At 36.3% G+C, this 72089-nt stretch overlaps 1 long non-coding RNA gene across 1 annotated transcript; it reads right to left on the reverse strand.

Annotated features, from left to right (window-relative positions):
* Nucleotides 1-20301: 20301 nt before the first annotated feature.
* LOC141511681 (uncharacterized) lies at nucleotides 20302-52559 on the reverse strand. The gene is made up of 3 exons (XR_012475365.1): nucleotides 52376-52559; nucleotides 23650-23702; nucleotides 20302-22456 (listed from the first exon to the last, which is right to left on the reverse strand). It is a non-coding gene; the product is annotated as an uncharacterized LOC141511681 (long non-coding RNA).
* Between the last annotated feature and the right edge of the window lie 19530 nt (nucleotides 52560-72089).

A 72089-nucleotide genomic window follows, 5' to 3' on the forward strand; every position in this document is an offset into this window, starting at 1 on the left:
GGAAATCTGGGTTCAAGTCTCAGTTGCAATATGAACAAGCTCTGTAACCTGGAAAAAGTTACTTAAACTTTGGACCTCAGTTTCCTCCTCTAAAGAAAGAGGGATAATAATGCATGTATTATAATTCTGCACTTTCAGTCAGGAAATTTGAGTACAAGGTATTTAAATTTGAGAGATTTGTATTTAAACTTCTACTCATACTTACTAGTTGGATGAGCCTGGGAAAACCTATAACCATCCTGGGACTGATTTTCTTCATCTGAATTATTAAAATTGTTATCTCCTTCACATTGTCATTGTAAGGAACATGCTTTTTTAAAAATTATTTTTTATCTCTTGTTTTTATATAATTGTATTTCCCTTTTTTATTTCTATCATTTCCTTTTTATTATTTCTATCTTTTTATAAGCATTTATTATCTACCTATCCCATTGGTTTCTTCAACTGAAAAATAAGATGAATAAGTCTCTCATTATACATACTTATACATAGATACATACATATTCACAGAATGGCTATTATTGAGACTTCTATGGGACTATTTCCATGGAACTTTTCTTTTGGTTTCTGCAAGGCAATGGAGTTAAATGACTTGCCCAAGGTCACACAGTTAGGTAATTATTAAGTGTCTGAGGTTGGATTTGAATTCAGGTCTTCCTGACTCTAGGGCTGGTGCTCTATCCACTTCATTACCTAGCTGCCCCCTCCAGGGAACTTTAATAGACATGATCATTAGGTCTTTACAGAATTTCTTGACCTTGCTGGAGTTTAATCTCCATTTGAGTATTATCTTTGCTGTACATTTAAATAACATAAATATGATCTCTTTAAAATTGATGAGGAAGGAACCAAAAGAATGATAAATACAAACACACAAAGTGATTCTAGGATAGGTACTTTGACAGAGTTTCCATATTGGGATTCATGTACTTCTTTGAGTACATTCTGCCTTGAAACCAATGATACTCATTCATGAAACAGTTGTTAGAGTTGAAGTTAGCATGATGTGTTATGGAAAGAAGTCTAGATTTGGGGGTAGAAAATATGGGTTTGCATTCTGGAAAAAAATTTGCAACTATGCCCAAAGGACTATACCTTTTGACTCAGCATCACTACTATGTCTATATTGCAAAAAATATTAAAGAAAAAGGAAAAATATCCATATGTATAAACTATTTATAGCAGCTCTTTTTTGTAGTGGCAAAAAATTGACATCTGGTGACAGAATGAAACCCTCAGGTATATCCCAACCTGTTTCTCAAGGTTGCCTTATACAGCATACCCCTCACTACAATAAACATAATTATGCAACTCACATCTCCAATTATTTGGATTTTGATAATGAAGGAGTAGTAGTAGGTAAAGAATTGGAAAGAGAAGGGATGCTCATCAATTGGTGAAAGACTGAGCATTATGTGGTATATGAATGTGATAGAATACCGTTGTTCTAGAAGACATGATCAAGGTGATTGTTTCAGAAAAACCCAGGAAAACCCAGGAAGATTCATATGAACTTATACAAAATGAAATTTGCAGAAACAAGAGAACATTGTTCACAGTAGCAGCAAGACTGTAAATGATAATTATTTTTTATTTTTTTAGGTGTTTGCAGGGCAAATGGGGTTAAGTGGCTTGCCCAAGGTCACACAGCTAGGTAATTATTAAGAGTCTGAGGCCGGATTTGAATTCAGGTACTCCTGACTCCAGGGCCGGTGCTCTATACACTGTACCACCTAGCCGCCCCTGTAAATGATAATTAAAGGTGAAAGATTTAGTTATTCTGAGCAATATAATGATCCAAGACAATTCCAGAGGACTCATGATGGAAAAAATCTATCCAACTCTGGAGAGAGAACTGATGAACTCTTAGTGAAGATTGAAGTACATGGTTTTCACTGCTTTTTCATTATTTTAATTTTTTCAGGCTTTTTTTGGTTTGCAACACGGTTAATATGAATATATGTTTCGCATAATTTCACATGTATAATGGTGACATATAGCTTGCCTTCTCAATGGTTGGAAGAGAAATTGGAGAGAAAGGGAAAAGTTTGGAACTCAAAATTTAAAAATGATTGTGAAGAAGAAAAATTAGAAATATATTAAAGTTTCAAAAGAAAGAAAAGAAAAACCTGAGTTTGAATCCCAGATCCAGCTTGTCTATGTATGCCTTTGTAGCCATGAATTTATAGATATATGTGTGTGCATTATAGGAGTATATATATAGATATAGATATAGATATAGATATAGATATAGATATATAGATATAAAATAGATGAGGAAACTTCATCTTAGAGATGTTATGTATACATATTATGAATGTGTGTGTGTGTGTGTGTGTGTGTGTGTGTGTGTGTGTGCATATTGATGGAAGAACAAATGTTCTGATAAGATCAAGATTCTTATTCAAGGGTCCATAAACTTTTTTTAAAATTTATTTTGTTAATCTCATTTTGTACAAATGTTTTTTTACATTAATAAAATATTCTTGTTTACAAGTAAACAAAATACCCCTCCTCCCCCATGAATATAGATAGACTTGCTTGGACGAAAAAAGTAAAGGGGAGAGAAAAAACTTAAAATTAAAAAAAATAATAGTAATAATTGTAGGTATGGCCAGGTGGCGCAATGGACAAGCACCAGCCCTGGAGGCACGAGCACCCAAGTCCATATCCAGCCTCGTAAACCCAATAATCACCCAGCCGTGTGACATGCAAGCCACCCTATCCCCACTGCCCTGCAAAAACCAAAAAGAAGAAAAAAAAGACCCAAAATAAAATAAAATCCTTGAGCCAGGAGCACCTGGGTCCAAATCCGGCCCCAGACACCCAAAGATCACCCTGCTATGTGGCCCAGGCAGGCCACCCAGCCCCACTTGCCCTGCACCCTCTCCCAAATAATAACAAAAAATGTGCTTGAGTCTTTGTTCCAACACCAACAACTCTGTCATTGGTGGATCTCATTCTTTATGATAAGTCCATCACAAAAGTTACTTCCATATTTTTCCACCGGTGCCATTGCTGATCGCAACTCCCTCCTTTCTTATTTCTCCATTACCATGTGCTCTGTTTTCTCACTCCTTTCACTCTGACTCTGCTGTAGGGTCATTGACTGGCTCAGCAGACAGATCCCTAGTCCTCGGGCCAAGAAGCCCTGTGTCCCCATACCACCCCTTAGGCCCAGAATCCACCTGGCCCTATGGTCCTGGGCAGGCCTTCCAATCCCAGCCCCTTGCATGAAGTAAGAAAGAAAATGTGTTATATCTGGCCACTCTCCCCTCATGGTCCATCCTCTCCTCCTTTATTTACATCCCCACCCCTTCCCCCTGCTCCCCACTCCTTCTTACTCCAGATGTCTATACCCCATTGAATATATATGCTGTTTCCTCTCCTAGCCATCTCTGATAAGAGCAAAGTTTCCCTCATTCCCCCTTGCCTCCCCCCTTCCATATCATTGCAATGGCTCATTGTAATAAAAAAAAATCTTATGTGAAATATCTTGGACTATTCCCCCCTCTCCTTTTTCTTTCTCCCATTCCATTTCCCTTTTTTTCTATTGACTCCATTTTTACACCATATTTTATCTTCGAATTCAGCTTTCTCCTGTGCTTCAACTATAAAAGCTCTCTCTACCTGTTCTATTAACTGAGAAGGTTCATATGAGTATTATCAGTGTCATTTTTCTATGCAGGAATACATGCAGTTCATCCTCATTAAGTCCCTCATATTTCCCCCCCTCTCCTCCAATCTCCATGCTTCACCTGAGTCCTGTATCTGAAGATCAAACCTTCTGTTCAGCTTTGGCCATTCCAAAAGGAACATTTGAAATTCCCCTGGTTCATTGAAAGTCCATCTTTTTCCCTGGAAGAGGACATTCAGCCTTGCTGGGTAGTTCATTCTTGGCTGCATTCTAAGCTCTCTTGCCTTCTGGTATATTGTATTCCAAGCCCTACGAGCTTCCAGTGTAGTTGCTGCTAAATCCTGTGTGATCCTGACTGCAGCTCCACGATATTTGAACTGTGTCCTTCTGGCTGCTTGTAATATTTTCTCTTTGACTTGGGAGTTCTGGAACTTGGCTATAATATTCCTAGCGGTTGGTTTTTGGGGATCTCTTTCTCTGGGGGATCGGTGGATTCTCTCCATTTCTATTTTGCCCTCTGCTTCTAGAATATCAGGGCAATTTTCCTGTAGTAATTCTTTGAAAATGATGTCAAGGCTCTTTTCCTGATCATGACTTTCAGGTATTCCAATAATTTTTAAATTATCTTTCCTAAGTCTGTTTTCCATATCAGTTGTTTTTTCAATGAGATATTTCACATTTTCTTCTGATTTTTCATTTTTTTGTTTTGAAGTATTGATTCCTGATTTCTGTTAAATTCATCAATCTCCCTGAATTCTATTCTTTGTCTGAAGGATTTGTTCTCCGCAGAGAGTTTTCTTATCTATTTTTCCATCTGGCCAATTTTGCTTTTTAAAGCATTCTTCTCCTCAATAACTTTTTGAACTGTTCTATCCATTTGACCTAAGCTGGTTTTTAGCATGCTATTTTCTTCAGCATTTTTTTGGATTTCCTTGACTAAGCTGCTGACTTCATTTTCATGTTTTTCCTGCATCTCTCTCCTTTCTTTTCCCAGTTTTTCTTCCAACTCCCTCATTTGATTTTCAAAGTCTTTTTTGAGCTCTATCATAGCCTGAGCCCAATTTCTGTTTTTCTTGGAGTCTTTAGATGCAGGAGCTTGTGCTTCCTCATCTTCAGACTGAGTATTTTGATCCTTCTTGGGCTCATTTGCAAAACATTTCTCAATAGTCTTCCTTTTATTTCTCTGCTTGCTCATTTTCCCAGCCTGGGCCTGGTTTGGGGTGCTTCCTGAGGTTTTGGGACACTCCCACAAGGGTCTCAGTGTGTGAGGCTCTGTCCTCCCTCCTGAGCTCCTAAGACTCGATCCCTTCTTGTCGCCATCTTCCATAAACTTTTTAAAAAATATTTCAATAACTGTATTTTAGTATAATTTATTTCCTTTGTAATCCTACACATTTTATTTTATTCATTTAAAAATATAATTCTGAGGAGTCCACAGACTTTTCCAAATTGGTGAAGGGGTTCATCACTCAACAAAAGTTAAGAAATCCCTGGTCTAAATGAGAAGTGTCAGATACCCAATCTGCAGCATTGTAGACTCCCATAAATAACATTAAAACATAATTGGGGGGCAGAGCCAAGATGGCGACAAGAAGGGATCCAGTCTTAGGAGCTCTCTGATAAAATTCATCAGCTAAGGACTCTAACTAAACTTTCGAGAAACAGAACCCACAAAGGGACCCAGTGAGGAAGTTCACCTACTCAAGGTAACTGGGAAAAGAGCAGAAAGGCTCTGCTCCCCGGGATTGGACAGGCGGCCGCCAGAGGGGTGGCCCGCCAGAGCCAAAGAACCTCAGCCTCCCGGAGGCAGCCCCAGGGAGCTGGGGGTCTCAGCTCACAGCAGGGGGGGAGTCTCCTGAGCTGCACCACGAGGAGCACCAGGCACAAAGTGGGGGAACAGCGGGGGACCTCTGCCAGAGTGAGCACGTGGAGCCCAGCCCTCAGGGCACACAGCAAGCAGCATCCTCTTTCACCAGCCCTGATCCAGGAAACACAAGCAGGTGGAGCCAGTAAGCAGGAGCCCCCAGGGCATGAGCCCATGATGCTGAGGGAGGGGAGTGAAGAGAGATTGCCTAGCTCTGTCCTCTGCCCCTGAAACAGGACTCTGGGGCTCTGACCACATTCAGATCCTGACCACAGTCTAGGCCCCCCCGCTAGAACAGCAGCCCCCCCCCCACATCAGCCCCTTGGCAGAGGGGGGCCCTTATGGTCATTCACAGACCAGGAGGGAGGACAGAGCCTCACACACTGAGACCCTTGTGGGAGTGTCCCAAAAGCTCAAGAAACACCCCAAACAAGGCCCAGGCTGGGAAAATGAGCAAGCAGAGAAACAAAAAGACTATTGAGAAATATTTTGCAAATGAGCCCAAGAAGGATCAAAATACTCAGTCTGAAGATGAGGAAGCACAAGCTCCTGCATCTAAAGACTCCAAGAGAAACAGAAATTGGGCTCAGGCTATGATAGAGCTCAAAAAAGACTTTGAAAATCAAATGAGGGAGTTGGAAGAAAAACTGGGAAAAGAAAGGAGAGAGATGCAGGAAAAACATGAAAATGAAGTCAGCAGCTTAGTCAAGGAAATCCAAAAAAATGCTGAAGAAAATAGCATGCTAAAAACCAGCTTAGGTCAAATGGATAGAACAGTTCAAAAAGTTATTGAGGAGAAGAATGCTTTAAAAAGCAAAATTGGCCAGATGGAAAAATAGATAAGAAAACTCTCTGCGGAGAACAAATCCTTCAGACAAAGAATAGAATTCAGGGAGATTGATGAATTTAACAGAAATCAGGAATCAATACTTCAAAACAAAAAAATGAAAAATCAGAAGAAAATGTGAAATATCTCATTGAAAAAACAACTGATATGGAAAACAGACTTAGGAAAGATAATTTAAAAATTATTGGAATAACTGAAAGTCATGACCAGGAAAAGAGGCTTGACATCATTTTCAAAGAATTACTACAGGAAAACTGCCCTGATATTCTAGAAGCAGAGGGCAAAATAGAAATGGAGAGAATCCATTGATCCCCCAGAGAAAGAGATCCCCAAAAACCAACCCCTAGGAATATTATAGCCAAGTTCCAGAACTCCCAAGTCAAAGAGGAAATATTACAAGCAGCCAGAAGGACACAGTTCAAATATCGTGGAGCTGCAGTCAGGATCACACAGGACTTAGCAGCAGCTACATTGGAAGCTTGTAGGGATTGGAATACAATATACCAGAAGGCAAGAGAGCTTAGAATGCAGCCAAGAATGAACTACCCAGCAAGGCTGAATGTCCTCTTCCAGGGAAAAAGATGGACTTTCAATGAACCAGGGGAATTTCAAATGTTCCTTTTGGAATGGCCAGAGCTGAACAGAAGGTTTGATCTTCATATACAGTACTCAGGTGAAGCATGGAGATTGGAGGAGGGGGGGGAAATATGAGGGACATAATGAGGATGAACTGCATGTATTCCTGCATAGAAAAATGACACTGATAATACTCATATGAACCTTCTCAGTTAATAGAGCAGGTAGAGAGAGCTTTTATAGTTGAAGCACAGGAGAAAGCTGAATTCGAAGATAATATATGGTGTAAAAATGGAGTCAATAGGAAAAAAGGGAAATCGAAGGGGAGAAAGAAAAAGGAGAGGGGGGAATAGTCCAAGATATTTCACATAAGATTTTTTTTTATTACAATGAGCTATTGCAATGATATGGAACGGGAGAGGCAAGGGGGAATGAGGGAAACTTTGCTCTCATCAGAGATGGCTAGGAGAGGAAACAGCAAATATACTCAATGGGGTGTAGACATCTGGAGTAAGAAGGAGGGGGGAGCAGGGGGAAGGGGTGGGGATGTGAATAAAGGAGGGGAGGATGAACCATGTGGGGAGAGTGGCCAGATATAACATATTTTCTTTCTTACTTCTTGCAAGGGGCTGGGAATGGAAGGCCTGCCCAGAACCACAGGGCCAGGTGGATTCTGGGCCTAAGGGGTGGTCTGGGGGCTCAGGGCTTCTTGGCCCCAGGACCAGGGATCTGTCTGCTGTGCCACTCAGCCACCCTACAGCAGAGTCATAGTGAAAAGAGAGAGAAAATAAGAGTACATGGTAGTGGAGAAATAAGAAAGGAGGGAGTTATGATCAGCAATGGCAATGGTGGAAAAATATGGAAATAACTTTTGTGATGGACTTATCATAAAGAATGAGATCCACCCATGACAGAGTTGTTGGTGTTGGAACAAAGACTCAAGCACATTTTTTGTTATGATTATTTGGGGGAGGGTGCAGGGCAAGTGGGGCTGGATGGCCTGCCTGGGGCCACATAGTGGGGTGATCTTGGGTCTTTTTTTTTTCTTTTTTCTTTTTGGTTTTTGTAGGGCAGTGGGGATCGGGTGGCTTGCATGTTACACGGCTGGGTGATCATTAGGTTTACGAGGCTGGATGTGGACTTGGGTGCTAGTGGCTCCAGGGCTGGTGCTTCATCCATTGCGCCACCTGGCCATACCTACAATTATTACTATTATTATTTTTTTATTTTAATTTTTTTCCTCTCCCCTTTACTTTTTTCGCCCAAACAAGTCTATCTATATTCATGGGGGAGGAGGGGTATTTTGTTTACTTGTAAACAAGAATATTTTATTAATTAAAAAAAACATTTGTACAAAATGAGAATAAAAAATAAATTTAAGATGAAAAAGCAAAAAAAATAATTGGGAAATATTTTACAAAATAAAAATACAATAGAATACATTTAATTTAATATATGGTTTTCTAAGTTAATATTTGGTTTACATACATCCCTATGTATAGTTTAGTGACCTCCATTTCCATTTGACATCACTGGTCTAGATTATCTCTAAGGTACTTTCCCATTTTAAATTCATAAGATCCAATCTGTGGCCACCAAACAGAACATAGCTACATAACTTATTTGTAGACCAAATCCACGATGGTACCTTCTTTAGCACAATTCCCTAGACATGACAGAAAGATAACAGACTGGAGTAAATGGTTGACTGATTAGTGAATCAGAATGTTTTTTCCTGTTCCTTTTGACTCATTATGGATCTGACCTCAGTCCTGCCATCTGGTTTCCATGGCTGGCACTAGTGTCTCCTTTGATCCCTCTCCCTTCAAGGATCAGAGTTTAATAGTTAGATAGCACACATGCTAAAGCTCTCCCAGAACTTTCATGATAAAGTGAAAGATAATAGTTTTTTGTCTAGCATGTTTCCATGGAAACCATGATAGAGTTTCCATATTGGGATGTATTTATGTTGATCCATTTATTTCTTTGGCCTTTCAACCAATGACACCCATTAAGGAAAAATTGTTAAGAGTCTGGAGTTAGCATGGTATAATGGAAGTTGATAGGCCCCATTCTCTCCCAGTTGAGAAAGGTTTCAAGTCTAGTATGAATGAAGTGGGAAGAGTATTGATGATGGAGTTAGAATACCTGGTTTGAGTCCCATCTTCTACCTTCTAGATTTGTAACAATGGGAAAGATTCTTAACTTCTACACACATTAATTTTGTAAAATGAAGAGGACTGAATAAGATGACTTTTAAATTCCTTCCAGTTCTAAAATTATGTAATTTTTATTTTTTGTATAGTTTTGAGTCATAAAACATGTCTCCTAAGAATTAAAAAATGTGCATCACTAACAGAATAATAGGAAGGTTGCAACCTACAGCAGCCTGTAACAACCAGGGCTATGCTAGTAAATGTTTAACAGTCCAGAACAAAAAGCATATACAGTTTTAGTTTAATTTAAATGATATATCATTTTTTCCCATTTTAAGTCTAAACTATCAACAAAATAATAACTCAAACCCTGATTTGTAGCATTTGCTGATTTCCAAGGTTAAATGCTCACACTGAAAATTAAACAAAATGGTTCTCACAAGGCTGGTTTAATCTGACTCCAGAATATTCCTGGAAACATATAGCAAATAAGAAATAATGCAGAAAAAATGAGTGATGGATGGTATCAGATTGAAAAAAAAAAGAAAACGTGGCAAGGAAAGAATGATTGAGAGCCTGCATATATCACTGGTGTCCTCATGATGTCAGAAGAAAACAAGAAAGACTTCCTATTACATTGCATCAACCCCTTGGATGAAATTATGGAAGAAGACAGAAAAGAGTTGGACAGCAATGAGCAGATTGTATGAATGGGTTACAGTCTTCATTGTTGGAAGGAGCATTCACATTGATAAGTCCTCTGCTAAGAAAAAGTCATCAAACAGTCTCTTGGCTTCCATTGATCAATCATTATTTAGGAAAACTGGCTACTTTTGTGCCATACATTGGTATTATGCCAGTCATTGGAGATACAAATATGAAAAAAATGGATCCACTGATGGGAACTTATTACTTTTTGAGGTAGTTAGATCCTTCCTTCTTCAACCAGCTCTTCTAAACTCCCTGTACAAGCCCAACAGAAACCTTCTTCCAAAAATGTACCAGTTCTGATTTTGATCTTCATCTTTACTTCTTGATATCAGTCTTATTCTTTGCCATTCATCATTAAGTTATTTGGTTTTTTCAGTTTGTAAGAATTTTATGCTTATAAACATAAGGAAAGACCATGTTAGAGGTGTATTGTGATGAATTTGGTTCTCCGAGCAATTACTCCCTACCCGTCTTCCATACAATTGTCTCATGCTTTGATAGTGTGTTTGGTAGAGTTATAACACATGCTTACTGCTATGTTGGCTGCATTTATATACATTATATCATATTGTCATTGGGATAATGTGAGAATCACTTTAATGATTGTGCTTTGGGGTACTCTTTGTTCCCAGGTGTTGGCAGCTGGCCAGTGACACATGATAGCAGCCAGTGGAGTGAAAAAAAGGATGTTTTTTTTTCCAGTAGATGCTAAAATCGACTCAAAACCCATATGCATAAATATAAGGAAATTGCTATGTGGAAGAAAGGATACAGGATATCACTGAGTTAAATCTTGGCTCTGAAACTTACTAGTCAACTGACCTTGGACAAATCATTTAAACATATCATTCCCTGATCTGAAAAAAATAGGGATAATAATATTGGTGCTTTCTCCCTTCTAGAGTTTTTGGAGAAGAACATGCTTTGTTAATCTCAAAGTGTTCTTTATGAAAATGTGAGCATTAGCAATATTTGAGGTCCTGGTATTTAGAATCATAGATTTATAGGTGTAAGGGTCTTCTGAAGCCATTTAATCCACCACTCCTATTTTACACATGAAGATCAGATTCTTAGACTAAGACTCCAAGGAGAAAAGTGTCTTCTCCCTTGTCATTTTCCATTATCCCTTATATATTGTGACTTTTCCCATCTCAACTTGGCAAAAAAAATTAAATGGAAATTTTGAGAGAATTTTACAGAAGCCAAAAATCACACACAAAGGTCAACAGATGACACAGAGCCTATGACCAAATACTTCACCCAAATTTTAGAATAAGGTACTATATCTACCTTATAAAGGAAAAAAGAAGAGGGGGCGGCTAGGTGGCACAGTGGATAAAATGCTGGACCTGGAGTCAGGAGTACCTGGGTTCAAATCCGGTCTCAGACATTTAATAATTACCTAGCTGTGTGGCCTTGGGCAAGACACTTAACCCCATTTGCCTTGCAAAAACCTAAAAAAAAATAAAGGAAAAAAGAAAAAAAAATCAGGCTTCTCTAGTAGTAAGGGAGGGCCAAAAAAATTTCACATGGATTTTTCAAGTTATGGGTGTGTTGCTCCCCTAAGCCTAGTGATGTAGAAGTGATAGCTGTAAGTGGATAGGATTAGAACCCACGCACAATAAATACAAACCCAGCATGTTTTGTATCCTGCCACACTGACTTCTTCAAATCCCACTTCTGGCAATTAGTAGTTGTGTTGCAATGGACAGTCAATAAACTCCTCCATTAGCCTTTTTCCTCTTCAGGAGTAAAATGGGATATTAGTCACAATACCTCCTACATAGGGTTGCTGAGATTATCAAATGAGTAATAAATGAGTACATAAAATGCCTTATAACCATTAAGAAGTATATAAATTCTAGCCATTATTATTTTGCATATTATTATTACAATCATATTCAAATTAATAGATTAAGTTCATCAATATCATTCTTATTAAGGCAGGACTGATCTTTCATTCATACATCTTAAGTATACATTTCTATAATTCTTTTTTCCTCTCAAGTACCCTATATGTTCATTTTAATATTATTTCACTGTAAAAATTTCGTGGATTTATAGACTGAAAACAGTAAGCTAACCAGTAATCTCTTCCTTCTCTTCATTTTATAATTGAGAAAACTGAAGTTCAGAGAGTTTAAGTGACTAATCCAAGGTCAACTGGATGATAAGTGACTGAAGTGAGATTTAAATCCAGGTCTTCTGAGTTCATGGTGTATATTCTTTATTTCTTTTCATTTTTATGGCCATTACTTTTAAAAGTAGTTATTCAAAATATATATGAAATATTATTTAATATCAATGTTAATAAGAGATTTAGGAGTAGATTCTTGATATTTACTATTTCCATCATAATTAATTTTCAATCCTGTTTTGAAATTTTCCAAATTTTTCAGCACATTCTAGAAACTCTGGATAATAGACCAATTTTGTTTAAATAAAAGAGAATCAATATTATAGAACAGAGACTTAACATCTTGAGTGTGCATAGCTGGAAAACACTCTTCCAGATATCTTCATTATCAAAAATACTTTTAAAAATCATTACAGAAATCTGCAAGAACTGCCTTTTTGTTGACTGCCAAGCCATCGAAAATGCCCCACATGCTCTTTGTTATCTTTTCCAGGTCTACCAATCAGTCAATCAACAAGCATTGATGAAGTACTTTTAAGAACCAAGCATGTCACAAATGCTGAGGATTCAAATACAAAAATGGAGCTTGTCCCTATCATCAATCAACTTTTATTCTACTAGATCAATATGTATTTTGTTTTTGTTTTTGATTTTGGTTTTTGCAAGGCAATAAGGTTAAGTGATCTGCCCAAGGTCACACAGCTAGTTAATTGTCTTAGGTCAGATTTGAACTCAGGTCCTCTTGACTCCAGGGCTGGTGCTCTATCCATTGCACCACCTAGTAACCCCTCCCAGATCAATATGTATTAACATATACATCTATAAGTCCTATAGAATTCTGTACCCTTAGAAGACAAATGGTCCATTTCTGACTGCCCATTTATGGTTTTTTTTTTAAGTTGTTTTTTTTTTTTGCAAGGCAGTGGGGTTAAGTGGCTTGCCCAAGGCCACACAGCTAGGTAATTATTAAGTGTTTGAGGCCGGATTTGAACTCAGGTACTCCTGACTCCAGGGCCAGTGCTCTATCTACTGCACCACCTAGCTGCCTCATGACTTCCCATTTATGTCTGTCTGTCTGTCTGTCTATTTACCTTGTCTAGACCTTCCTACATAGCAGATCATAGCAGATCCTGTTCCACTTCCTCCTTTTCCAGTCCCAATCTTTCCATATTGTTTCTCAAAGTGTTCCCAACATGGAAAAGATGGTATGATAAACTTCCAAAGTTTATAAGTAATAATTAACATCTTTGGATTATATAGAAAATTAGACAATGCTGCACAAGAAACAACATTTTCTTGTGAACAAAATGATGTTGGGGTAGAGGTATGATGGGCACAGATCATGGTAGGACCATAAAGTCAACTGTTTTAGAATTCTCACATCAGGGAAAACAAATTCTTTATTGATGATAGTAGAGCATCTGATGATTGAGTTCCAAGTAGTGGGCTTCTGTAATATGAAAACCATTATCATAATTATCCTTCTATCTTCTAGTATCTTCCTTCTGAGATGATCTGTGGTTTATATCTTGATGGTACATAGTTGCTTTCATGTTATCTTCTCCAGTAGACTGTTAGTTCCGGTCTTTTACTTATTATTTTCCTCCCTAAAGCTTAAACTTAGAACAGTTCCTAGAAATGTTTTGATTTTCGATTCCAACAGAAAAGTCAGAGAGTTCAAACAGAACCTCTTCTTATCTCAGACATTTAGTCTTAGGACACAGCATAGAGTGAAGATTAAAACAGTAATCTCTTCTCTTGCATCCTTAGCAGCATTTCAGGAGATAGCAGAATTTCATTTCAATTCAGCACCTTTCACTAGCACTAAAACTTACTGACAAAATATTAATTAAAATGACAAGAACAGCCTTGAAATTAATTAAACGCAAATTTCCATGGATGATTCATTGGGCTACTGAGATGTTATTTTATCATCTCGTTATTCATGTTCAATATTTTCTCCACCCTCTTAAAAATAAAATAAAATAAAATAAAATAAAGGGATTCTGGAAGTTGAGTTCCTTCAAATGTACCACTGAATTATAGCTATTGAGTTATTTCTGAGGTACTGTTCCAGGCTAGTCTTGTGGTTCAGATTCAAGTTTGGAATGAAATATGAACTAAACCATCCATCATTTAACCAAAAAAGAATGCATTAACAATAGCATGTGAAGGATATTTAGCAAGGATACAACAGTGATTAAAGTAGTTAAAAACCTCCTTTATGTCCATGTGGACAAAAATCTGGGTCAGAAGGTGTGCTGGCTTACATGACTGTGGAAAATCTATGAAATTTGAGGCTCACTGTCTCCACGAGTATAGGCCCTTTAGATGACCAGGAAGCTCTATCAATGGCTGAAACCCCTACCTAATATATCAACAAATTAAGTCTCAGGGCCAGCTTCCCTTCCTTTTAGAATAAAACTAAGGTCCCTTGTCACTGGTACTCTGCCCACAGGTGCTATCATCTTTTATAAGTTAATGCTTATGCTGTTTTATTGCTGTATTATATACCATCTGAAAGTAGTATGGAAACTTTGGAGTTCCTTTTTTTCTTTAAGGTCCAATGAAAGCAACTTTTGAAAACACATAGAAGGTAAGACAAAAACTGAGGATTTTTCCTAGTATCAAAAAATGGGAACAATATATATATATATATATATATATATATATATATATATTAATAATTGGACAATTGTTGAAACAACTCTGATATCTAATGACAACAACATAACAATCTTCTCAAATCTCAATCCACAATTCTTGTCATGGGTTAAAGAATGGGAGTGGGGATAGGAATTGAAAAGTAAAGGAATACTGGTCAAGGTGAGAAAGAGGATTCTAGGTATCTCGAAACTGATAATTGATGAAGACCTGGCAGGAATGTTAAAACGCATCAATTATACTCTGGTAGTATCACTGATTAAAATAGAACCCTGACCAGGGTGATGAACCTTCTATAAATCTAAGAAATAGATGAGGTAGTTCATAGTTATAGACTAGGCCTACTCAAAACTGTTGTGATTATCAACCTGATTGCATAGCAAGTGGTATTCCTTCATGCTCTGGAATCACAGAAGACACAATAGGTCAGACCAAATAAAAATCACCATTCCTCACCTGATGTTTGTTTTATTCCATAACTTAAAATTAAATAAATAAAATTAAAAAATAAATAAAATGGTCACAGATACAAAAATAGTTACTTTGTAGGAAAAGACTGCTAGTTATATTCTAAATATATTCTATTTTTTAATTTCATGTAAAGATAGTTTTCAACATTTATTTTTTTATAAGATTTTAAGTTCCAAATTTTCTCCCTTCCTTCCTTCCTTCCTTCCTTCCTTCCTTCCTTCCTTCCTTCCTTCCTTCCTTCCTTCCTTCCTTCCTTGCCTTTCCCCTCCTAAAGATGGCAAGCAAGGTGATAGAGATTATACATGTGCGATCATGTTAAATGTATTAGCATATTAGTCATGTTGTGAAAGAACAGAATAAAATAGATGAGGCAGTTAATAGTTGTAGCCTAGTCCTGTTCAATAGTATTGTGATTATCATCTTGACAGAAAAGCCAGTAAAGCAAGGGGGTATTCCTTCATGCTCTGGAGCCAGAGGAAAACACAATAAATACTTCAGAAATAACAATTATTATTATTATTATTATCCTTATTATATTTAGATATTTTAATCTCTTGTGATTTCATTAGTGTGAATATGCCCTCCAATGACACAGATCTCAGTCGCCCTATGACATAGGAAAAGGTCTTTGGAAACTATTGCAATAGAGACCTTAATTTCCCTGGCAAAAATGCATTTCCTTAAACTTAGCAGAACTGATCTTCAGTGATATACAGTCAATAGAAGGGCCTTTTCCCTTCTGGAAGCCTTTACAAACTTGTTAGAGTTCAACAAGGTTTGTTTTGGTTTAACAACCAAAAAACCTCCATGCCATTATGATACATCATTTTTAACTCTCTGGAATAAATCCCTTAATTTTATCTGTGCATGGAACTCCCATTGTGAAAAATTCCTCCATCAGTTCAAATCAACAACTCCTCCAGAACTGAGAGTCTTAGGAAATTGCTACTCAGTAGATTTCAGCAGAAAATTGTCATTATTTTGACATGGTCATTATAAGATACTGCTGTGCAGTAAGAAATGATGACCTCAATGATCTCAGAAAAAACATGGATAGACTTGCACAAAATAATGAAGAGTGTGATGAGCAGAACCACCAGAAAATCATATATACCAAAAACAGTAATGTTTTAAGAACAACTATGAGCTGGCATAGTCATTTTTGACTATCACAAATACCTAAATTAACCACAAATAGCATATAAAGGAAGATTCTATCTGTATCCAGAGAAAGAACTGATAAATAGAAGTATGTATAGAATGATTATATATCTGTTTAATCTTAGCCATCTCTAGAGTGGGGGGAGGAAGGAAAAAAGTTAAACAAAGAAATTTACATGATAATTATTATATGTTCAAAAGGAATGACAGGTTCTACATAATAGATTTGCAGTTTCATGTGCAATCATTTCTGTTTTACTGTTATTAAAAAGGTTTTATTCCATAAATTAAAATTAAATAAATAAAATTTAAAAAACAAATAAAATGGTCACAGACGCAAAAAATAATTACCTTGTGGAAAAAGACTGCCAGCTGTGCCCTTTTGCTCTATGATCAAGGGAGGGGATAGATTTGTGTCAATCTACCTGCTCTTTTGGTTGTTGTTTTTAAAATAATGTTTGTCTGTATAAATGTCAAGTCACAAAATCAATAATGGCCACAAATCCTTGAATAACCCTAAAATTTAAAAGGTTCAGGAATCATTCCCACAGAGTCTTTCCACACCCTTGGACTATATAATTAGGTTGGTGACACAAAATAAGCACCACTGGAGTACATGGAAGTGAGTGTCTTCATTAGGTTGGTTCTTCACAGAATTAATCAGGAAAACCGCTGTGGTAAAACTGGAAATAATCAACTTTCTCTTATGTGGAGATGGGTTTTACAAACTGTAGTCTGTGTAATGGAATATTACCATGTCCTAAGAAATGATGAAGATGAATAATTCAGAGACATTTGGTAAGACTTATATAAAGAGTTACAGAGAGAAAAAAGGTGCTATCATCTTTTATAAGTTAACATTTATGCTATTTCATTGCACTATTAAATGACATCTCTTAAAACTTCTGGGTTTCTTTTTTTTTTTTAAGGTCCATTGAAAGCAACTTTTGAGTGAGGAGAAATATATACCCAATGACTACAAGAATGTAAATGAAAAACAATACTAAAAGACATTAGCAATCAGGGACAATACAATTACAATGATTAAAATTGTTAATATTAATAAAGAGCTTCATAAACCTTTAAACCTTAAAGCTTGCCATAAGTGCTGGCTATTAACATGGAGGGAAGGAGTGAGAATAATTTGTGCAATTCATGGGGTCAGATCAACAAATCTACAAAAGGAAAGGTCTGTTTTCATAAATCTGAACAGGTTGTTAAGATTTTTCACATTTTGAAGGGGCAGCTAGGTGGCATAGTGGAGTCAGGCCCTGGAGTCAGGAGTACCTGGGTTCAAATCCAGTCTCAGACACTTAATAATTACCTAGTTGTGTGGCCTTGGGCAAGTCACTTAACCCCATTTGCCTTGCAAAAAAACCTAAAAAAAAAACCCAAAAAGATTTTTCACTTTTAGGACTCAAGAGAGTTTGAAAGTTAAAAAGGAAATAAAGCTATGAGTTGGAAACCTTCCTGTCATCTTATCTTTCAATTGGTTGTTTGAATCGTTGTCATGGTGACAACAACAAACATTCATCAGGCAGCTATTTTGTGTGACTTCACACAACATTGTCTCACTTAAATTCATTTCATTGTCATGGCATGGTCTACTCCCTGATGTCATGATCTACTTTGAGAACAAAGGATAGACATCATCATTTTATATAAGATTGCTCTTCTCAGCACTGGGAATACAAAGAGGCAAAAGAAAGTTTCATCAGTTTAAGGAAGCTCATGATACAATTGAAAAGACAGTAAATATGTACCAAATACAAATATCAATGCAAGATTGTTTATGGAAGGGACACTAAGAGATGTTAGAAGTATTCATTCCACCTCAAAATGGTAAGGGCAAGTTCCATGTAGGAAGATGGACCCTGAGTTATGGAAATGGAAATGATAAGAGGAGGGCTTTCTGAGAAGGAAAAATAAGACAGCAGAGAATCATTGGTTCTTCTTATTAAACATTTAATTATTCCTTTTTTTATTTTATGTCATATCAATTTCTCATTTACATCCTCTTATTCCACTCCAGCCCCTACCAGACCTGAGATTTCCCATATAATAGAAAAAACAGTGAAGCAAAACCAATCCATATAGCAACTGAGTCTCATAGGATGTGAAACATTCTATAATCCCTGATCTTAGAAGGAAAAAAAAAAGATGCATTCTTTCATGGGTTCTTTGACAAAAAAAAATTGATCATTATTATTACACTATTATGTGGTTTTCAACTTTATTTTACTTTTCTTTTGTTTAACATTACTATAGTAACAGCACATTGCTGCACTCTGAATCTGTGAATATAAATAATCCTCAATTTCCCTAAATTTGTCATTTTTGTCATTTCTTAGAGCCTAATAATATTCCTTAAGACTAATAGCCCATGGGGGCGGCTAGGTGGTGCAGTAGATAAAGCACTGGCCCTGGAGTCAGGAGTACCTGAGTTCAAATTCAGCCTCAGACACTTAATAATTACCTAGCTGTGTGGCCTTGGGCAAGCCACTTAACCACATTGCTTTGCAAAAACTAAAAAAAAAAAAAAAAAAAAAAAAGATTCATAGCCCACTGTCTCCAGTCATTCCCCATTGATAGTCATCATTTTCCCATTTTTTCTGTATGGGGGTCTTTCTGTCATGGACCTCTTTTTTCTGAACAGGAAGTTTAGAGATGATTTAGTCCAACCTCCTCAGGGAAATTGAGGCCTATTAGGCTCCTTTCTATATTTATATACACACATATGTATGCACATATATAAAACATGCATATGCATATACATATATGTGCATTGTGTGAAATAATTAACATATGCTATATTGATATATTAACATGTAATCTAATATATGATATTTATTATTAACTTGGTTGGTCCCTTCCTCCAGTCTCTTTTCACTCTATCCCATCTTCTACTGAACTAGCAAACTGGTCTTCCTATAACCCAGGTCAGATCATGATAAGCACACCCCTCTCCCCTATTCAAATATTTCTATTGTTTCTCTTTCATCTTTAGGAACACATATACATTCTTCTGTTTGACATTGAAAGCCCTTCATAACCTGCCTCCCCTCACCCCCACAACATTTCCAGTATCTTACACCTTTCTCTTGTCCATGTGTACTACACTCCAGGGATGGTGGTCTTGCTCCTTCTCAAACACCACATACTATCTCCTGAAGCTATGCATTTTGGGGGGGCGGGGTTTGCAAGGCAAATGAGGTTAAGTGGCTTGCCCAAGGCCACACAGCTAGGTAATTATTAAGTGTCTGAGACTGGATTTGAACCCAGGTACTCCTGACTCCAAGGCCGGTGTGTCACCTAGCCGCCCTGAAGCTATGCATTTTCATTGGCATGCTCTCCCTCCTCATCTCTACCACATGATTTCCCTGATTTCCTGCAAATTTTAGCTAAAGTCATCTCTTTCCTCTCCTCCTACTCCCTCCACTTCAAGAAGCCTTAATCTTAAAAACATAGCCCTCTGAGACTATTTTCAATTCTTCCTTTATGTGTCTCATTTGTAGGTAACTATTACACACATGTGCGAGATCACATGTGCACCACACAAATATATTCATGTATATATATACATATATATATATATATAATTTACATTTTGTCTCCTCCTTTAGAGAGCAAGGAGCTGTTTCTTGCTCAGTCAAAAGAGATCAAAGACAGAAAGATCCTATAAGTATTGAAATATCCAAAGTAGCATCCTTTTGTGGTAGCAGAAAAATGGAAACATTGATGTCCATCAATTGACTTCACTGTGTCCAATTCTTAGCCCAGGGCTCAGTCCATTAGAGACAAAGAATGCTGGTTGATAGAATGAATGACTCTTTTTTGGTGAGTTAGTGGGAAGATTCAATCCATCAGAGTTCTCTTTTATATGATCATCTTGCCATTGAATATGATGTCCTCTTCTTGTCCCTTTCTTGGATGAATTATAATACAGTTCCATAGTCCTGAAAACTCTGATACCCCTCCCTCCTTCCCCCACCCCCACCCCATAGTTAATGCAGGTTTGAGAGGGGATGTTTGGGAGGTATATTTCCTCTCTGAAGTAAAAGTTTTGCACTACTTGACTCATACTCTACTTGCTTTCCCCAGTTACTCTGTTCTTACACCTAGTTTCCGACCCAGGTCATTTTTCCTAGGGACTTTCTCCCACTTCTGCGCCTACCCTTAATCCCCAATACTATTTGAATTTGCTATCAATTCCTAGTTACAGCTCCATATATATTCCATCCCCCATTGGAAAGCTTTTCAATTTGTGAAAAAGCTACTTGTACCCAAGTTCAACTCCGCCATCAGACAGTCAGAGTAGGACCCTGATGGAAAATGTGTGCACTAGGGATTTAAAGAGAGAGAGAGAGAGATGCTAGTCAATGAGTCAATAAATTTATAAGTTCCAAATTCTTCCCACTTGGAGAGGAAAAAGGGAATAGTACAGTTTATAACAATGGCAAGAAAAATTTTGGATGGATTTATGTCTCCCCCTTAAAAAGATAACATCATTGAGATCTTTCTGAGTGAATTCTTCAAAGTTGTTTTAATCTTCTTACACCTTTTTACCTGATCCAGTGACCCTGGCCTCCTGTCTATTCAATGAACAAGACCTCTATCTCAGCTCTTGGCATTTTCACTGTCTATCTCCCAAACCTGGAACATTTCCCATCCTCTACTCCAAGTACTGACCTTTCTGGTTTCTTTTAAGTCCCAGATAAAAACCTTCCTTACACAGAAAACCTTCCCTTTGTGGCTATTGTTGAGTTGCTTCAGTCATGTGCAACTCCCTGTGTAACCCCTTTTGGGATTTTTCCTTGGTAAAGATTCTGGTTTATCATTTCTTTCTCATTTAGAGATAAGGAACAGGGTTGAATGATTTGCCCAGGTTGACATAGCTAGCAAGTGTTTGAGATTGAATTTGAACTTGGGTCTTCTTGACTCCAGATCTCATGGTTTATCCACTGCACCATCTCCCTACCCTCAGCTAAAATCTCATCTTCTACAGAAATCCTATAATAGGTCTTCATTCCAGTGCTTTCCATCTCTTAGTTTTCCCCAATTTACCTTGAATACAGTTTGCATATATTTGTTTACATGTTATTTTCCCATTAGATTGAAAGTTTTTTTCAGGGCAGGGACTGTTTTTTTTACCTCTTTTTATACCTCTAGTGCTTGACACATAGTAAAATTAACAAATGTTTACTGAATCGAATTGAAGATGAAAAACTGATATTAGTTGTGACCTTACTATTATTCAACCAGGATTCCTATATCTACAGTCATTGTGATGGAGTCTAAAGGACACAGGGCCAGCCATTCAAAAAATCCCACATTCTATTATCAATTCTGCCATTGAATAGAATGGAGAAGCCACCGAGTCTGGTATCAGAGATCTGGGCTTCCACCTCTAACATTACCTGTGTGACCTTGGGCAATATACTTAATCTCTCTGTGCCTCTGTTTCTTTATTTCTAAAATAAGGGGATCAGAAGAGATAGGTATCATTTAATCTCCATTTGCCCCAGTTTCCTCAACTTTAATATGGATATAATATTAATACTTCTTCACTCCCAGCTTTGTTGATATCAACCATCTGTTAAGAATGGACTTAAGATAAAACCCTCTTAGTTCAGGTTTGGCATTTGAAATGAATTTATTTACCCAATGCAGCAAAGATATGCAAGAACGAAGTAGCCCTTAGCTTTATCTCCACAGGGCAACTTGCCTTGTCAGCAGGGTAGTCAGAGGAGCCTTGCCTCAATCTGTGTGAGGTGACCAGGAGGCCAAAGGAGACAATCAAGTCTTAGTTTTGTTGCTTTTTAGTAAAACTAACTCCTATTCCTGGGACATAGATGAACTCCAGGTCCCTTCCATGTCTAGCTTTATTAGTCTAGAAATTTTATTTCTGGGCATCTGTAAGTCAATTATCACAGGGCAGTGAAAAGTACCTTAGATTTCATATCTGAGGATATGAGTGCAAACCCCAACTTGGACTCTTCTTTGATTAGAGCAGATTACAGGGAGGAAGGAAGAGGTTGCAGAATCTCTGGGTAGCCTCTGCCAGCAGCTTTAGTCAGAGTCTGTTTTCTCTTGGTACAGTTGTTGCCTGAAGGCTTGTTGGGATGAAATCAGGAGACTAGCAGTTCCTCATCCCTTCAGTAGAGAGATCTAGCTGTCACTTCTTGTCTTGCAATGATTAGCTGGTTATGGTTTAATAGGACAATGTCCAGATCTGCAGAACAGAAATCAAGACACAAGGTCTGACAGACTCTGCCTTTTGAAAGCCTCATTTTCATGAAAAATGAAAGACTCTAGACAAACCCACCTCCCTTGAGGAATTGAAAATAAAGAAGGGGCCAAAGAAAACAAAAGAACCAAAGAAAAGCTCCACCAGGGTTATCCATTTTATAAAGAACAGTATAAGGAGAAGGGACCTGAAGGATATAGGTTAAAGTCAACATGAACTGGTGTCAGGAAGACAGGTCGAAAATCTAGCATATTTACAGTGAAACTTCCCTAGTACTTGGACCCCTCTCATTAGATGATTATGTAGGAAAACATCCGAGGTCAACATAACAAGAGACAGGAGAAATACAAGAAGATGAGGGAAACCACAGACATCAGTGATGGGCAATTGCCCACTGACAGCATTGCCTCTAGCTCCTAGTCTCAGGCTAAAATGACTATCTCAAGTCAGGGCTCTGGTCCCCAGATAGATTCCCACCCAAGAATGACAGGACAGCAATCTTCAGACTTCAGCATGGGCAGAACTGGTCCCTGTGCATCTATAGTCTACTGCAAGACTGCAGAGAAATGTAGGACCTGAGAGCCCAATCACCATATCCAACATGTTGGTCTGATGTCCTAACTATGGAATTAAGAGCAAATGGGAGAAAATTCATACCACATTGATTTTGGGATTAAAAGAATCCCCAAATAAATTTTCTAAGGAAGGAAATAACTCTGTAATATTCATAAATAGAATCTCCGAAGAAACAAAAAAAGAAGGCAGAATTGGCTTTAAAGAGTCCAAATTTATGCAAGGGAGAAATGAAGCAAGGGCTGAAATGAGAGACTGATCCCAGAGTTGGGTAGAATCTTTAAAATGGATCCTAGAGGACCTGAGCAATCTAAGAAAATTATTCTATTTGAATATTTGGAAGGGGATAAATGATGATCAAGGACTTAAATCCAAATAAACAAAGAGCTCTTTGCTCCTCCAAAAAGCCACTGACTTTATGGGTCAACCTTGCCATTTACTTTCTAGATGGCTTTGAGCAGAATATTTCCTCTCTAGGTCTCAGAAGCTTCCTCAGAAGATGTCTGAGTTCATTTCTATTTCCGGGTTAAGCTCTTACAAAGAGTTTATGGGAGTCAGGAGTCAGGAGTCAGGAAACCAAGTTTAATCCTACCTCTGATACTTACTTACTGTGACCCCAGGCAAGTCATCCACACTCTTGGAGCTTCAGTTTCTTTATCTGTAAAATGAGGATAATAATAGTTAATCTTTATATAGTTCTGTAAAGCTTGTTTAAAAATTATATCTGATTTGGTAATAATCCTAGTAATGGGTTTTCATAAATAATTAGAACATGGATTATAATAATAAAATAAGAAATATAAATAATAATAGTAAACTATAGTATTTATAGTTCATTTTTTAGGTTTGCAAAGCACTTTGCAATCTCACTTGATCTTCACAACCACCCTAGAAGGTAAAGCTATTAATATTGCCATATTACAGTTTTGGAAACTGAGGTGGACAGAGTTATGTAACTTGCCCAGGTTCACACAATGAGGCAGCATCAGAGGCAAGATTTCAACCTGTCTTCCTGACTTCAGGTCTATTGCTTTATCCTCCTCTCTCTCTCTCTCTCTCTCTCTCTCTGTCTCTGTCTCTGTCTCTGTCTCTGTCTCTCTTTGTAAAAATATCTATAATATATATAATAGCTATATATATATTAACACTCATATACATCTATACACATTTATGGGGAGCTAAGCAACACTGTCTATATACATTTATATGCATGGGTGTATGAATAGGGATGTAGACATATCTACACATATAAACACATTACATGCACAGACATATATATGTGTATCTATGTGTGTATATGTATATATGGGGAGAGAAAGAGCCCCCCCAATATCTCATTTGGGATATTCACATCAGTAGTATTGTGAGAGTCCAATGAAATGTTTATCAACTGTTTCATAAATTTTAAAATATTGTTTAAATGTCAGTTATAAAAACCTGCCCATCATCTTACCTTGCAGAAATATTGTGAAGTTAAATGGATATTACAATAAAGGTGGCATGTTATGGATCAAGTGCCAAACTTGGAAAGACCAGTTTAAATCCTGCTTCAGATGACTAGTTGGGTGATCCCAGGCAAGTCACTTAACTCTCTAAGTCTTAGTTTCATCATCCATAAAATAGAAATGATAACCATAGCATTGTTAGAAGATTCAAATAGGATAGTGGAAGAAAAATGCTTGGCAAACTTTCAATACTATATCCATATCAATACTACTACAATATATACTACATATATGTTTTAGAGTTGAAAGTTACTTTCAATTCATCTAGTCCATTCCCATCATGTTATAGATTTAGAAACTGAAGTCTTATGGGATTTACCCAATGTCAAATAGTAAATGGTAGTGCTGTGACTAGAAATGATATATTCTAATTCACAGGCAAAAACATTTGCCTGGCTCCAGAAATATTTTTTAAAAGTTTGTAAAATTAATATGAGAGAAAGGAGAAAAGGAGACGGTGAGATAGAGATAGGGACAGAGAAAGAGAGGAGGAGACAGAGAAGAGGGAGGGAAGAGAGGAGGGGAGAGAGAGAGAAAGGGAGAGAAAGAGAAATGGGATGAAGGGAAAGAGGGAGGGAGAGAAGGAAGAAGGGGAAGGAAAAGAAGGAAGGAGGTAAGGAGGAGGAGAAGGGGGAGAGAGACATGGGTAAAAGGAAGGAGGAAGAGGGAAAGAGGTAGAAAGGAGAAAAGGTGAAAGGGAGAGGGGGGAGAGAGAGACAGAGACAGAGAGAGACAGAGAAACAGACACAGAGATACACAGACACAGAATGTGTGTGTGTGTGTGTGTGTGTGTGTGTGTGTGTGTGTGTGTGTGAGAGAGAGAGAGAGAGAGAGACAGACAGACAGACAGACAGACAGACAGACAGACAGACAAAGGGAAAAAAGGGAGCTGGTTAAAGGGAAAGAGAGAGGATGGGCCAGAGAGCCAGGAGAGGAAGTTGGGAGAACAAAATTATGTGTGAAGGGAATCAAGGTTAAGTTATAGTTATATTTATATATAATTATAAGTATTTATATAATTATAAATGATCAGGAGCCAAGCAAATATAAAATATTTCTGTAAGCAAAAGGAGACCCATTCTGTCTTGCGGGATCTTTAGTCAGAACTTGGGAATTTCAACCCAACTGGAGTTTTACCAGTTTTGCAACCAACCAGACTCCCATGACTGCCACACGTGGAGCCTGGGATCCAAAATTGGCTTTTTAACATCCAGAATGTCTTGTGATTGTTGCCACATGTTTGTCTCAAGCTTGGGAAACTGTCTTTTTACAGCAGATGCATGGTTTTGAGTAAATGACACTTTTACAATGAGGTCATAAGACCAAGAGCAGGGGGTGGGGGTGGGTGGGGGCAAGAGTGACTCTCTGCCCTCCTGGCTCCTGTTTTCACTAATATGGATTCATGAATTTCTTCAGTTTCTCAGTATACCAGGAAGGTACTGCCTCTGGCCATGAAATTAAACCTCTGTCACCAGAGAAGAGCTGTGAAGTTCAATCAGATCGGTGTCCATTGTGCAGGAAGATAGCATCACAAACCTGTAGACAAAGACAGGTGGGAGGCTGGCGAATCCCCAGGCTGCCAAGACCTTCTCAGCTGGAATAGGTTCATGGGTAGCCTCAGGGGCAGGGAGCATATATCACCTAACCCCTGGCCCCTCCTCCTCCTCAGCTTCAGGTTCCAAGAAAAGATAACACACCAACCACAAATAAAAATTGTTTGCTAACCACAGTGGGGAGTCCCATGTTTACTGATCCCTTGCTTTGGAAAAGAGCTAATCCGAAAATAGATTTTTCTACCCAGCTGGCAGGGAACAAAAAGGGTGGGTGTGTATTAAGGATATAAGGAGAGAGGGAGACTAGAGCATCTCTTCAGGGAAAAACATAGGAAACTGTTGTACCTGGAACTATTCAATGGACCTGGAAGTTCAAATCCCACCAATGATATTAGCTTTATGATCCTTGGTGAATCACTTAAATCTTTCCTTAGCCATGTTTTCATCTGTAATTGGGGTGGGAGGGTTAATAATACTGTGAGGGATCAAGTGAGATAATAAATATGAAACACTCTGAAAACAAAAAATATTAAGTTAATATTAAATTAAAATGATTTAAAAACTTTTTGTATAGTGTACTCCTTTGACAATCCTGTGAAATATACAGATCCCTCCTCAGAATAATTTTTTTAATGTATCAAGTGAAATGCATAGAATTACAAACAAAATAAATTATATAATATTTTTAAAAATCAAGTGTGAAGACTCCAGGGTAAGAACACCTAGAGGAGGGGGAAATTAGTCATTTAGAAACAACTAAGAGATGCAAATGAAATTTAAGTTTGAGGGAGGATGATGGTATAGTTAAAATATCTCCCAGTCTGAAAATTTCCAGTCCTAGTCTGTTCTGATTGTGAATTGAAAAGTTGAACAAGATAGGACCTGTTCACGTGATGGATGTGGTATGTTTATCTTCCTATATGAAACCTACGTTGTAATAATTGATCCGAGAATAGGGGACAAGACTATACACAAGGGTTGAGTGGCAGCTGGTGGCAGAGTGGTTAGAGAGCTGAGCTTGGAGTCCCTAAGACCTAACTTCAAACCCAGCTTCAGATTCTTGGCAGCTGTGTGACCTCAAGCAAGTCATTTAACTTCTGTTTGTTTTAGTTTCCCCAACCATAAAATGGGGATAAGAAAATCCAGATACTTGGTAGATATGGGACTCTGAGCAAGTCATTTAAACCTTAGTTTCCCCAACTGTAAAATGGAGATAAGAAAAGCCATCCTCAGACACTTGCTAGCTATGGAATCTTGAGCAAGTAATTTAACCTCTTTTTGTCTCAGAAAAAGTTCATCCCACTCAGGATTGCCTTAAGGATCAAATGAGGTCATGTTTATAAAAATGGGGTGGCTCATAGTAGGCTCTATATAAGATCTTATTCCTTTCTCCCTTTGTCTCCCACATTGAATAGTCTCAGTTGAGTGAAGCAAAAGCTGAAAACTTAAGTAGGTCATTGCACTGATCCCCTTTAGAGGTCTCCTCTGGCAGGGGTTTAAGGGGAAACCCATCTTCTTTGGGAGTACTGGAAGTCCTAAGTAGACAGGGACCAGGTCCTCTTTACCTTGTCCTTGGAATAGCACAAGGTGACACGAGAATTAAGAATGTCGGTGTTCTAAAGTACCTTATGGCTCATCTAATCCAACCTCCTCATTTTACCGAGCAGGAAACCCAGGCCCATAGAGATAAGGTAACTTGTTCAAGGTCACCTGGGTAGTTAGTATCCTAGGGAACCAGCATAGAGACTCAAGCCTTCCTACTCCAAATTTAGTGATCTTTCCATTGAAGACAGCAGTGGTTATATTGTTAACCCTTGTAATCCCAGCACCTACCTAGTGTTTGCTGAAGAATCGTTGTTGAATTGAATTACACTCAGCAGCCTTTGCAGATTCCTTCCGGCTTGGCAAGCCTAGATGGAGACTATGTAGGACTAAAGCTGCTCTCCCTACAATTGTTCTCAATCTCCTTCCCAGTCAGGTTTCTCTGGAATGGGATTTGAGCTTCCTTTATTTTTTTGTTCATTTGTTGAGGGAAGACACCATGGTAAAGAGGGAAAGGGGGCTAGATGTGGAGTCAGAGAAAGCGTTCAAATCCTAATTTTGCCGTTTATTTCCTATAATGACTTTGGGCAAATCACTTTCCTCTCACTGTGCTTTTGTTTTCTCATTGATAACAATCAGCAAGTGGGGGGAATGGTTGAATTAGGTGACTTCAAAGGTCTGTTTCAGCTGTAAATCTAAATGCTATGTCTATGTTCTTATTTCTCTATCTTTATTTCTTTATATTCTTTTCCTCTATAATAATAATAAAAATTTATATAATAAAATATACCATAATAATGTTATAAATAATAAATATAATATTATAATATCATTCCATGCAATAATCATATAATATGATATAATTGGGCAGCTTGGTGGTGCAGTGGATAGAGTACTGAGTCTGAAGTCAATAAGACTCATCTTCTGACCTCGGACAAGTCACTTCTCATCTGTTAAATGAGCTGGAGAAGGAAATGGCAAATCACTCCTGTATCTCTGCATAAAAACCTCAAATGGGATCATAAAGAATTGGACATCACTGAAAAATGACTAAACAACAACAAATGCAGTAATAATAATAATAGTTATGTAGTACCTACTAGATGACTGACACTGCAATAAATGCTTTATAAATATTACCCAAAATGCAGATTATCTCATTTGATACTTATAGCTACTGTGAGGAGTAGATATTGTTATTATTCCCATTTTACAGTTGGGGAAATTGAGGAAAAACAGAAGTCAGATGACTTGCCCAAGAACAATGAGGTAGAAAATATCTGAGGGTTATATTTAAACTCAGCTCCTGTTGGCTGCAGGCCCAGCGATCTATCATCTTTGATATTTAGGTAGGTTCAACAATGCCTTTTTAAGGATGTTTAAACTGTCTCCTTTGCTCAGTTTGTGGGATCAAAGACAATGACAATGAATTGCCATGTTCTTTGAACTGGCATTTTTAAAAAACAGCTTGACAAACTTGGTGTAAACAAATACTTTTCATCAAATGATCTATAACTGATGAGAGAATAATATTTACAGTGAGGCAATTTATCATTTGTATAATCTGTTTACATTTCACACATTCTTGCTTTCATCTTATTTTTTTTCCCTTTAAACTATGGAACAATACATTTTCCTTGACGTCTGCTGTAAGTTCTTTATTCTTCTGCATCCCTCCCATTAAAATCAGTTTTGTGTTTACCTTGGCTTTCTTATACAGTCAAAAATTGATTATTGGAAGACAACCCAAATAGGTCACTGAGTCCAAATCTCAAATTTTACAAATGAATAAAATTAGATCCAGGGAGGTCAAGTCACACAGGTAGTAATTAGCAAAGCCAAGAGTTAACCTGAGATCATCTAATTCTACGTCTGGGGCTGTTTTCCACCATATGCTGAGAGGGCATGAAAATAACAGGATATGTTGAAAAAAAGTGGAAATGTTTAGGTTGGAGAAGATGAGACTTAAGGACAGGTGTGTGCTAGTAATTAACAACTAACTCTCTAGGGAGAAAATGTTTTCAAAATACAGTTTTGGTCTTCGTTGTTATTTTTAGGCAATCGGGGTTATATGGGTTATGTGATTTGCTCAGTCACACATAGTCTGAGTTCCGATCTGAACTCAGGTCTTCCTGACTCCAGGTCTGGCACTCTATCCATGTGCCATATAGAAGTAAACTTCCCAATGACATTGTTTTAAGTGCATTTTTAGCATTTTCCCCATCACTTACTTTATCAAGTCTAGACAAACCACAAATCAGGGTTGGTTTGTAGAGTTTACGGATTTCCAAGGTGTAAATGCTCACACTGAAAACCTAATAAATGAGGAGATGGCTCTTGACTACCCTTCCTTGAGAAGGAGAGGCTGCTGAGGAGAGATCTAATAGCTGTCTTGGACTTTTGGAAGAGTTTGTCACATTCAGGACCATTTAGATTTGTTCTCCTTGACTAGAGCAGACAAACATAGGACCCGAGGGTGAAAATGACAAGACAACACATTTGGGTGAGAAAAACTTGATAATTAGAGTGAGATAGTATACTTTACAGGTTGGTTTCTCCATCCCTGGAAGTCTTCAAACAGAGGGTGGATGACCACTTGTAAGGGATATCGTAGACAGGATTCCTGGGCTAGAAAGGGAATGAATGACCTCTGCAGCTCTCCCAATTCTGTGTGTATGATTCTATAAGAAGAGTCACCTTAGGTCATTTCTTGAAACAGGTCTCTCTCTCATACTGAGAGGACTCCACTGAATAAAGACCAGAGATTCAGGTCGAAGTTGAATTCAGGGAGTCTATTAAGGAAGAGAACTTATGGAATGAGAAGATGCCACTTCTTTCTACAGAGAAGGAAACAGGTTCAGATAGTTAAGGAACTTGTTCAGGGATACATTGATAGTGGATATTGGAATCAGAATTGGAACTCAGGGTCTATAACTTTAAGCCCACTTCTTTCCACCATATACACTTGGAAAATAAAGGGGTTGGATTCTATTCTTGCAGCTCTAACTATGAAATCCTGCTTCTGACTATGCCTAGCAGTGTGACCATGGGTAGGTAATTTAGACTCTAAACTCTGTTTCTTCATCCATGATATGGGGAAACTATTACCTAGATTATTTCTTTCACTGGATAGTTGTAAGATTGAGTGAGACTATTTTTATATATTAAAAGTCCTATATATGCATTAATATTATTATTTAGCCTATTCTGTTTATCCTTTCTATAATGAGCATTATATCTACTTACAGTCGTGATGAAAAGGAGTTTTTTCCTCCATCCCAAAGAAATATTTTGAAGTAAGGAATATTCAATTCTACTTTGTTGTTTACTGTTTCAGTCATGTATGACTCTTCATGACTCCATTTGGGTTTTCTTGACAAAGATTCTGGAGTGGAATGGTTTACCATTTCCTTTTCCAGATCATTTTACAGATGAGGAAATGAGGCAAACAGGGTTAAATGACTTGCCCAAGTCTGAGGCTAAATTTGAACTCAGGCTTTCCTTACTCCTAATTCTCTCCACTCCTTTAGCATTCTAGCTAAAAATATAAAACAAAACAAATAAAGGACAATTCTGAAACATGTAAGAGACTGGACTCTATCCCTCACTTCCATATTCCCATTCATTTCTCATTCATAAATCATCTTATTTGTGGTATGAACCCTAGATAAGGTGGAGAGACAAAGGAAAGAAAGTGGGCTCATTTGGAAATGTTTGAGAAAGACGAGAAAACTTTATGTGGGATTGTATACATGCCATTGAATAGCCTTATAAAGTCTATTGCTATTCTAAGATTAAGGAAAAAAAAGAAAATTGCTTCAGAGACTGAGCTACCCCCATTGTGGAATTGTCATTTCCTGATCACAGGACCAAAAAGCACTTTGAGGAGAAAGGAAAAGAACTTGGAGGAGGATGGATCTGAGGAAAAACACAGCAGCAGTCTTTCAATTGACTTGTCTTTTTTCCCCCCTTTCATCCTATATTTCCTTCTTAAGAGCAGGGTAAGGCTACAGAATTTCCCATTTCTTTCATCTAAGACCAAGGCCATCAATTTCAAGTTGTGACAGGTAGATGAGTTATGACAATAGAAAAGTTCTTGCTTGCCACCATTCTATCTCAGAGTTTAAATTGTGTTGTTTTTGGCTTTTACTTGCTGATAAAGAGATTTCCTCTGTATTTAATTTTCTGCTGTGTCTATCTGCCAAAGAATTTGGTGTCTGTAATATTCATAAGGGAATAGATCAGCCTCCCAAGTCTCTGAATGTATATTTTTACTGCAGCAAGAAGTCAAAAGTGATTTATGGGTTACTAAATCTTAGGGATTTTTTATTATGTAATTTGTACCATTAATGAGGGTCAGGTCTTAATATTCCAGAGCAATAACATGAGCACTAAGTTAGCATGAAAAATTGCAGCATTCCTCTACAAAACTGCATAATATTGCCTTCCATGATGCATAATCTCAGAAAATGTCCTTCCAACCATTCTTCTTTTTCATTTTTATTCTCCAAGACTTTGATATTCTCTGTTGAATGAGCACACAGTGCTTATTATTCTTCTTTTATTAAAAATACTTTGATGGCAACATTTATCTTGTAATCATATAAAAACTAAATTCTGATGCCTCAAGGATCTATGGTTTTGTTGGTTCTCTCCATTATACCTTCGGATTGACTTCCTGAATTGCTATATCCAAAAGATTCATCATCCATCAATCAGCAAACATTCATTATATAACAACTATGTGCCACTAAGCTAGATACTGGAGCCACAGAGGCAAAACTAAAATGGGCCTTGTCCTTAAAAAGTTTACATTCTCTCAGGGACACAATATGTTAATAAATAAATCAAACACACTTAGGAAGTGGTATGGACCCTATTCTTGCTGTCTCTGATCTTGCTCATTATTTGACCTCATTACCAAGGGCCTAGAGTTCCCAGAGAGTGAGAGAGATAATCACTATGTACTTATAACTCAAACTTTTTCAGAATTTTATGTATAACCCTGATGTGGGAAAGGGAAAGAGACAAGAGGAAATATATTCCTACTGTTATCCACTGTAGCTCCTAAGCCCCATTCAGTGTATTTTCCATTTATATAAAATCAATCCCTATGAACATCATTAATTCTTTTTAAAAAATAATATTAATTTGTTTTTAACACTTATTTTTTAAAATTTTGAATTCCAATTTTTTTCTCCCTCTAGCCCCTCCCCATCTATTGAGAACACAATCAATGTTATCAATTATATATATGTGAAATTATGCAAAACACATTTTCATATTAGTAATGTTACAAAAATAAAAAATAAAGTGAAAAATTAGATTTCAATTTGCACTGCATTGGTAAATTCTCTTTCTAGTGGTGGATAATATTTCTTATCAGGGTTTTTTTTGGATTGTCTTGGGTCATTGTATTAATCAGAGTTGATAAGTTTTCCACAAATGATCATCATTATAGTATTGCTGCTACTGTGAACAATGGTGTCCTGTTTCAGCATCAGTTAATATAAGTCTTTTCAGGTTTTTTCTGAAACCATTCTGCTTGGTATTTCTGAGAGCACAATAGTACTCCAATCATAGACTATGAAACAACACAACTTGTTCCACTTTAATGGATGTCCCCCAAGTTTCCATTTCTTTGCCACCATGAAAAGAATTGCTATAAATATTTTTGTACATGTGGATCTTTTCTCTATTTTTGATGACCTCTTTGGATACAGAGCTAGTAGTGGTATTGTTGGGTACAGTTTTATAATCCTTTGGTTATAGTTTCAAATAGTTCTCTAGAATGATTAGTTAATAATAGTGAACTATTGATTCTTTTATATAATATATATATATATATAAAATGTTTTATTTTTTGCTAATTATATGATAATTTTTTTTAATGTTTTAAAATTTTTTTTTGTTCCAAATTCGTTCCCTTCCCCCCCTTTCCTGAAATGCTAAGCAATCTGATACAGGTTAAAACATTTGCACATTAGTCATTTTGTACAAGAATACTCAAATTAAAGAAAAAGAATGTGAAAAATAGCTCTCCCCAGTCTGTATATAGACAAGATCAGCTCTTTATCTGGAGGCAGATAGTATACTTTATCATTAGTCCTTTGGGATTAACCTGGATCACTGTATTGTTGAGAATAGCTAAGTCATTCACAGTTCATTGAACAACGAGAGAGAATCCTACACCAGGTTTTTTGAAATCAACCTACTTGTTATTTTTTTGTTTGTTTTTGCAAGGCAAATGGGGTTAAGTGACTTGTTCAAGGCCACACAGCTAGGTAATTATTAAGTGTCTGAGGTCACATTTGAACTCAGGTACTCCTGACTCTAGGGCCAGTGCTCTAGCCAATGTGGCACCTAGCCACCCCCTACTTGTTATTTCTTATAGCATAATTCTCCACTAATTCTTTAACAAGACAAAATCATAGATGACCATAATGTCAAAGAAATTCCATATAAGGCAAATGAAATAATAAACATCATAGTTCCCTCATAAACCCAGGTCATTCTCCCCCACCAAGGCATCCATTGTCTATAGAGGACAGTGGCCACACATTTATAGAAACTTAGGAAAGAGAAATATAGGTAGGGAAAATCATGAACTTGGATCAACTAACAACTCTGGGTGGCAGACCTTGTTGTCATCAATTTCCTCAGGAATAATGTGCACCACACTGAGTTGTTTCTGTGCAAAATGGTCTCTTGGTCCTCACTGATCTCCTATTGGGCAGATCTGCTCCTTTTCTGTTCTCAAGCTGATGAATCAGGGACAAGCTTTTTTAACTCACAACCACCCTTAGCAGAGTGCTGAGAAAATATTTGTTATTATAGTGATAAGTGCTTGCCTTGAGACAGAAAACTATCAGTTCTCTGGGCAATGCAGTAGAGCTCATCCAGGACATCTTTGTTGAAATATCCAATATCTAGTTGGAAATGCACAATTAAAACTTAGGAGAGATAGTAGGGCTGGAAATGTATACCTGAGGTACAGTGGATAGAGAACAAGCTTGGAGTCAGGAAAACCTGAGTTCAAATTTGACCTCAGAGACTTCCAACTATGGCACCCTGGGCAAATTATTTAACCCCATTTGCTTCAGTGTCCTCATCTGTAAAATGAAATGGAGATGGAAATGGCAAACTATTTCTGTATCTTTGCCAAGAAAACCCCAAATGGTAAAATGAAGAGTTGGACACGACTAAAACAACTGAACAACAGAAAATAGATCTGAGAGTCACCCACAAAGAGACAATAATTAAACTGGTGATCACACACACACACACACACACACACACACACACACACACACACACACACACACAGACAAAGAAACAGATGAGATAAGAAGGGGTCCCAGGACAAAGCTTAGTGACCAACCTTCTGGTGATGAGCCTCTCTAAGCTTAGCTAAGCTCTATTTTCCCTTTGCCCTCTTTCCTGTCAAAGTTTTGAAGAGTTAAACTATATCCTCAGTATTATATAGCCAATTTCTCCTTTTTCAGTAAAACCAGATCTGAGTTCCCATAGACAATGGGAAAATTGTAAGAGTATCTAGAGAATTCAAGGTATAGAAAAATAAAATATCTTCCACCACTCCTGTCCCAAACTCCTCTCTGGAAAAAGACATAAATAAATGATTTAATGGCAAAGTCCTTTGTGAGGAAAAATGACAAGGATCCTTTTACATTGCATAGAGGGGGAAAACAGTTAAAAGTAGGAGTCACTGGCATTCATGCAATTCATCCTCAAATATACTTGAGAAGAATCTCAAGATTTTTTTCCTCTTTAACTCTGGCAAAGTTATCTGGTGAGAGATTCTGCTACTATAGATCTCTTTTTCCCAAGTTCTTGAGTTTCTGAAGTGTTCAGGATACACACTGTAAGTTACTTTGTATGCTTATCAGAATAAACAAAAGTACAATTTTTAATCATCAGATTATTAAGTCATTCTCTTTTGGTCAATAATTATTTCCAAATAAAACTGGCCAATAAGATAAATATAATTACCCCACCTTTAACTAATAATGCTCCACTGAGAATTAGAAGAGAGATGATTTCTCTATAGTAACAAGGGAGATTTGTTTCTTAGGATTTCTTAGAGACATAGGGTCTGTGTAAATAATGAGAAAAAGACTGAATGTCGCCATTAGGACTCTATAAATGACTTAGCCTTCGTTACAAGAATTCTGGCTTATTTTTACGTGTTGAGCTGCTTGTAACAAGATCTAGTATGGAATTACATCAAAACAGACTAAAGTGAGGTTAAGTTAGTAAGACTATGCCGAAAAGAGATATGAAGGAGCCAAGGAAGGAAAACTTCATAAGTGTTTTTCTTTACCTCCTCACAAAGATGAATATATCCAATCTCTTGAGTAAATATCCATGGAAGAGTTATGGAAAAAAGAAAAATATGGATCAGAAGCACACAGGATAAGAAGGTATGAAGGGACTGGAGTATTTACACCAATGAAATCATAACTGCACTATAGAACTCAGGTATTTTAGGAAGGGTTAGCCAAAAATTACAACATGTATCTATAATACTATCCCTCTAGATTCTTCCCCTCACTCTTGAGACTCAGACCTTTCACCCCAAAAATATGCAAAGATTTTCCCAGTTGGAAATAATCTCTATAACAATCATATGCAGCTGAATGGCACAGTGGGTAGAGCTCTGGACCTAAAGTCAGGAAGACCTGAATTCAAATCTCCCTCAAACACTTAATATGTGAAAGGCAAGTCATTTTAATTGTGTTCCTCAGTTTCCCCAACTGTAAAAGTTTTACTAATAATAGTACCTATTTCCAAGGGTTGTTGTGAAAATGAGATGTTTGATTAATAAAATGAATAAATATTAATAAATTAATAAAATTATCCATTCTTCCAGGATCAAACTGTCCCCATTCTAGAAAGACTATCATCCTAATCATTAGACATTTATTGATATAATAACATATTGATAGAAGCAATCAGTGATAGCAACAAAGTATTAACTCATCAACTAGGGAATAGTAGTGGGCAAATTACGATAAATGGAAAATTATTGAAATATAAGAAACGGCATATATGATGAATTCAAAGAATCATGAGAAGATTTATTTGCTTGATATAGAATGATAAAAGTGGAACCAGAAGAACAATATATGCAATGACTATAATAATATTAACAGCTATCACCTTAGAAAACACTTGACCTCCGATAAACTTCAATGACAACAGATCTCCAGAAAAATGACAATATCAATCCTGGAGATCTATTAGGAAAAATATACTTTCTTCCTCTCAGTGGAAAGATGGGGTTCATGGGTGTGAAATTCAGAATAAACTCATACAATTAGTATGAGTTGGTTTTGTTCAAATGCTGGTCTTTATTAATAGATGCTCATCAGTTGGGAATAGACAAATTGGGGTATTTTAAGGTCATAGATTATTGCTGCACTATGATAAAATGATTGATTTTAATAAAATAAAATTAATTAAGAACTCAGAGAAGAATGGGAAGGCTTGTGTGAACTAATTCAAAGCAATAAACAGAACTAGGAAAACACTATATAAAATCATTATAACCATGTAAATGGAAAGAACAACAACAAAACCCTGAACACTGTGCAATTATAATGACTCATTGTTTAATGTGGTCCCCTACCCACTTCCACATGCTTTAGGTTTGTTGATGAAGTTATCCCCTTGAACTTCTTTGGATAAAAAGACCACAGTTTCTTGGTTACTTCTTGGTAACCTAGGAACATAAAAAATTTATCTATATGTAGTATAGTATAGAAATTTGGACACTGAGTTAAGAATTCCTGCTCTAAGACTAAATTTCACTAGTGGCTGATAAGTATTCTCTATATCACTAAAATCACAAGACTGGACAAATAAAGAGATTTGTGTGATTTCTTTCTTTTTTTTTTTAGGTTTTTGCAAGGCAAATGGGGTTAAGTGGCTTGCCCAAGGCCATGCAGCTAGGTAATTATTAAATGTCTGAGACTGGATTTGAACCCAGGTATTCCTAACTCCAGGGCCAGTGTTTTATCCACTGCACCACCTAGCTGCCCCAATTTCTTTTATTTCTAATAATTGTTTCTTACTTTTAGATTTACCTGTCACTTGCTATGGTTTCTGGAACTTCAAGGATCCATGGCCTCCAGTTAACAGACTGAGAGATCACCATGGCAGTACACAATAGATATCAATTATAACCCCTCAAACAATGCTTCTTAGCATTTGATATTCTGATAACCTGAGATGGTAACTCAACTATAGACCACTCTCTCCCGAGTTGCTGAGCTATTCTGTTATAGTTTTAGACTTCTAGACATCCACTGAGAGATCTCCAGATGTCAAAATATTTCTCATATCTAGAAAGGGCATTATCCTTGGTGATAGTAATTGGAGGAAAGAAATTTATAGCACGAATAATGAAGACACTAGAGATGAACAAGGCAGTTACATGGCACAGTCCTGGACCTGGAGTCAGGAAGACCTGAGTTCAAATATAAACTCAGACCCTTAGTTGTGTGACCCTGGGCAAGTCACTTACTGTTTGTCTCAGTTTTTTACATCTGTAAAATGACTGGGGAAGAAGAGGGTAAACCACTTCAGTATCTCTGCCGAGAAAACCCCAAAGTAGGTCACAAAGAATTAAATATAGCTGAAATGAATAAACATCAACAAAAAAAAGGTGAGTTCTTGTCTTCCTTGATATCTAAAAAACAAACCTCTAACAAAACACTGTTCCAATTCACAGAATGGTAAAGGTCAGGAAGGGGAGGAAACCTGTTCAGCAGGTATGATAGATAGCCCTGAGCAGTCAACAAATAATATCAGTAAAGCTAGCATTTCCCCAAGACATGGCCAGAGAACCCTATCAACTGTAAGTTTCAGTTTAAAACCTCTGAAACCCATTTTTAATCAATAAATCCAAAGCAAATACGAAAGGCTAACTATATAGTTCAGACCAAAACTTCTTTCTTAGAAGAGAGGAAAATGGCAAATGAAAATAGAGTATATTGCTCAAAGGATGTGGGCCTTTTTGTTGTTATTGTTCTTAAACTTTGTTGTTATAACTGTTAAAATGTCCAGTCTTAGGACAGCTAGGTGATACAGTGGATAGAACACTAGTTAAGAGTTAGGAGGATCTAAGTTCAAATCCAGCCTCCAACACTTGCTCTGTGACTGGGCAAGTGGCTTAATCTGATTAAATCTTTAAGAAAAATCAACGTTATTTAGTAAAGCAGAATGTTGGAAGCATGGTTCTTTAATAAATTGTATACTGACTAGTAGCGAGCCACATCTACTTTAAAGAGTCAGAATACTCCAGCTTAAATCCCTTCTCTGCCAATCCCTACCTGTATGACTTTAGGTGAGTCATTTAACCTGCATCAACTTCATTTCCTCATCTTAAAAATGAATGACTTGGACAAGATGAGTTTTAGCTGAGTAATCCTCTGTAGCAGTCATTCTTAACCTGTGATCCATGGGATCTAGGACACAAAAAAGTTAAAATTTCTGCTCTATAGATATGATCATCACCAGAGTTCCCCCTGTTAATGTCAGCTCCCAGCAGAGCAGTAGATTTCAGAGAAGGGGCTGACAACTGGCCAAGTGATAGGACTGAGAAATCCCTTTTTGTTACTATCTAGGGAAGACTTTTCCAAATCATGTTCAATCATCTTTTTTTTACTTTACTGTGTTATAGAAATGCCTATTTTGTTCCATAAATAAAAAAATAAAATTTAAAAATATAAAGGAGAGTCTCTCTTCCCCAAAAAACACAACCACACTAGGTACAATTTAGTTTAGAATGTGAAAAGATATGATTTGCTTCCAAACTCTACCTAGATGGAAAGGTAGAACAAGAAATAAAGATGATAATGAGAGACAGTAATTTTCATTTTGGGGGACTCTTGCATGTGGCTAGGAATAGGAACAATGTGGAGAAATGTAGCTGAAGTTGCCTTTAATTTTCTCCTAGGGATCTGATGCAGTATTTACCATGGAAAAATTGATAGATCAACAGTCAAAAGAGACCAGGGTTTGAGGTCACATCTCAGACATTTATTAGCTGTTGAACTTGGGCAAGTCATTTAACTTCCCTGAAATTTAATTTCCTTATCTGAAAGATGATAGCAATAAACTCTAATCAGTGAAATGACCAATCACAATCCCAGAGGATCCATGCTGAAATATGATACCCACTTCCTAACAGAGAGGCAATAGATTCAAGATGCCAAATGAGATATATTTTGAGTCATTTGCATGGCAGAGGACACACACATATTTTTGAATGTGATCAATGTTGAAACTTTTTTTTCTTGACTATGTATATTTGTTACAAGAGTTTTGTTGCTGGTCGTGCTTTCAATGGCAGGAAAAGAAAATCAATGTTTGTTCACTGAAATAAGTAAACTAAAGGTTATATTAATATGAGGATATTATCTCATATTGTTACTTTAACACATAAATGAAAAGACTGCTAAGAGATATCAATCCAGTCCAACAGATGGCAAAACAATGACAAAACAACAACAAAAAAATCCCTGTCATCTATGGACTTGTATTCTACTGGAGAAAATTCTGTATCTTCTATTCTTTCCTTGGGTATAAGGGTGAAGAAAATGAAAGGCAGGTAGGAAATCTTCCGGGCCTCTTCCCATCCTAGACCATGGCTCTAATGGCATATTCTTCTATTCCCCCTCTTTATCCATTCGTGTGTGTGTGTGTGTGTGTGTGTGTGTGTGTGTGTGTGTGTGTCCTCTTTCCCATGCAAATGACTCAAAATTTCAAAACTTGTTATATGGCATTAGAATTTGGAGTTGTTTTTCAGCATGTGGATGTGTGTTTGTATCTTTAGGGTTAATTACATTATCAATTTATAGATACTATTTTAAAATATTTACATATTTATATTTAGCTATAAATTTCTCTGACAGTTCAGGTGTTTGAAACGTGACTCATTAAGTGCTCCAACCTACAAAAAAGCTGAGCATATCTATTTTGTGATAATTGAGTTCACCAACAACTCTCTACTTATCAGGTGCAAGAGACTGAGAGAAATCAAAGTACAGTGGTCATCATATTGGACTGGAGTCACAAAGGCTTGAGTTCAAATCTAGTTTCTAACATTAGCTGCATGATCTTAGACTTAGCTTCTCTGAACCTCATTGTCCTCGGTAGAGAAACCAGATCATTGGTCTAACTGACTTTTAAGAACCTGCCAGTTTCTAGCCTCAGTTCCATGAGCTTAGATGATCTTTGTCCTTCATTCTTGAAGAAGACCATGACATCAGGTTGGTGGTACCATGACAAGTGCATGAATCTGATTTGAGTGAGGGGGTTGATCTAAGTTACCAGTCTCACTTCCTCCTCCAGAGCCATCTGGGTTCAGTGGCCAGAAATGAATCAGTACTACTAGAAATGGCCCTGGATGTGGGGAAATCGGGGTTAAGTGACTTACCCAAAGTCATGCAGCTAGTATCAAGTGTCCAAATTTGGGTTCAAACTCATATCCTCCTGACGCCAAGGTCAGTGATGAGCTTGGAAGTAACTTAGGATCTCATGGGGCTTTTGGAAAGGAATTCTACTTGAGCTCTGAGTCCTTTTCCAGCATTCTTGTAAACACCAAATGATTTAATGTATGTAAAGTGATTTGCAAACCGAAGCAGGGTATGCAAATGCTAACTGTCATTATCATTATTATCATCATTATCTCTTGTAAATGAATGTATTGATATATTTACATGTGCCATAAAACATTATTTTTAGGAATGTCTAAAACTATGGGAATATTGAGTAATAATCTTCAAAACTTTGGGTTTGTGACTTGATTGGATAGGTATTTTCTCTATTCAAATTCATAATTCAATTATTCCTTCTCATTGATATTTCCCTAGCGGATGATAATAACAATAGTGAGTGTTTACATAGAACTTTAATGTTTTGTTGTTGTTGCTGTTAGATCATTTTAGTCATACCTAACTCTCCAGGACCTCATTTGGGGTTATATTGGCAGAGATATTGGAGTGGTTTGCATTTTCCTTTTCATTTAAAGATGAGGAGATGAAGTAAACAGAGTTAAGTGATTTTCCCAGGTTCACTCAGATATTCCTGACTCCAGAGTAGGTATTTTAGCCATTGTGCCATCTAGCTACCCCTTGATTCTGCTTCTGTGTGGGTTTTTCATCATCCTCCATGAATCTACTGAAAAACTTTGGCAGGCATATTTGTTCCTCTTCAGTGTCCCATTTCATTTTGTACTCAATGAACTGCTGAATCAAGTTGTTACTTTGGTTGTCTCTCTCATGGACCCCTGTATCATTCTAACATTTATGGGAAATATTTTGAGTAAAAAATTTCAAGGTTGTGAACAAAGTCAATTTTTTGTTTTTAATAATTGATAAACAATAGAAACTTTGGGATCTTACATTATCTACATTTTTTTCAGTTAATTGTGCCACGTGAAGGTATGGTCTAAGGCTGGAAAGCATCTTTAAAAGCCTACTAATTATCTTTTCTTCTCATCTTTTCATCAAAGATTCACTTGCATGCATAGATAATTCTCATAAAGATTTTATAGAGATAAGAAAGTTGGAAGATAATTAGGTACTGATATCTTATTTGGCTTTTTTTGCATGTAATAGTATACTCTGTCTGAACTTTTCCATTCCTTTATAAACTTTCTTTCTTCGAAATGTTTTTGATTGATAAATCTTGTTAAAATAATTTTTTCTCTTGCATAAACTTCTTATGGACATATTTGATCAGGTCCAGCCAGTCTTCTCAACTTTATTTTTTTTTTTGTACTGCGATTACAATTTGTTCACATAGTAAACTGGATACTGAGGTAGTAACCAGAGCTCAGCCCAGTTTCTAACAAACAATGGATAGCTAATAAATACTTGTTGATTAGGACAGCCCAGATATTGTGGATATGCTATTGTTACTGATGAATGGAGCACCACAGAAAAGCCATTGGTTCTGTACAACATCATGTCTATTTGTTTTCTTCCAGTTTCCTCTATGAGTTCTCAGAATGATCTAGCATTTTTAGTTTCATGCCAAGCTTCTTAGATTTATTTTTCCCCTACTGATTTTCATTGTGCTCTAAGATTTTTATCTTCTTTCATCCTCCTTGTAATAGTCTGCAAATGAACTTGCATCTTAAATATGTATCATCCTTAGTGGCTTTGTGCTTGGCAAGGAGATCAACTGTTTGTCAGCTGAAGCAGTTTCTGGACTTTTGGCTAACTCATTGTACCGACTGCTTTTTTATCAGCTAAATTTTTCTAACAAATGATGATTATAAGAGCCAAGTATTCAGCTGACATTTATATGGTGCTTTAAGATTTACAAAATATATTACGTGTGTGTGTGTGTGTGTGTGTGTGTGTGTGTGTGTGTGTGTGTGTATATATATATATATATATAAAGTAAAAATCTCCACTTGACCCTTCTACCTATTCAGATATTATCCCATCTTCTCCCCTTCACTACTAAATTTCTTGAAAAAAGTACCTCTACTACCTACCTTTTGCAATTAGGTTCCCAGGCCAACCAACCCACCGACATTGATAAGGTCATGATTTCTTAATCACTAAATTCAATAGGTTGTTTATTTTTCATTCAGTGATGTCTTTTAAACTTTTGATTCTGTTGCCCACTAGGTGTACTGGATAATTCTCCTCTTCTAAATGGGTCTCATAGTTTTAGATCATCATTCTCTGTGATCTCCACTTGCTTCTCACTATCTTCCCATTGATTATTGTAGCTCCTCCTCCCTTAGCCCTCTCCTGCACTACCCCTTCATCCCCTCCCCTCTCCTCCTCTCACTTTCTCTTCTCTGCTCCCCTCTCCTCCTCTTTTCCTTCTATGCACTCTCCCTTTAGAATCTTATTCTTATGGTTTTAGCTACCACCTCTATCCAAGTCTATCTCTATGTCTGACTTCTCTTTTTAAGTCCTAGACCTATAGATCTAACTGCCTTCAAGTGTGACATCTGCCTAGATCATTCACTCATCTCAAATCAATGTCTAAAACTTGAATTCATTCTCTTTTCCCTTAAACCAACTCCTCTAGGGTTGTCTGTTTCAACTGGTGACATCATTATTCACCTGATTTTCCATGGTCATAACCATTAGGTTATATTTTATTGTCTCCTTCCTACATCTCTTCCATCCAATCACTCACAAGATCCTGTCAATGCCAACTCTCTAATATCTCATAAATCCTTTATCCTTTCCTTTCTCCCTATTTTCACCCCCTCTGCCTTAATACAGTAAACATTACCACCTGTCAGAACTATTACAGTAGCTTTCTTTCATAGTCTCCTAATTCCACTCTACCCTCATTTTATTGACCCTATATTCCATACCATTACCAATACAATTCTTATGATACATAGATCTGAACATATCACTACTCTGCTCAAACATCATCAGTGCCTCCCTTCTTTCCTATCAAGTTCAAATTCCTCTACCTGATACTCAAGGACTTCCCCAATCTGACCCATTCTACCTTTCAAACTTTACCTCTCTGACTTTGCTCAGACAACATCCTACTCCAGAAATGTCTACATCTACTCTTCTTCACTTTCCAAATCATCATCCATTTGTTAAGATCCAACTCAGATGCATCCAACCCTATCAATTAGACTTCCCTGATGATCTAAATTCAGTTGTCTCAAACCTTACATATTACTTTGTATTGTCATTTTCTAATACACCTTACTTGTAGTATTCCTTATAGTTATGTGTATTTATGTATCTTACACATAGTAGGTAATTAATAATAACTGCTTGTTGAGTTTTTAGACTTGAATAGAGATATTATGCTTCAACAAAACTTTATATCTTCTCCAGAACCCAACTCTGCAAAATAAGTATTGAATACTGCTTATTGTATGTATATGAACCAGTCATATATTTGTTTTAAAAAACTCTTAAAATTTTTAAAAATATCTTTTATTTCCATCTGTGTTTGACCAGCTGCTCAAGGAATAAACACAGATCAGCCTCCCTCTGTCTACCTTTTCATATACAAGATGCCACCCACCTAGAATACCCCCTCCCCAGATTCTTCAAGTCCATCAAAAGTTTCTGGAGTCCCTCAGACCCAGAGTCCTTGTTTCAGAGTCAAGACCTAGATCAAATTCAAACCCTGGACAAATCAGTTTGCCTCACTAAACCTTAGTTCCCCATCTGTGAAAATAAAGGGGGTGGAATAAATGAACTCTAAGGTCCTTATGGCTCTAAATCATCAGTCCTATATAATCATGAATATGGACCTGTAAAAGTCCATCTGTAAAATCTATTGACAATGATGTAGGCTTCTGTGATCTTTCCTCAGATAACTATTTAATTCATTCTTAATTAACTTCTTAGGAATTTATCTTTTCTCTCTAATTAGATGGCACAATCAATCTTTAAAAGAAGGGGCCATAACTTATTTCCTTGCATGCTCTAGGCCTAGCCCTATGGCTGGTTAATTGCTCAGTAAATATTTTTTGAATGACTTAAATTGGAATGACTTTGGTATAGTTGTGTCTAGAGACAAAGGAATGTATTTGATATCCTTTTGGACATTGGAAAAACTATCAGCCATGGGCTGACATACCAAAAAAGATCAAAATTTAGGTCAATTCCTCTATCAAAGACCAAAATTTATAGGAGTGTTTTGATTTATAAAAGAATCTGAAATATGAACATTTAATTAGGGTATGATTATTCACTTCCCAAGAGAATGTTTCAGCTTAAAGTCTCACCACAGAAACTCTTTACAAAGCAGTTCCCTGAGTGCACATAAACATTGCTTATAGATCATTAACTCACTGTGGCAGACGGGAACATAGTCAAGAGACTAAGAGTAACAAGAATAAATACCAAATTTTTATTTTGCTATTATTTTAACCTTTCTATCCCTGGAACCTAGTACAGAGCTTCCAGTTTGAAAGTCATTTAACAGATTTTTTATTGGATTCATGATTATTAGCTTTGAAGGTAAAATATCTTAGAAATGATACATAAATGAATGGAAGGATCTGTGATTCCATCCATGTATATATTCCTTCCAACACTGCTTGAGTAGATAGTTTAATAAATTACTTTCCTAAAAAAATCAATTTATAAACACCTTACTCCTTCAACAGCTTTCTGGACTATGTAGGGCTTATGGGCAGCTGGAACACAGTGAACATCCTGGAAACTTGCTAAACTTAGCATGTGATTGGTATAGAAGAGAAGGAAAAGGGAGAAAGTATTTATTTTTAATGTTTTTATTTTTATTTATTTTTGTAAATATTTTATTTTAAATAAATATAAAATGAGAAAAGAAAAAATTTCCATATACACAACCGACCATAAGAGAAGATTCAATATAAAAAATTAATTTACATGTCAAGAAAACTCTATAATAAATATTGCACATTGATTCCAAAGCTGCCCAGATTTTCTTTGCTTCCTTGTTGGTTTTCTTTTGTCTCTGCTGTATACTTTTCACTTTATGCTTTTCTCCTGTCTCCCCCTCACCCTAAAGAAGACTACAATTAAGCTTGAATACATGTGTATGCATATGCATATGTAGGTGCATATATGTGTGCTTGTATATATAGATATCTATAAATATATACATGAATACACATATATACATTCATACACATATATGTAAGAACATGCTATGTCTATCTCCTACTGTCATCTGTTTCTCAAGGTTCAAATCTGTTCATGTTTTTCTAGATCAACCAGTTCATCATTTCCTATTCTTATTTATTCCTATCCAGCAATATTCCAATCCAACCCTAACCTATCTGAGGGATTTTATAACAAAGTTTTTTCCCCTTCACTTTCTGCTATCCTATTCTTGGCTACATAAGTTTTATTTCTATAAGGAAATTTTAATTTAAATAATTAAAATTATCCTTTTTCATACTCCATCAATGCCCTCAACTTATAATATAGATTAAGATCTTATATTGCTGAATCTATTTCTTTTACATCTTTCCCCCTGATTTCTTTGAAATTCCTGATCTTTTATTCTTCCAAATGAACTTTGTTATTAGTTTTTCTAACTCACTAAAATAATTTTTTAGTAATTTAATTGGAATGATCTTAAATAAATTTATTAGGAAAAACTATCATTTAAAAAATTTTATTAACTTTACCTACCCATGAACAATAAATATTACTTCACTTATTTAAATTTGAGTTTATTTGTATAAATAGTATTTTATGTTTTTGTTCATATTGCTTCTGTTTGTTTTGGCTCAAGTATTTTATATTAACTAGGTATTTGAAATGATCTAAAACAATATTGAATAGTATTTCTGACATACATGTGACAACACAAAGTGTAGTTTCTCTATTTTTCAGTTTTGATTAAATCTATTTTAACTTTAATTTCATCTGAGAATGATTACTATCCCTATTTTTTACATATTAAATTCTACTCCTGTCCTTTATTTAACTTTGTGTGTTATCTCTCATTTTTAATGTTTCCTGAAAGCAATTTATTGTTGAATTCAAAATTTTAATCTTCTGTTTATGTTTGATGGGTAAATTCATCCTATTCACATTCTAAGTTACAATTAGTTTTGTGAATTTTCCTCCTTTCTAATTTTCCTCACTACTCTTCTCACTCTATTTATCCTGTCCCTCCTCACTCCTCTGTTTAACTGCTACCTGTTACTTTGCTTTCCTATTCCTTGGTTTTTACAAGGAAATGGGGCTAAGTGGCTTGCCCAAGGCCACACAACTCAGAAATTATTAAATGTCTGAGTCTGGATTTGAGCTCAGGTACTCCTGACTCCAGAGTTAGTGCTCTATCCATTGCACCACCTAGCTGCCCTCTCTTTACCCCATTTTGAATGAAAGGAAGGTTACCCACCCCCACTTGCTTCTTCTGTATGAGTTAATTGCTCCTTTTTATCTCTCTTTACACATTTATTCTTTTTTTAGAATGTCACCAACATACTCAGCTCTCCCCAAGCCTTTCTTTCAAACTACCCAAATAATGATGACAATCATAAGAATATTGCTAATGTTTTTCACAAATAAAAAGTAAATAATTTAACCTTGAGTCCCTTTTATTTGGTCTTTAATGTTTACCTTATATTTCACCTGGATGTTAATATTGAATTTTCCCTTAAGTTTTGAGATTTTTGTCACAAAAATACTCAGTCTTAGAGTTTGTTAAATGTCTATTTTTTTTTCCATGCAGGATTATAATTAACTTTGTTGGGTAAGTTACCCTTCTTTGTAACCCCAGTTTATTTGCTCAACAGAATATAATATTCTAGAATCTATGGTCCTTCAGTTTAGTAGTTGCATGGTCTTGGGTAATCTTTATTGTAACTTCATGAAATTTAGCTTATATTCTTGTTTCTTTCAACATTTTCTCCTTAACCTGGATACGTTGAAACTTGGCTATGATATTCCTCTAAGTTTTTCTCCTGGGATCTATGTCAAGTGGTGATTGGTGGATTTTTTCTATTTTCACTTTGCTTTCTTGTTCTACAGCTTCAAGAAAACTTTCCTTGATGATTTTTGTAGTTTATCAAGATTATTTTGTTGTTATTGTGTAAATGTCAAGGAGTCAGACCTTTCTTATATTATTTCTTGATCTGTTCCTCAGATCAGTTTTTTTCTGATGAGATGTTTCACTTAAACTGCTACTTTTTCATTCTTTTGATTTTGTTTTAGAATTACTTAGTGTCTTAAAACATCATTAACTTGCCTTGCTCAATTCTAGTTTCAAACCCAATTCTGGTTACCCAATTATTTTCTTAAGTTTTTGATTTTCTGTTTCCAATTGGTTGACTTTCTTTTCATAATTTTCTTGGATTGTCCCCTTTTTTTGTCTCTAATTTTTCCTTGATCTCTCTTGTTTGGTTTTTAAAGTCCTTTTTAATTTCTTCCCAGATTTCTTTCTTTCCATTTTTTTTGCTTGGGATCTTTGAATATTTCTCTTTAAAAAAGGAGCAACTTTTTTTTTTAGTCCATGGTCTTCTTCCGAATATAAGCCCAGATGTTCTCTATCTCCATAGTAACTATTCATGGATTAGGTTCTGTATCCTTTGCTTACTCATTTTTATTTATTTTTGTTTTATTTTGTTGATTAATCAGTATTTATATTATTATGTATATAATAATATGTATATAATAATAATAATAATAATTAAAATTAAGTGAAATAGTAGCTATTAGTATAATCAAGTCCTAAAATATGGAGTGTGATGCCTCAAGCCTAAGGTCCTACTGTTATTTTCTGAGGTCTGGCTTATAGCTCAACCTTGGACTCTTCTCTCCACTCCTAAACCACACATAGGGCTCCCAGCCATACTGTCCCACAATTGATCTTGCTCCCTGTGGTCAGTCCCTCCAGTGGCTGTAAACAACTGTCCTCTCTGCCCCAGATGTGAAATCAGGGACTCTGTTCTGCCCACAACCATGAGGGTCCCACCCCCTCTATTGTATTCACCAGGTGTATGCTAGCTCCTTCTCCCACCCACTAACCACTGCCTGGGAAGCCCATCTGGTCAGCACAGCTGTGGTTTGTGTCCCTCAACAGTGAAAGGTCCTTTAATCTTCTCCTACTCAGTCATCAGACCCCATCACATTGTCTGTGAGATGACAGTTTCAAAGACTGATGTCTCTCCATCTAACAGCACCCCCCCCCCCAGGACAAATCTCCTTCCCAGGAGATCAAATCTTTCTTGGGGATCTTCTCAAGTTGTCTTAGGAGGTCAACTTTTGCCAGTTCTGCTGCTCTGAGGTAATTTCTCTTTTTTTGTGGAATAAATTTAGAAAAAAAAAGTTTCTGACTTAATTCTTCTTCCCAGAATTCTTTTCCTGAAACAAGGATTTATTTATACCTACTAGTTTCCAGAAACTGTACTAAGTACCTCCAAATATTATCTCACTATAAAATTTTATTTTATTTTTAATTTATGGAATAAAACAAACATTTCCATAACATAGTATACTGAAAAAAGTGATTGCACATGAAACTGTGAATCTGTTATGTACAACTTGTAATTCCTTTTAAACATAAAATAAAGTTATCACATAGATTTCTTTATTTCATTCTTTTCCTTTGTTCTTTCCTTTTCCCCCTCCCCACTTGAAAATAAATAAGCAAGTAATGTCACACAAATTGTGAACTCAAAATCATCCAAGACTTTCAACACATACACACATGTACATATCAAATCAAATAAATCTGGTACTATTTAATGGTAACCCGTCATCTCTACTTCGGTTTGTTTGACAAATCTCTAGCTAGGAAGTCGATTAATGAAGATGAAGTGAGGGTAGCCACTGAGGATTAGAGTTTAATTTCCAGTACAGGGACCTAAAAATCAATTGCACAGTAAAATTCAATAATTAGCAACTACTTGGCCCATCCCTCATTTGTCACCATCAACAAATTAAGTGCTTTCCATAGGTTCAGCATCCCTTCTGCTTGGTTACAAGAGAAAAAGCCAAAAGAACTGAGGACTAGCCGTTTGGGGATTAGCCCAAAGAAATTCATATAATACAGATGAAGTGGAAAGAAAACTGGACTAGAAATGGGAAGAACTAACTGGGTTGGATTCCCAGCTATGCCATTTATTTCCGGTGTCACTTTGAAAAAGTCATACAATTTCTTTTCCTCAGTTTCATCCTATGTAAACCGAGGGATGTGAACAAGATAATATCTACAATCCCTTTATAAATGTATCACTCCTGGATTTCTTTAGAATATATTTATACATATATACATACATACCCTAAACTTATATATCAGAAATATTATTTTATTTACAGCAATAAAATAGCAAACATTAAATAACACTTTGAGGTTTTCAAGGCACTTTAAAAATCTTATCTCATTTGATCCTCACAACACCCTATGGGGTGGGTGTTATTATTACCCCCATTTTAGAGAGGAGGAAACTGGTACAGAGAAAGATTAATTGATTTGCTCAGAGTCACATAAGTAGTAAGTGTGGGTAAAATAAATAAAAAAGTTCCCTGGGCATCATGGCTATTTGCTTTAAAGAAAAGATTGAGAGAGATATATGATCAGTAAGGTTCCCACACTTAAATTATTAATTTTTCTCCTAGCTGAAGATATTATCCTTAAGTATAAATCAGAGCAGAGGATTTATTACAGAAAATCCTTGGCAAAATAATCTCTCTTAAAATTTCCTCTGACAGAGATGAGAACAGTCAAAAGGAGAAACATGGTAAGTAGAAATAGTCTTGCCTGACTTTCTTTGGTACTTTAAAAAATGTTTACATATAAATTATCATCTTTTGTTTTTATGTTTTGTTATTTAAAGAGTTGCACTATGCCATAGCTTTTAAAGGGTTGGTCTCAAAGTCAAGAACTGGGTTCAAATCCTGCCTCTAATACATACCAGTTTTGAGACTGTGGGCAAGTCACTTAACTTCATTGCTCCCAGGCAAATCTATAATCTACCAATCATAAAGCACTGTCTACCACTTATTATATTATATAATATTACATATATAAATATATATCATATCATATAATTAAGATAATATTATATATTATTATGTTATATAATATTATATATAAATATATATCATATCATATAATTAAGATAATATTATATATATATTATTATTTTATATATATATTATAGCCAATAGAATTAACCAAAGGATAGGTCAACTGTCATCATTCCAACTCAACTCCAAGGGCTCCCTAGTATCTCTATTTGGAATTTAAACTATCTTCATAACTCGCTTCCTTCCAGACTAAATGTAAGAATACCTTTTATTCTACTTTGTGATGAGAACCCTGGGTGGGAATAGAACCCCCCCTCCTTATTTTGTTTTTACAGCCCCCTGTGGCAGGTTTGCTTGTTTGCTTACCCATTCATGCTGTTCTCTTTTATGAGGTTCTTGCCTCATCAAGTGACCACAGGGCCTAGACACTTCTTGTTTACACATTAATGTGTGACCACATTCTGTGATGATATCAGATGAAGTGTGTGTTTGGAAGGGAAAACCACATTCCTTCTGCTCCCTTGGACATAAAACCCTTGGTAATTATCAAAGTAGAGCCAAATAAATTAAACATTGGTTTTCATTCACCAGCCCAAATCCAAACACCCTTCCCTATCTATGACTTGCTTCTTTTATCTGTATTGTATCCTTTTCCTAGAATATAAGCTCCTTGAAGGCAGAAATTGTAATTTAGTATCTGGTGAATATTATTTATAGACTAATAGATAATAGAGTTCTTGTATATAATGATACTATTACCATATAACAGAGTCCACATGAAACAAGGAACCATAGTATATAATAACTTCACTTATTAGATTTCGTGAAGTCTGTTTTCAGGTCTTGGAATTCTCTCCAATAGTCTGCAAGGCCAGTTAGATCGCCAGTGCCTCAAAGTAAAGAGAAGAAAGTCTGGGTAGCTTCATCTGTCCTAACAACTGTGGCATTCTCAGTAAGAATTAGAGCTAGTTGGCCAGCCCCAACCAGCTAAGTGATGCAGTGAATTAAGTGCTGGTGTGGAGTCACTCAACTTCCTGAGTTCAGATCTGACCTTAGACATTTTACTAGCTGTGTGACCATGGCTAAGTCACTTCATCCTGTCTGTAAAATGAGGTGGAGAAGGAAATGGCAGATCACACCAGTATCTTTGCCAAGAAAATTCCAAATAGGATCATAAGGACATGACTGAACAACAACAAAACAGTGTTACTTGCTTACCTGAGATGAAGAAGTAGAAAGAAAGGACATCAGACATCCAGTGTGGGCAGCCAGTCTTCTGTTTCCATGGTACATGATCACATCTGATCCATGAATATCATAGCTTTAGTTTTCATCAGAAAGCACACAACTAATACCTGCTTGGGACACAACAGTACATAACTTATACATAATACCCTGCTTGGGCCCTTGTCTAGTGTTACTTAAAGAAAGCACAATAATCTGGACCTACATAGCTTTCTGAAATTTGCAGGATTTTGTTCATTTCTTGAGTCAAGGAAATAGCATATTATTGCAGGACTTAAAGGAAAGGGAAAACATAAAGAGGGGACCTTAGTAGCTCTCCTTCCTTGAACCCATGCTTCTTGGGAGAGTAGAGAGGTAAAAGGGAAAAGAAAGACTTATTTTATCAAGGGTGCTTGATCAAGTGTTTGGAGGGCTTAAGGGAACAACAAACCAAACTGTGTAGAATGTAGAGGAAAAGGCAGTCCCCACCCCTGTCCCTTGCCTCGCTTCAGCTGGATGTGACTGGTATCCAAGTCAAGTCATCTCTTACAGACAACTTTGGACTGATACCATCTTATTTCTTGTAAACATCAGTATTTGACCCTATCCTGTGCAATTTCTTGTGCCCCTTTGTTTGAAACATGAGAGCCTGAGATACCACTGGGAGCCACATGGAAAAAAGAGGTCTCCTAATATGAAACAAGGATCCCAATTTTCCCGGTCATTGTGAGAAAGTTTTCTTTCCCTTACTGGGGAATAACCATGATCCATCTCTATGCTTCATAACTACACTTTCGAGGGAAGAATGACTAAAAACTTGGATTCTTTCAATCTGCCTATCAGACCACTGTTACTCTAGCCTGGCATGGTTGCTTCATCTTCTGCTTGTCTCACCAACTCTTATAACCTCTCTTTTGTTTACATATCTGTTTAAATTTCATGGGTTCTGGAGCGCTCCAGGTAATGAATATCTGCTTGGTCACCCCAGGAGTCATCTCCTAATATCTCAAGTTCTTATATTCATGCCTCTAGAAGAAAAGGAGGATCACCCATGAAAACAACAAATAAGAAAAATATGTTTGATTCTGTCCCCTCTTAGATACATCTGAAATTCTATTACCTTTTATTGTTTTCCTTCCTTCTTGTTTTCCTTTCCTTCTCTTCTTCCTCCTCTTCTTCCTTCTCCTTCTTCTACTTCTTCTACCTCTTCTTCTCCTCCTCCCCTAAACCTGCTCATTCTTTTCCTCATCCTTCTCTTCTTTCTCCTCCTCCTCCTTCCCCTCCTCCTTCCCCTCCTCCTCCTCCTCCTCCTCCTCCTTCTCCTTCTCCTCCTCCTCCTCTTCCTCCTCCCTCTCCTTCTCCTCCTTCTTCTCCTCCTCCTCCACTTCCTACTCCTCTTCCCTTTTCCTCTTCCTCCTTCTCTCTTTCTCATCTATCTGTGTCTCCCTCTGTCTCTGTGTCTTTATCTGCATGTCTCTCTCTCTCTCTCTCTCTCTCTCTCTCTCTCTCTCTCTCTCTCCTCTTTCTGCCTCTGTCTCTGTCTCTCTCTTTCTCTCTCCTGTCCCATTACCTTTCTAAATCTAGAGAAAGACAGAGGGAGGAAGGAAATAATATAATAATAATTTTTTATTTCTTTGGGTTTTTTTCCCCTCAGGAAAAAAGTTTTACTGGGGAAGGATTGGACTGATGAGGAAGAGGGAGCAGGGGTAGGAGGGAGTTTCGGTTCTAAAAAGAACAAGGTAGGAGGTATGATTCTTTAATATAGACCCAGAGGCATCAGTCCCACCAAGGAAAGGATCCAATAGAGATTGAGACACTGGAAAGCATAGGGAAAGGGAGGGAGGGAGGGAGAGAGAGAGAGAGAGAGAGAGAGAGAGAGAGAGAGAGAGAGAGAGAGAGAGAGAGAGAGAGAGAGAGAGAGAGAGAGAGAGAAGAAGACAGAGAAACAGAGACATAGAAACTGAGAGGAGAGGGATAGACAGATAGAGGCATCATATCATAAGAGATAATAGGCCAGGGAATTATGAATATTGGGGGTTCAAGTTCTACTTTTGACATATACTACCTGTGTGACCTTGGGAAAGTCATTTAACCCTCTAGGCAAATCTATGAAATGGAAAGTTACATAAGCTACTGAACTGTATCTGTGGAAGGAATTTGGAATTTTTGTACCTGGAAGTTTCCCAGAGATGAAATCACAGGTCTGAATTTTTTTCCTCTTTTTTTAATACACAAACAGAATTGTGGCCAGTATGAGTATAGTCTGATTCTGCTGGCCTTACTTAGCATCAATTCATATAGGTTTTCCAAATTTTTTTTTGCAGTGCCATACTAGTCTATTGCATTAATATAAATTAATTTATCCAGTTGTTATTTAACTGTTGTGGGTGTAGATAGCTCTGGGTTTTTTGCCTATTACAAATAGAGCAGGGATGGATATTTTTAGTTCAAATCTTTTTAGATTTGATGTGATATTTTTAGGATAAAGTTCTAGCAATGAATAGTTTGAACATTGGGTCAAAAGGTCTGGCCCATTTTATGACTTTTATTGCATATTGCCATTTTGCTTTACAAAATGTCAGCATCAATCGACATAGCAAAATATCAACTGAGACTGGATAGAAAGAGGAGGCATGGCTAAGCAATAGTCCATGTGAATAAGATAGGGGACTTTTAGTGCACTACAAAGTAATATTGGTTAAAAATAGTAGTTAAAAAAATCTTAACTTGTTATGGCTCTTTGGAGTATTTGGTTTTTTGTTTTGTTTTTTTTGGACTAGACCTTTGATGTCATCCATGTAGAGAGTTGCTATTTTTATTAGCTTGCATTAATCAGTCTGGAGTTCAGAAGGATGGCAGTGGTAATACTACTACTATATGTCATATTCTGCTTTAGAAGTAACTAGGAGGTTTCATTAGTGGACTGGAAAGATATGAATTCAAATTCAGTTTTAGACACTTAGCTGTATGATCCTGGGCAAGTCACTTAACTTTTGATTGCTTTCACTTTCTCTAATTGTAAAATGATGATCAAAATATTCTTAATTATTTTGCAGGATTTTTATAAAGAACTAATGTGATAATATTTGCAAAGTGTTTAGCACAGTGCCTTATATATAGTGGGTATTTGATAAATGTCTGTTTCTTTTCTTTCTTCCAGGAGCAAACTATAGTCCCTGATTTCAAGGAATATTCTAATAGGGAATATAAGACAACATACAATAAGTTATATAAAGTTATGTAAGTTATAAGTTATATAAAGTAACAGGCAAAAAAGACATCTAAATTCTTCAAGAATTTTGAAGAGGGTGAGACCAGATCACCTTCAGTTGAGGGTATCAACACAGACTTTATGGGAATGTCTTCCAGATATGGGAGATAGTCTCTTTAATTCTACCAAGATGGTAAATGAGATGAGTTTGGGGAATAATTAATATTCTAGTTTAGGTTATAATACAAAATGCATGGATTTGCAGAGATTTATGGATAATAAAGTTATACCTAATTTTAGTAACTTTATGATCCCATATAGATAAGGAATAGACTTGTTCTCTTTGCCTCTAAAGGAAAAGAAATAGAAACAATAAGTAGAAGGTGAAAACAAACAAACTCCTTTTTACTAGAAATATAAATTGGCCTTATTTTGTTGAAGTCCACAAGGTTATCCTGAACTCCCATATAATCAGGTATTCCCAATAGTTCCCAAGTCACTCTATGTGAAATTTATCCTTTCCAGGCTCTTGGTTGCCTCAAAAATTTCTTTAGATTAGATCTCAGGATAATAATTATTCACCTGTGCTCTTCTATCTGTGGAAGAGTATACTTTGGTCTGAGGAAGATGATTATAGTACATTTCTCTCATCTATTGTAAAGTCAAATTGGATTCATGTACATTCTCCCCCCTAATTCCCAATTCATGGATAATGTATCCCATCTCTTTAAAAAATTCTAAAACCTCTTCCCAAATCTCTGTCTGAACCAATGTTAATTACACAAACCAAGATGAAGGTAGTTGCCAGATCTTGCATTAAACATATGGAAATAGAATGAAGAGGCTTTATATTCGAGAAGTAAATAATATAGCTATCAAGTGATGACGTTTTCAAAAAATATTGAGCAATGCTATTAATAGAAAAGAGAAAAATCAAGGATAGTTGAGAAACAGTAAAAAAAAGAGCCTCTAGAAAAAAAGTGGCCAAAGTGATATTTCCCAGCAATTGATTTGCATGCTTTTTACTCTTATAGTTTGTCCTTAATTTTTATATTTTCATTTATATACTAATGATAATTTAGAAATAGAACTGTTTAAAATTTCTTGCTTGTGGTTTGACAGATAGTAATGTTTTTGATCCTAAGATAGAAATAACTTGTTTCAAAAAATGACCCTACTTTAGGGCAATAAGATAGGTTAAGACCAGACCTCCAAGTAGATTTGAGAATGGTCCTCAGAACTGACACTGAGAAGCAACCTTAGAACTGAATCACAGCAAGACTTCAGAGTCTTTACTGCTATCTACTACTTGGAAAAGAAGGCTAAGTCCAGAAGTTCCCAGGATCAGTATATAGTAATAATAGTAACAACCCCAAGCTGTGAGCAAAGGTTATGGATATGCTAATGTTGAAGGAAAGAAATCAGATTCTTTAAGCTTGAGTGGTCAACTAGTTCCTGGACCCATTGTAGAGTACAAGACAAAATGGGAGGGAGAGCATAGAACATGTACTGGAATGAATCAGAGAGCTTGCATTTTTAAGCTCTAAAGCTCTAAGGATGAAAGGATCTTTGGCTTTGCTTACCAGTTCTTGGTGGCTAGAAAATAAATTCAGAATTCATTATGTATTTTTTTTACTCACAATAGAACAGCAAAAGATATTTTAGTGTTGTAAAACTTCTTTTAGAGTAATCATTTGTTTTTCTTTCTTGGAAAACTTCTTCAGGAGCAAATGTAATTCTGCAATCCCACTCACAGAAATAGAATTTAGAAGGTGGTCATCTAATCCAATATCTTAATTTTACAAAGGAGGTCCAGGAAGTAAAATGATTTGTGCAGGGTCCCATATGGGGGTGTGTGCTGGAGCCAGCACATACCAACTTTGAAGAGCCAATCATTAAATTCTCAGGGTGAGCATTTATAACTCAGAAATCAGAAAACTACAAATTTATTGTTTTGATGATTGTCTAGATCTAAGATAGTGATAGAGAAAATGTTAATGCAGCAAATGCAGCAAAATATTTGACACGGTTTCTCACTCAAGGCTTGTAGATAGGATGAAGATAAATAAGTGTTAAATGATACCAGGTCACTTTGGGTAAATATGAATGATCAGACTCAGAGTGGACATTAATATATCAATGGCAACCTGTAGAGAAGTTTCAAGTAGAATACCTCAGGAATTTATCTCCCTGAGATATTCAAGCTTTTTATGCTTGACTTGTATGAAGGCATAAAAGGCAAACTTGTCAAGTCTGCAGATGTTACATAGTAGAAATGATATGTTGAATAACAAAGTCAGAATTCAAAAGAATTCTATGATAAGTAAAGTAAACAAAATTTAGTTTAGGTAGAATAAATGTAAAGTGCACCTAGGGTTTCAAAAAACAACCACAATCAACTGTTTTAAGGAGATGACTCTCCTAGGATTATGAAAATGAATAATTATAAGAGCCTCAGTAAAAGAGAAGCCCAGACATTGATCAAGAGGCCTTCTGGAAGGACATTATTTTTGCATTCATTTGGACTTTTAATGCATCCATGATGTTTGTATGGCTATACACTGCTATAAAGAACCAAGTAACCTTGGAAATCAAGTATCCATGTTTAAGTCTATATTTCTTATTTTAGCTAAACATATACAACTTTTAACACACCCAAAAGAAGAAGAGAAAAAGGTAAAAGAATTAGATAATAATTGATTCAAGGACCTGGGGATGTTTTGACAAGAAAAGATGGCACAGGGGATATGAAAGAGGCTAAGTCTTTGAAGGTCTTCCCTGTGGAAAGGAAAATAGATTTATTCTTTGTGGTCCAGAGAGCAGAATTAAAAACGGATGGAAGACTTCATAGAAGTCTAATAATTAGAGTTATCCAAAAGTGAAATGTAAGAGAAAGCTTCCCAACAATTAGAGCTAATCCCAATGTAGAGGGATCTGCTTCCACATGTAGGACTTTATCTTCATTGGAGGATATAGGTAGACACAAGTGTTTGTTGGTGTTATCACAGAAAGGATGATGGGTTAAGTACAGGCTAGACTACATGATTTTTGAGGTTCTTTACAAACCTTAGATTCTGTAATTTAGATTGTGAATTCCTAGAGCAGTGGGTGACATATTTCCCTGTCTCTCCACCTCCTTACACTATTAGAATTTTCCTAAGTTTACTCTTTACTTTCTCTTTATTTATATATCTAATATCTGTTTTTCCTTCTATTTTCTATCTACTATGTATGACTTCTCTCTTTATTTCTGTTTGCACTAGTCTGCCTATCCTATTGCCTGTCTGTCTATATCTACCAACTTATCAGTATCTATAAAATATGTACATAGTTATACATATATTGTCTTCCGCACTGGAATATAAGCTCCTTGATGGCAAGAACCCTGCATTTCCAACCCTTAGTAAGATACTATGTGCTCAATAACTGCTTAATAAATATTTATTGATTGAATGAGTGACATTCTGGTAATAATCACACTGACTCTGAAACTATTTTACAAGAATAATCATTGGACAAGTGGAGAATATGTTTTGCATGATTATATTATGAATCCTGGGTGGCTAGGTGGTGCAGTGGGTAGAGCACTGGCCCTGGAGTCAGGAGTACCTAAGTTCAAATCCAGCCTCAGACACTTAATAATTATCTAGCTGTGTGGCCTTGGGCAAGCCATTTAACCCCATTGCCTTGGGAAAAAAACCCAAAATAATCATATTATGAATCTGGAAGAGTTGTTAATAGCCTCAGTTAATTTTTCCTTGGAAATCACTTTATGGAACATGAAATGGAAGAGTTTTCATGGGTTTAGAAGGAAAAAAATGGGAAATAAACATTAGAAGGCCTAGACCTTTTCTTACTATAAAACATTTGATAAATATCAAATAAATGGAATGTGTGATCTGGAATGAATAATGGTCAATATCCACTTGGATAATAAAACATGAGCAAATAAGTGAGGTTGACCCTAGCATATTAAACTTATTTCTTTGGATTATGGGTATATGGTAATAAATGAGAATCAATGAACAACCAAAGCAATGAGGATAATGATTAAAGTAGTAAAATACAAGAAGGACAATAAAAAATACAAGGGAAAGGAATGGAAGAGAAGGGCAAGAATTAAGAGAGAATAGGGAAGGGAAGTAGGAGGGGGAAGAGAAAAGGAAAAAGGAAGTGGGGAGAGAAGGGAAGGTGAGAGATCTGACAGGCGGTTATTTAATCCAAACCTTAATTTGGGGGGGGGAGGGTAAAGAAATTGAGGCCTCAAAAAAGTTTAAATAACTTAATTAAGGCCACAAGATTAATTCAATTCAACTAGCATGTATTTAGTGTTCCAGGTAAGTTCTGGAAATACAAAAAACAAAAATTAAACAGTGTGTGTGGCTTCAATGAATAAGAAATTCTACTGGAAGGATCCATATATGTAGTAATAGAGATTGTCTTATGTATGTAGAAAGGCTCACCTGTAGAAAGGACTCTGTCTTAATGTTTGAAAGGAGGCATAATAGATATCTGTAGCTTGTTCTCCCCCTACTTTTCTCCAAGGGAGACTTTCATTTCTGCCAGGAGGGAAAGCTGGAGCTTAGGACCTGAGATCACCATTCTGATCTCCTCGGAGAGAGAAGGTACCACATTAGAATATTGTGGTAAAATATTGTTAAATATTTAAATATTGTTCTAAGAGAATTCCATCTAACTTCTGATCACTTTATCTTTTCCATGGAGAAGGGAGATCCCAAGCCCTAATATCTAATATCAGTTCTACAATGAACATACGTAGCAAATGGCAAAGAAATTCACTTATCAGCATTTATCATTTATAGCAAAACAGAAACCAGAGAAATTCACAGGAGAATATATACCAAGCACTACAGAGTGAAGGCGTTCTTTCATTGAAAGCAAAGTAACTCCATGCAACCAATCTAGCCCAAGAAGAAACTTTCCAGTGTCTCTAGAGTAGCAAACTGGGAATAGGGACATGATGGAGGGATATGTCTTCCCAAAGTATTTTCTTTTAGCAATCTGAAGTGGATTTGGATCCTTCCATTTTCTCTTTCAAAAATGAGAGTCAGGGGGTGGCTAGGTGATGTAGTGGATAGAGCACGGGCCATGGAGTCAGGAGTACCTGAGTTCAAATCCGGCCTCAGACACTTAATAATTACCTAGTTGTGTGGCCTTGGGCAAGCCACTTCACCCCATTTTCCTTGCAAAAACTAAAAAAAATGAGAATCAGCCAAGATGTTTGAAGAAAACTTGAAGCTTGACCATTGCCAAAGGGGTTGGTTGGTTCTTGTCCGTTATTGAAAAAGATCAAAATGATATCTATTTGAGACAAATGGCAGTTTGTCCAACTGTGGCTGATCAGATCAATATGAGCTCAGAATACTCTACCACAGTTTGGGCACAAATAGTTCATGTGAACACTGGAGTTGGGGGTACTCTAAACTTACGTATGTCACATTTCCTTTGAGCTGCTTCAATTCTACCTTCCTCTTGGAGTGCAGCACCTTCACTGATGAGGGCACGCCATGCTGCGTGGTGCCATGTTGTACAGTCAATTCTGAAGTTCTTCAATGACATCTTCAGGTGTTGTGGTATTGCTTCTTTTGACCCCCTTGTGAATGCTTGCCCTGTGTGAGTTCTCCATAAAATAGGGAGTTTTGGGGGTACAAAAATATTCATAGCAACTGTTTGTGGTGGCAAAGACTTGGAAATTGAGTGAATGTTCATCAGTTGGGGAATGGCTGAACAAATTGTGGTATTTGTATGTTATGAAACACTATTGTTGTATTAGAAACCAGGAGGGATGAGGATTCAGGGAAGCCTGGAAGGATCTGCATGGACTGATGCTGAGTGAGATGAGCAAAACCAGAACATTGTACATCCTAACAGCAACATGGGGTTGATTATCAACCTTAATGGACTTGCTCATTCCATCAGTGCAACAATCAGGCACAATTTTTTTTAACAAGGCAAAGAAGTTAAGTGGCTTGCCCAAGGCCACACAGCTAGGTAATTATTAAGTGTTTGAGGCCGGATTTGAACTCAGGTACTCCTGACTCCAGGGCCCATGCTCTATCCACTGTGCCACCTAACTGCCCCTCAAAGACTATTACATTTAATTTTTTAAAAATCACATTATTATGTAATTTTTCTCTTTCTTATACTTTACTTTTTTTCCTTAAGGATATGATTTCTCTCTCATCATATTCAACTTAGATCAACGTATACCATGGAAACAATGTAAAGACTAACTCACTGCCTTCTATGGGGGGGGGGAGAAGTGAGATTTGGGAAAAAATTGTAAAATTCAAAACAAACAAATAAATAAATAAATAAATGAAATTTTAAAAAAAGAAAATAGTTTTTTTGGCAAGCATATATCTGGCATTCTAACAACATGTCCAGCCCAGTCCATCATAGTTGCACACTCTGTAGCAATGTTGGAATGATAGGCAGTTTAGCTCGAGAAAGGACCTCAGTGTCTTCTCCTGCCAGGTGATCTTCAGAATCTTTCTGATACAATTTAAATGGAAGCAATTCAGTTTCCTGACATGGCTCTGGTAGACTGTTCAAGTTCCACAGGCATATAACAATGAGGTCATCACAAGGGCTTGGTAGACCTTCAGTTTGGTGATCAGTCTAAAATTTCTTCTCTCCCACACTATCTTTTGGATCCTCCCAAATACTGAGCTAGTTCTCACAATGCAAGTGTTAACCTCATAATCAATGTGTACCTCCTTGGAAAGGACACTGTCAAGGTCAGTGAACTTGTACATAGTACTCAAAATTTCTCCATTTGCTGTAATCGATGGTTCCACATATGGATGATATGGTGCTGACTGATGGAGTATCCATCTTTTCTTGGTGTTAATTGTTAGACCAAAACTAGCACAAAATATTAGACAAAATTAGCAGAGAATTGATCCATACTTTGTTGCATCTTAGCGGCTGCATTGAGGGCACAATCATCTGCAAACAGAAAATCATGCACCAACACTCCCTACACTTTGGTCTTGTCTTGAAGCCTTTTCAAGTTGAGGAATTTGCTATCAGTGGAGTAAGCAGTCCAGAAGAGTGCCAAAGGAGAACTTGAAAGGAACTCTCATTTGGAGAGTCCTAAAAAGGGATTTGTGAAGTCAGGAGCTCTCTTGTTTCTTGCTAACTCCATCCATCCCTTCACATGGGGCAAGATCTGCATCTCCACCAATCAAGGGGTTTTGGAAAAATGTCTATACATATTTATGTATTAAATAAATTCTAAGTAATTTTACTTGGGAATGATAACTGAAGGAATAAGGAAAGACTTCTAATAGGAAGTGCTACTTGAGCTAACTCTTGAAGACAGAGACTCTAGTAAGTGGCAGTTAGGAAAAAGAGCTTCCATGGGATGAGATAGAGTATATTTAAAAGCAAAGAGAGTTAGGAAATGAAATGTTTGCATGGAAAAACAAAGGAAGAAGAAGACAGTCACAGTTGTCTCTCTTTATGAAGTCTACCAAGTGGGTAACCCTTCTTAATCAGTGACCACTCCTTTTTGGAACAGCCCTCTGTGACCCATCTCCTTCTACCCCTCTAGTTTCTGTCAAGAGATCAATTAGGAACCTTTTCCTTGTCACAGATATCTTTCAGGAAGAGTCCAGGACACAAGTTTCACTAGAAGTACTCCAAGGACATAGCCCTTACAAAATTAATTGTATCATTACTTTAGTATCTACAGATGAAATAAAACTTGCTACTAGCAAGGATCCTAAATTGTGAAAAATGGATCTTTTTTTCATAATAATTTGTTGAGGCACCCTTTTCAGCCCAATGACCTTCATTTCTCCCCATTTCCCAATACCTGATTAATTATGGTCTCAACCACAACTTTAAGGAAAGTTGAGCTAAAACATACCAGAGAAAGATAATTTCCAGGGACTGGAATTTTTTCCTCAAAAATAAAATTCTTCCCAGTTTCTGCCACATTGTTCATTTTCTTTTGGTTCTGTCTTATAATCAAACCAGGCTTGCTCTGAATAAGTAAATATCTTTTAAAACTCTGGTCATAAATGGGATTTCATCCATCTGGTTTCTTAATATGGGTTGTCTTATTGTATAGATCTGTTAAAATGGTTTCATTATTGGAATGGTATTCATTTAGACTCATTTTAAATGTATTTAAGAAGGACTCTGTGTCCAATTCCCTTGGAAAACAGTTTGTAAAAATAATCAGTCAGTGTCAGATTTGGATCAGGCTTTAAATGTTGATTTGTACAAGTAGAAATACTCAATGTCCCTCTACATGAGGAAAAAGGAAAGTTTCAAATGTTACTCGACTAGCAATTCAAAATATATCTCAGTTCATTAGAGCGGTGTGCTAGCAAATAAAGACTGCATCCTGGTTTATCATTAAAGTCATTCTGAATCAACCATAAATCAAGAACCCTAGCTTATAATTTAACTGTAAATAATTGTGAAATAGTATAAATTGATTATCCAGGATTTTTTGGATTTTTTATAAACATCTCTCCAATTATTTATTTTTCAATTAACATTCATTTATCTTCACTCTATTTCCCAATTGGGAAAAAAACCAAACCCTTGTGATAAATATGTGAACTCAAGTAAAACAAATACCCGCATTAAGGCATATTCAAAAATGCATGGTTCATTCTACATCTGGCATCCATCACCTGTCTGTAAGGAGCTGGATAGTATTAGTCATCATAGTTTTATTTATTGCTCATTGTGACCAAGTACAGCAAATCATTTCATGGTTTTGAATCACCTACCTAATTTATACTCCACAGTATAAGTTGATTAAAGTGAGATGGGCTTTAATTTCCCATTGGTAGATATGCTGCAAATATATTAAATCATAAAAGCCAAGAGTTGTGTTGGGACCAACCATAATACAATGAGTAAAAGGCAGTAAAGAAAGGGCTACTTAAAATACTGCTCCAGGTAAGTCAGGGTATGTGGAATGTGATGAAAAAAGGAATACTTTCCTGGATGTAATCATTCAATGGCATCAGAACAGCAACTAGGAATATTTTTTGTCTAGAGCATAAAATAGATGAAGCCAAGGAAGATGAAAAGAAGCTCCTAAGGTGCAGGCATACTGGTAGCTACTCAATGAAGTAGGTGGAAGTGTGTCTTCCTGGGAAAGTACCCTCAAACACATACACACATATATAACTCATTATATCAGCACCCTAGAAAGATGTTCCATTTGCCCTTTGCTAGTTACAGTTTTGGATAGTATGATGTAAGCAGGAAAGGAAAACAGTGGAGTTACTGCTAATCCTGTTCTTTTGGTCTATCTTTGGAATGGATTGCCAATCAATGCCATCCACCTTAACTTTAATGAGCTAAGCAAAATAACTGGATTAGTTGCACCCAATATCCCTTATATTTTAGAGATGAAAAATCTGAAATTCTGAGAGGTAAGGAGCAGAGCCAGGATTTGAATGGAGGACATCTGATGTCAGAGCTAATTTCTTGGATTTTGACTTGGATTTTGATCATGACAATCACTGTAGCTCTAACTCCAGCTTAATGGTTTACACTAAGACATCTTGGATCTTTCCTAGGATCTATTTCAATCTTTGACTGATAGATAGGACTTAATCTTTTACTGCAAAGATGGACTAATGACTGAAGAATCCTCTTAAAAATAAAAATACTTGGGCCAGCTAGGTGGCACAGTGGATAGAGAGCACCAACCCTGGAGTCAGGAGTACCTGAGTTCAAATCCAACCTCAGACACTTAATAATTACCTAGCTGTGTGGCCTTGGGCAAGTCACTTAACCGCATTGCCTTGCAAAAAAAACCCCGAAAAAAGTAAAAATAAAAATACTCAATGGGTAGACAGAGTCAAGATGGCAGAGTAAAGGCAGGGACTCAACTGAACTCTACCAAATTCCCCTCCAAACCACCTTAAAATATTGTTTTAAAATTAATTCTAGAGCTTTAGAGAATTTTCCAGCTTGAAACAACTTAGAAGGTTAGCAAGAAAGATCTGTCTCATAGGGACAAGAGTAGAGAGCAGGGCAGTTCAGGCTCTGCCCTGGCAAGCCAGCAGCAGGTCTTGGGGATGGGGAGTGTCTATGTATAAGGAGAAGGAGCAGTTTCCAGAACTCTTAGCACACAAAAAGTAAAGAGTTTGGATAATTGATCAGGAACCTTTGTTGGTATTGGGTACAGGACTGTTGCATTGCTTATACAGAATTTTGGTCAAAGTCCTAATGTAAGGAGGAGGATTAGCAAAAGTCAGGAGCCCAGTCACAGACCAGACACAGGGTAGAAGGGCAGTGGCCATACTTCTTGGACCATAGAACTGTTGAAGAACTGAAAACCTAAAGAGTCTCAGAACTAGTTTAGAAAACAGCATCAGGAAAACCTGAAACTTGCAACAGTACTCTTTTTTTCCCAAAGATTTTATTTATTTTGAGTTTTACAATTTTTCCCCTAATCTTGCTTCCCTCCCCCCACCCCCCAGTGAAGGCCAGTCTATACATTGTTTCCATGGTATACACTGATCTAAATCGAATGTGATGAGAGAGAAATCTTCTTAAGGAAGAAAAATAAATTATAAGAGACAGCAAAATTACATAATAAGATAACGGTTTGTTTTTTCTAAATTGAAGGTAATGGTCTTTAGTCTTAGTTCAAACTACACAATTCTTTCTCTGGATACAGATGATATTCTCCATCACAGATAGCCCAAAACTGTCTCTGATTGTTGCACTGATGGAATGAGCAAGTCCATCAAGGTTGATCATCACTCCCATGTAACAGTACTCTTAACACCCAAGAAGAGCCCAAATTTAAAATAAAGTTAAAAGTCAAGAAATGGGTTGGAAAAAACAGCAAATAATTTTTAAAAATCAGATACTAATGCATTGTTGGTGGAGTTGTGAACTGATTCAACCATTCAGGATAATAATTTGGAACTATATTCAAAGGGCTATAAAACTACTAGGTCTGAATGTCAAAGAGATCAAAGATGGGGGGAAAGACTAATATGTACAAAAATATTTTCAGAAGCTCTTAAGAGAATGTCCATCAATTGGGAATAGCTGAGTAAATTCTGTTATATGATTGTGAGGAATACTATTGGGCTATAAGAAATGATGAGCAGGTTGCTTTCAGAAAAAAACTGGAAAGACTTTCATGAACTGATGTAAAATGAAGAGAGAAGAAGCAGGAGAACATTGTGCATAGTGATAACAATATTGTATAATGACTGTACTACTGTGAATGACTTAGCTATTCTCAGCAATACAAAATAATCCACATCAATACCAAAGGACTCACAATGAAAAATGCTATCTTCCCAGAAAGAAATAATGAAGTCTGAATGCAAATCAAAGCATAAGGGTTTTTTTTAACTTTTTTATTTTTTATTTGTTTTTCTTTGTAATATGGTTAATATGGAAATATGTATGCTTTGTATTATTGCACATGTATAATATTCACATAATTAATTACTTATTGCCTCAGGAAGGAAGGAAGGGAAGAATTTGGAACTTAAACTTTTAAAAAAGAAAATTTTAAATTGTTTTACATGTCATTTGAAAAAATAAACTATAAAAATGTTTACATAAAAATGCAAAGCACTATATAAATACTAAAAATTAAAAGCAAGTAGATGGAAAGATTTTCTTCGACTCCTAGACTGGTAGACACATTTAAGATGCTCACTTAGGATACCATTTTTGAGATATCCAATCTTCTAGTACAGTCAGTTACAATGTACCAATGAGTTAGAAGACAGATTACAGTTAAACAATGAGATATCCATCAATGTACATGTGAGATTTTATGTACAAAGAATTATACTGGGTATCAGGAAAAATACATAATTGTAAAAGACATTTTCTATTTCCAAGAATTCTATGTTCTAATTATAAAGTCCAACATCTCCTCATGTCATTAGATCAAAAACCCAATTCATAGAAACCTAGATTTTTTAAAAAATGGGAGGAGACTTAGAGATCATCCATAGTTAAAAACATCTTCATTCCACAAATAAAGAAACTGAGGCCCAAACTCAGGAAATTAGTGGTAGGACTAAGGCTAAGTAAATCTCCTGATTCCTGAACTGATCATTTTTACTTTTTTTTTCTTTAGAAGGATTTTAAGTTTCAGAAGACAACAGAGGGACTCAGAAAATTCTTTCCAATATTAACAGGCCTAATTGCTGTTCAAATTAAATTGAGTTAGAAGAGTAGGGCAAATCAAAACAATCTCCAGTTTATTTTTCTTTAGTATGGACATTCTTTGAACAGGTCCCCTGCCCACACCTCTTTTGATATTGCAGTAGAATGACTAATAGATTTATACTTAATAGATATCAGATGGAGGCCATCGACTTTGGTCTAATGGGAAGCAGATGCAGGCTAACCTCATACATTTCAATAATAGCCAGGAAAGGTCAGTACATTTACATTTCTACAGCATTAGGTTTTTAGGAAGAAAAGCTATTGGTCCTATTCTTTAGTTGTGTTTTAAAACTGAAGAGAGAGAGAGTGACTACAAAGATGCTTTCAGCTGAGGTTTATAGCAGTGCCATTTCAAAAATGTCCCCCATGCTACAGAGGCAACCCACCATCCTATAGCTTAATGTTTATCATCTTAAACTGAATAATCAGAATAAAGAAACTTGAAATATCTTTTTGGTATTGTTATATCTGTTACTTATTCAATAAGCTTGCTTATGTCTGAAATCACAAAGAGCTGCTTAGAAAGGCACCAAGGTGGAGCAGCCAGGGTACAATGGATAGATACCTGAACTAAAGACAGGAAGAACTGAGTTCAAATTGAGTCTCAGATAATTACTAGGGGTGTGACCCTGCACATAACCCGTTCTAAGTTTTCTCATTCATAAAATGGGGGATTGTAATTGCAGCACCCACCAACCTGGGTTGTTGTGAAGCAGAGAAAAAGTCGAAATATTTGGAGACACCTGATTCCCAGATCTAAGACCCACGAAGCATGCTGTGCCCTGAACTTGGAAAAAAACAATAATCTTTTGATTATTGAGAATCTGAATGATCTCACCCTCTGGCAAAATGTATTGCTCTGACCAGCAACAGGTGTTCACTGAGGGATTTATGCCCCCTTTTCCCCAGGGACCTGAAAGCCAATGTGCTGCAGTCCAAAGTCATCTATCACATCTCTTGACATGCTCACAATCCCTGTTTCTTGTAACTGCCAAATGAACCGAAGCAGGTACTGCACCCCTGGCCCTGCCATGCTAACTCTGGCTTGACGACCCTTAAAATTTAAGAGACTATTCCCACAGGATCCAAGAATGCCTGCATTGTCCCAAGAAATGCCAACCATGAGAACTGCCTCAAGACCTAAGAATGATTGTGTTATGATCCAACCCCTTTCATGTATATAAAATGGCCCCAGCTCCAGCCCTCCTTTCTTAGGTTTCTACTAACAAGAGCTATTTTCCTCCCTCTGAAATTAATTAAACTTCCATTTAATCCTTGTTTCTCTTGTCTCTAGCTTGCTTTGTTTGGCTCCAGTCATTCATAGTTAGAGGTTGGTTTCAGTCTGGTTGACAACTCTCACAACTCTGGGAGGTAGATACGATATAATCCCCATTTTACAGTTGAGGAAACTGAGGCAGACAGAAGTTAAGTGATTTGCCCAGTTAAGAAATGTCTGAGGTCATATTTGAACTCAGGTCTTGAATTCAGACCCAGCTCTATCCACTGCACTACCTAACTATAAGGAACTGCACTAAGGCATAAAGATTCAAAAAGAAAAACAAAATCATTTCTACCAGCAAGTATTTTATATTCTCTTGGGGTAGGAGGGAGACACAACCCCCCCAAAAAACTAAATTCAAAATCATTTCAAGAAAGAGCATTAATAATTAGTTCTCATGATGAAAGGGACACCTGATCTATGCTTTAAAGGAAGGAAGAATTCAAGGAGGCAAAGGTAAGGAGAAAGTGTCCTTGTACATACATATGGGACACCATTGATGCACAGAAGTGGGGGATGAAATATCATGACAGGGAATAGTTGGGAGCCCAATTTGGCTAAAACAAACAAACAAACAAAAAAATGAGGAAAGGAATAGGAAATAAGACTGGGAAAGTCACACTACAGAGGGCTATAGATACCAGAACCTCAAAGTGAGGAGGAATGACCAAGGTTATTTAGTTCTCCCTTGAGTGACAACTCCCAAATAAAAACATAGACAGGTATGAATACCTGTGCCTATGATTCATCTGTCTATCTTATCTACATCTATATGTCATATATATCTATACATATGCACATATCCATATGTATAGATGTAACAATATCAATATATTCATATATTGAAAAATTCTTTTCAGTTGGTTAAAGGTGAACCCCAGGGTTGCTTCCAATAACTGAAGTAATCAAAGAGGTTTCTTTCTGATGATTAACCTAAGATCAAGGTTAAATAATCAAGGATTTTCTTAATTAGTGGTCCCATTTCTATTGGAGTTTGACACCACTCTTTAAGAGTTGCTGTGATTAAAGAAGACAATTTCACTTCAGTCCAACCTGGTTCTGAATCTTCACATAGAAAAAAGGACATAGAATCCTTTTCCAACTCATATTCTAAGCTATTTCAGTATCAAATTTATATTCAGTTGGATTAGCTCTTGAGAAGTCAAAGTCATCTTAAAGCAGGGGTAGGAAACCGCCAGTCCACTGTATTGGTGTGACTTTGCCAAGACAACCACAGGCAGAACTAGAAATTCAATAAATCTAGCAACTTTTTAGAGGTGAATTAATTAAATGTTTGACCAAATATAACCCTCAAATGCTATAAATATCCAAATGACCCTTGGGAGATAAAAAGTTCCCCACGCTTGTCTTAAAGTATCAGAATAGGTTGGTAATAGAAGATAAGAATAATTTAAACTCTAAAAGTTATTTAGATAATGTAAAGATAAACATATTTCCATAGAAATATAAATACAAACACTTATCCATTTATATAAAAGTATATATAAACATATATTTATACAAATATGAATATTTATAGAAACATGTTATATAAATATGAACATTTATACAAATATAAGTTTATATAAATGTTTATATAAATATACACTTACACAAACATAAATATTTATACATATGTTTATATAAATACAAATATTTCTAAAATTGTTTATGTTAATATGAAAGTTTATAGAAATATACATTTCTGGTTTTATTCTTATTGATGTTTTATTTTATTTTTCCAATTACATGTTATGAAAGTTTTTCAACATTCATCAACATGCATATATGTTTATCATAAGTTACACAATTTTCTTTCACTCTTCCTTCTCACCTCCTCCCCTCAGTGGCAAACAGTCTAGTGAACATTGTACATGTTAATTGTGTTTAACATGTTTACATATTAGTCATTTTCTGTATGAGGAATTAGGACTAAAGGAAAAGAAAAAAAAACATGGAATAGAAAGGAAAAAGGTGAGAAATTTTGAAAAAGTGAAGATAGTGTTCATTCAGATTCTGGAGTCTTTTTTTCTTCATCTGCATGTGAATGGAGATGATCATAACAGGTTTTCCAGGGCTGTCTTAGCTCTCTGACCTGCTGAGAGGAGCTGTATCCCTCAAAGTTGATCATCTCACTATGTTGTTGTTAATTGTACAATGTCTTTTGGTTTCTGCTCCCTTCACTCCTCATCAATTCCTGTAATTCTTTCCATGTTTCTCTAGAGACTATCATTTATAGTTTCTTATAGAACAATAGTACTCTTTAATATTCATATACCATAACTTATTCAATCATTCCCCCAGTTGAGGCAGCCCCTCAATTTCCAATTCTTTGCTACTACAAAAAGAGAATTGCTATGAATGTTTTGGAACATGTGTGACTTTTCCCATTTTTTTATGATTTCTTCTGGATATTGGCCTAGTATTGGTATTGCTGGGTCAAAATTTTATTGCTCTTTGGGCATAGTTCCATACTGCTCTCCAGAATGGTTGGATTAGTTCAAAACTCCACCAATAGTGTATTAATGTCTGAATTCTCCCACAATCTCTGCAATATTGATCATTTTCCATGTTTGTCATCTTACCAATTTGATAAGTGTGTTTTAATTTGTATTTCTCTAATCAGAAATTATTTGGAGCATTTTTCATATGATTATTTATATATATATATACATATATATATATATATCTTTAATTTCTTCATTTGAAAACTGCCTATTCATATTATTTGACGATTTATCAATTGGAGAATGACTTGTAACCTTATAAATTTGATTCAATTATCTATATATTTTAAAAATGAGACCTTTATCAATACTCCAGCTTTGAAAATTGTTTCCCAACTTTTTGCAATTTATAATGTACTCTATTTTTTTGTTTGGTCATAAATTTCTCTTCTTTCCATAGCTCGGACAGAGTTTTTTTTGAGCTGTCAATTGACCTATGGTATTGTCTTTTATGTCTAAATCCTGTACCCATTTTGACCTTACAATTTTTTTCATACTATT

The sequence above is a fragment of the Macrotis lagotis genome, chromosome 2 (assembly GCF_037893015.1).
Source record: "Macrotis lagotis isolate mMagLag1 chromosome 2, bilby.v1.9.chrom.fasta, whole genome shotgun sequence".
Lineage (NCBI taxonomy): Eukaryota > Metazoa > Chordata > Mammalia > Peramelemorphia > Peramelidae > Macrotis > Macrotis lagotis.